Source organism: Hemicordylus capensis, chromosome 1 (assembly GCF_027244095.1).
Source record: "Hemicordylus capensis ecotype Gifberg chromosome 1, rHemCap1.1.pri, whole genome shotgun sequence".
Taxonomy (NCBI): domain Eukaryota; kingdom Metazoa; phylum Chordata; class Lepidosauria; order Squamata; family Cordylidae; genus Hemicordylus; species Hemicordylus capensis.
This window is the reverse complement of record NC_069657.1, coordinates 430,056,984-430,129,072: the sequence shown is the minus strand read 5'-3', so window position 1 is coordinate 430,129,072 and position 72,089 is coordinate 430,056,984. Positions and strand designations below refer to the sequence as shown.

The following is a 72,089-nucleotide window of genomic DNA, read 5'->3' as shown; positions in this document are numbered from 1 at the left end:
TATGGAGGGATTGGATGGCTTTAAAAGGGGCTTAGACAGATTCATGGTGGACAAGTCTATCAATGGCAGCTAGTCTGGTGGCTGTGGGCCATCTCCAGCCTCAGAGGCACGATGCCTCTCAATACCAGTTGCAGGGGAGCAACAGCAGGAGAGAGGGCATGCACATACCTCTTGCCTGTCCGCTCCCCAGGGGCATCTGGTGGGCCACTGTGTGAAACAGGATGCTGGACTAGATGTGCCTGATCCAGCAGGGCTGTTCTTATGTTCTTATGCCTCACTCTACTATCTCACTACTGCAGCTGCTCAGGCAGAAACCTCCATCCTGGTTTCTCAGGTGCCTAGATCTCAAACAGGAAGCAAGCAGTGCACACAATGGTTGGCTTGAGTGGTTGTGGAGGGAAGATCCTTGCAGCTCTGTTAAAACTTGCCTCTCCGGGAAACAGAGAGTTTTGTTGGCTCTGAGAATCACAGGGCTTCACTCAAGGGCGTAGCAAGGTTGGAGTGGGCCCAGTGACAAGATTTTAAAATGCCCCCCCTCACTGAAGCTCAGCTCATGAAGTAAAGAAATCTTAAATGAGGCTGAAGAGTGGTAACAAAAAGCATAGTAAAATCTCTCTCTCTCCCCACCTCCCCCTCCCCTATGTGCCACAATAGAACATAATCCTAAATTATTTGTTTAAAGGTTTTGTAAACTGGACGATGCAAGTCATTTAATGGTACTAGAGAAAGGCATGCTGTTCTGGTAGCTCCCGGTCTTAACACTCACATCAATTTCGGAGGATGAATACAACTGAAGGAAGCCTGGGAGGTTGTGCGGCTGGAGGAGTCAGTCATGTGACTTGCCTCTGCCCCCACCCCCAGTCAGTGGGGCCCCAGACAACTGCCTCCCCTTGCCCTATTATAGTTATGCCCCCGGCTTCACTGCTGAGGGGAGGGAGGCGGTGGCCATAGAGGAAAGGAGGGTATTGAGCAGACCCTCAGTTCCTCAGCTCTTTTCCTTCTCCCACTGTATCCCCAAACCTGTGCAGGCTAGTCATTGACTGGTGATCTGCACAGGCTGGTCATTCGACTGGTGAATAAGCAGCCCTCATGGCTCAAATTAAAGCTGGGACTTCTTGATCCTCGGCTACAGAGGAGGCGGCCCCACATCAAAGTTTGCCTAGGGCAAAACAAAAAACAAAAACCCTCAAGGGTCAGCCCTGGCTCCACACACACAGCGCAGATAGGCTCTTGGCTGGTGCTCATTAATGTAAGCCAATGTAAGTTGTAATGCGCTAGCATACAGCCTTAAGTATCTGTGCACTTGCACTCATGGAAACACCTGCCTAAGATTGTGCAATATGTGAGTCAACAAGGAGAGGGATACGTTAGAGGAAGATGTTTTTACTTTCTTTAAAAAGAAAGTAGGCAGGCTCAATATTTTTATTGTATTGATGCTGGCAATTATTTACGTACAACCTAATGAGTGAGTTATCACAAAAGGAAGTTTTAGGAATTATTAGAATTAGGAAAAATGGCTGTCTTCTAATATATGTTTTGCAGAATTATGGCATACAATTTTTCCTAAGCAGATCTTAATTTCTCAAATGGGAGGCAGTCATGGCATCAGGGGAAAAAATATATTGGGGGCACAGAAAGGGCAACTTGCCTTTCAGGGGGTGAGCTTTGATCCAAATCTTTGACTTCTAAAAGCAAAATAATGTATTTACTCAAATCCAATATGAAGGTTTTCTCCAGTTCTTCCCTGTTAAATAGTCGGGGGGTGGGCAGGGGTCAGCTTGGATTCAGAGTCCTCTTTCTTTTGGGAGAATACAGTATTGAACCTCTATCTGTATTTAACCTCTGACTTTTAAGGCATTGTCTCAAAGTTCCCTTCTATTCGGATAGATATGGTAACAGAATGTTTTGCTTTAACACTCACATCCTAAAGTACTTTCTTCTGAGTAAATCCTGTTGATTTTGATGGAGTTTAAACTAGTTCTCTTCTCCACCCTAGCCCATCACCAACAGACAGAAGCAAGCCCACAGACAAATGCTCTTTATATGTACTGATGGATGATAACAGAGAAAACCACAGAGTCCAGACATGATAAGGGCAAGTACTTATTTGGAGGATGTTTGCAGCCATACCCTCTGATCTAGAAGTTCTGCACAGATCTGGCACTCAGTGGTGAGGAAAATGCACTCTTCACATCAGGGGTACCCCAAGGAGTTTTTCTTTCTTTCTTTCTTCCAAATTCAATTTTTATTAATTTTTAACAATAATAACCATTAACAATCATAATAAACACAATTGGACTTCCCACGCATCTCCCTTCGTGAAATAACAACTATAAAGTTTAACCTTATTATAATATTAATAAAAAACACAAATTTAAACCTTTAAAATTTTAAAAAAAGAACCATTAATCTACCCAACCTGCATTTCAAATTTCAAATCCTGCTGTAAGATCAATAGTAGGAAAATAATTCTTTAAATACAACAAAAAAGGTCTCCAATCTTCCTTGAAACGTTCTAAGCTTTGATCTCTTATCAATGTTGTAAGTTTTGCCATCTCTGCATATTCCAAAGTTTTTATCAGCCAATCTGGGGTACCCCAAGGAGTTGTGGCTCCTGAGGCAAGGCATAAAATCTCACCTTGCCCCATGCCCCTGGTGGGGACTAGCCCCCTTTCAAAACTAGCTTTGAAAGTGCATGGGCGACGGAGGGGAGGGGAAGTTGCTAGCAGCCTCTATTCCTTTCCTCATGCTTCTTGCAAGCTTTGCAAGGAACGAGAGGGGAGGTGCTCCTTGCAAAGTTGCAAGCATCAGCTCTGCCCCAAAGAGCTGCTCTGCTGGTGATGGCAGGGTGCATCATGCCACCCTGCTGGCACCCCAACAATCTGCCCCCTGAGGCAACTGCCTCACTTTGCCTCATGGAAGGGCCGCCCTTGCTTCATGTGCTCTTATTTTTTTAAAGCAGAATGTGTTTCCAGAGTTCGAATTCATCTGTAACTTCAAAATTTAAGAAGAAGGATTCCAAAATGAAATTTAATCATTTTATCCTGTATGATATTTGTGACATTTTAAATCATGTACACCGCCTAGGGTAGTATATAAATATGATGGTTAAATAAATAAATAAAATGGCTGGATATGATCAGGGCCAGTCTAAGGGGTCCTGATGCCCAAGGCAAAACCTGGCTTTGGCATCTCCACCCCCTTTACCTGCATGGGAACCCACATGCTGCTCCCTTCACCAGCACAGGCACTCGCTGACTTGGACAATGGGGCCGGGCGTGCTCCCACCTGCCCGTGCGGCAGGTGCCTCCCGTTGTCTGAGTAGGAAGGCAAGTGAGCAGTCCCTGTTGCCTGCCTGGCCACCCACTCACTCTCCTTGACCACTCTGGCAGCAGCGCCTTCAGAGCTAACCGCTTTCTCCCACTGCTCCTTCCATGGTGCATTATAATGACATTGCTGCGTGATACATCAACGTGATTATAATGTGCCGCAGCCACAGCAGGAGTGGTGGGAGAAAGTGGTGCAAGTGGAGTGGGCAGGGCCATCCCTGGGGGGGTGGGCTGGGGGCGAATCAGCATCTGTGAGTGGGCAAGGAATACGAATATGGATACGACAAATATTTATATACCGCTTCTCAGCAAAAGTTCCCAAAGCAGTTTACATAGATACAAATAATTAAATAAAATTAAATGGCTCCCTGTCCCCGAAGGGCTCACAATCTAAAAAAAAGAAAGAGACATAAGATAGACACCAGCAACAGCCACAGGAGGGATGCTGTGCTGGGGATGGATAGAGCCAGTTGCTCTCCCCCTGCTAAATAAAACTATTCTCCACTTTTAAAAGGCGCCTCTTCACTCAGTTAGCTGGGGTCAAGGAGAGCAAGTGGGTGGCCAGGCAGGCGACGGGAACTGCCCTCCTGCTAGACCGCCCACTCAGATGACTGAAAGTGTCCACCTGAGTGAGTGAAGGGGCCGGGGGGGGGGGAATGTTGGGTTCAACAGCACCCCCCACAGGCTGGTGTCCTAGGCAGCTGCCTTGTTTGCCTAGCAGGCAAGTCAGGACTGGATATGATGCACCCAAAGTTAAACATTTCCAAGCCTGACTAATTTCAGTTGAAAGGATTTAAGCACATGCTTTGCTCTGCTCCTGCTGCTGGAATCCATGAGATGTAAATCTGCAGGTGGAACCAGATGACAAGGATGCTGGGTGTCTAGTGCAATGGCTGGCTCAAGTCCCAGGGACTGGGTGTCCGTCTGTCACATGGAAAAGGAGGACTTCTTAGGGAAAGAGCTGTTGCTCAGTGGGATTTCCTGGGATTTCCAAGTAGGATGGGAAAACCCTGGAGACATGCTGCCTGTCAGCATAAACCAGGGGTTCTCAAAGACATGGCTGGACTACACCTCCCACCATGCTCTGCCACAAGGGCAGAAGCCCTTGTGGAAGAGGATTGTGGGAGCCGCAGTTTGTAGTCAACCACACTGTGGACCCAAGTCTGGGGACCTCGGCTCCTGTAGACCATGCTCACCTTGCTGCACCAGTGATGACTAGATTCAAGATGAGACACCTTCATATGGAGGTAAGCATTTTTCAGATTGGGTTAGGAACATAGGAAGTTGCCATATACTTACTCAGATCATTGGTCCATCTAGCTCCGTATTGCCTACACAGACTAGCAGTGGCTTCTCCAAGGTTGCAGGCAGGACTCTCTCTCAGCCATATCTTAGAGAAACCAGGGTGGGAACTTGGAACCTAAATGCTCTTCCCAGAGCAGCTCCATCCCCTGAGGGGAATATCTCACAGTGCTCACACATGTAGTCTCCCATTCATATGCAACCAGGGTGGACCCTGCTTAGCTAAGGAGACAAGTCATGTTTGCTAACACAAGACCAGGTTGCTAGCGATTTTATGACACCTTAAGGGCCCCTTTCACAGACCATTTTGTCATGTGAATATTGAATGGGAAAGTCACCTTGGGCTGACTCTTCCAGCTCAAAAATGGCTATGTAAATTGTTCCACTGTCAGTGGAACAGCTCATAGGACTGGGCTGTTAATCTTCAGATCCCCTCCGATGACTCCCATTAAGATGGGAAGCACATTGTAGGTTTAGCCATAACTTTATATGAATTATGAACTCTGGAAGACAGTTCCTTGACATGAAAAAGAGATAAAATGCTAGAACCTAACACTGCAATCCACCTTTTGCTCTTGCCTGGAAAACATGAATATCAATGATGCATCAGTGGTGAATGTGCTGCCACACAGGGCTGTTCAGAAAAGACAAATAGTGTTTTACACACACACACACACACACACACACACACACACACACACACACCAATATTCATTTTTTTAAAAAAATCCTTTTTAATCAATAGTTTTCTTGAAGTGTTTTACAAAGCATTTTTTTAAATGGACACAAAATAAAGTCAAAGTAGTATGGCTACTGACACAGTAACATCTTCATTCTGTATTTCCCCTTTTAGGCAGTGCATGCCCGCAGTGTAGCCATCGTGGAGATGGGACGGCAAATGTTCGGGAGCCACCATGCCCAGGGGCCTCCGCCATCCTTCCTCCACTGGGCGCTTGGCCTCAGCTCGCACTGACTGTTCTCTGATTGTGCTCTCTGGCAGCCAGGTAGGCTGGGTGGGGAAAAGCTACCCTAACACCAGTGGAAACTGACCTGCCTTAAAGGGGGCACCAGTTTTCGCTGGGATTGGGGCAGCCTTGCCTCACCAAACTGGTGCGGTGACATGAGCTTCACTGGAGAGTGGAGCAGAATTGGGGTCAAACATGGCCATCAAGGTGGCCAGAAGCATTCACATGACTCTATACACTGCTGCTGCCCAGCAAAGGCAGCGGGGGACATCTCAAATCTTGTCCCAGGGCCCCCTCCGGCCTTGCTATACCACCGGTCTACACTACTTGCTGGGTGCCTAAGACAGCATATCTTATGGATGCAGCTCTTTGAATGTCTTTGTGGAAAGGTAAGCATCTCGGAGTGGGAAGGTAAATATCTAGCTTCTATTACTTTTTATTTTAAAAATTTATTACCCACTTTTCTGATCAAATTCAAAGAAGCTTACAATTAATAATGAAAAGCACAATTAAAACACACCATAATACAAAAACATCAGCCAGATCAAAACTAGGAAGAGAAGACAGTTGACAAAACCTCCACATACAGGAGAGGAGGAAATATCGGCCAAAACAAAACAGTTTTGATAAGACAAATCATAATTCTGTTTTTGATTGTGTCTCTTTCTCCACCTCTCAGAGTCAACATGACTTCAACACGTTCAAATGTGCTGGGGGCACATTTAGCTTTCTCCCCCAGTGTAGGACAATATCCTTGAATATGGGTTGTACTGTCCTCTTGCTCCCATTGGACAGGACCGATGCAAATCAGACTATGTCCCATTCTTCCATGCCTCTGGAAGAGCTCCCATTGTTTTCTGCTTAAATCTATTATTTCTTCTTTAACTGACTTCATTGTCTGAAAGCCTGTCTCCCCCTTTTCCTGTTTCTGCATTCCGTTTGCTTCTGTCTCCTTTAAAAAAGCAAGTTTGTTCTCTAGGTAATTAGGAAGTGTGTGTGTAATAAGAAAGCATGGCCAGGTATTTCAAAGATCTAGGGGATCTTTTGATAATTTTTATAATTTTTTGACACCCCTTTTGACAATTAAACTCAATCATATACCCCCACTAATTATGTATATTTTAAAAGGTCTCGAATATAATACAGTGAAATCCTGTACATGCCTGCTTGGAAGTGAGCCCTACTGTAGTCAGTGGGACTTACTCTAAGGTAACAAAAATGAAGTTCAACAGAGATAAATGTTAAGCCCTGCATTTGGGTAAGAAAAATCAAAGGCACAAGGGCAGGATGGGGAAGACCTGGCTTGGCAGCAGTATATGGGATGTGGATCCAGGTGTCTTCGTGGACCACAAGATGGACAAGATCCAGCAGTGTGATGTGGCTGTTAAAAAAGGAGAAGCGGGTGGCTGATGAGATTTGGGGCTCTGAGCCATTCACTGGAGGCCCGAGTCCCATGGGCTACTCCCTAATGATGCCCCTGGTAACAAGAAATGCTCATCTTAACCATGCCATATCAACCGCGTTTAAGCCCATGTTTAAGTTTTATCAATCACACTCTTGTTTATGGTGCTGCCCATAGCACTGATGCAGTGAGCCATCCATTAAAACATCCCCATGTAATATTTCTGAAGGCAAAGCTTGTTTTCTGTATTTCACATCTGGGAAATGTATTCATGAAGGCACATTTGAAAAGGGACACTTTTCTTGTAGTGTCGTGGAAATTTTACCACAATGAATATTTATATACTACTTTTCAAGAAAATGTCTCAATGCAGATTAGATAGAAACATTACTAATAAATAAGATGGTTTTCTGTTCTAAAAGGGCTCACGATCTTTAATATAACAACAACAACAAGGTAGATCCCATCAACAACCATTGGAGGGAAGCTGTGCTGGGGATGGATAGGGCCAGTTGCTCTCCCACTGCTACACAAAGGAGAATCACCACTTTGAAAGGTGCCTCTTTGCTCAGTTAGCAGGGGATGGTGCCTATAACTTTAGACCATGTTGTAAGCTGATCTAGGTGCTATTCATACGATGGAGGAAAACCGGGCTAAGGGAGTCCAGCCTAGTTTTCCTCCATCATGAGAACCATCGGGCTTGAGGGCGAGCCCAGTGGTACAATGGCGGCTAGCTCACCAAAGTAGCCCTCCTCTTAAATGAAGTTAGCGGAGCAAGCGCCCCGCTAACCCCGTTTCTTTGATTGTGAGTCGCTGTGGTGCGGCTGCATGGTGCAGCGACTCACGAGGAGACCCCTGACCAGGAGGCTAAAACAAGCACACTTGGGAGTCTCCCCAGAATGCCCCGCACACTCACGCAGAGCATCCTGGGACTTCTGGGGGCCGGGAGGCCCCCGATCCCTGACGCCCCTACCGGCTCCATGACGGAGCCGGTAGTCATGTGGGCAGCTGATCTGGCCACCCCGGACTTGCCGACAGATCATCTGGGGAGAGAGAGCACCCTGCCAAACCCCTCCTGGCTCTACACACTGATCGTGTGTCGAGCCTCCTAGAGTTTTTGCTGTTGATGAGTATTTGTTGTTGAGTATTGCTTGTAGGCATTCACAGAACCATGCTTTCCAGAGATATTGGCAACAAATATGCTTCCTCCCTTTTCTAGGAAGGCTGAAGCAGTTCATTCCACCCTGTTAATATCCTATTTTTCCTCCAAGGAGCTTAGAGTGGTATAGCCCCCATTTTATCCTCAGCCCCCCTGTGTGGTAGGTGAGGCTGAGAGAAAGTAGAGCTGTCCACACAACCCTAAAAAGGGGAGGAGGAGTGCTCAGCCAGAGTAGAAAAGATGTGCATGCTCCCAATCAGCAGTTGTGTGATGCAAAGTTCAAAACAGGAGGAGGGGAGAGTGGTCATGTGGGAGCTGGGCTTTTTGTCCACCCTCGATAAAATGCTGGGGACAGAATGTGGGCTGGCCATGCCTGTCCTACCCAGTTCACACCTCCCACATGAGCTCTCTTCCTTCCCTCTACCTTGATCTTTGCAAACACATGAGTGCCGATCAGGAGCCTACATGGCTCTTGCATCCTGGCTGAGCGTTCCTCTGACCCTGCTTAGGTTTGTGTGAACAGCCCCAGTGGCTGACCCAAGGACGTGCAGTGAGTTTCATGGCCCCAATGAGGATTTGAACCCAGGACTCTGGTCCAGATCCAATAACGCAGGGGATCCCAACTTTGGGTCCCCAGATGTTGTTGGATCACAACAATCCATCGCCCTCCACCACAATAGCCAAAGGCCATTGAGGTGGGAAATTGAGGGGCTCTCTAACCACTATGTCATACTGATGGCCGTGCAGGAAAATTGGTCCCAGCTGTGCCTTATTCAAGGTCCACAGGGCAGTGCAGAGGAAAGATTCATGAAAAGAATGGAAGCTGTTGTAAAAGGCATCATTTCCTCCACCCTTGGGTCATCTCTGTGGTCAGTAAGCTGCAGGGATTTCCAGAAGTATAACAATTGACTCATCGCATATAATGCACAACAGCTTCATACATGGTAATTTTGGTGTTCTTTAGAACTCAGCTACAGGAAACTGGCAAAAAGGGGCACGCATCATCACTGCTGCCTCCCTCATGTTCTAGAAGCAGGCCAGAGAGTTTGAACTGTCAACTCAGCCTCATCCAGCCGCTTTCTGAATGTACAGGATATTCTTATTAGTGTGGGATGAGATCACATAAGTGTACTTTTCAGAACTCATGACATTGGGGTTTAAGCCATCAAGTGAACCATTGTTTCCTGTTCCCTTTCTCTGCCCTCACCAAAGAGCAAGTTGTGTAACTTTCTTCCCAGCTGCCTTACACAAGAGATTTTCCTGTTTGAATCCCTGGGCATTTAAAAACAAGGGATATCCTTTCCTCCTCTCACAGCTCCAGGAAAATCCTAGGAAGATGTCACCCTTGACCCCCCAAATAACTCCAGATTCCCTAAAAATCACATCTGACCAGCAAAAATAACCCCTGAGCCCTGAAAACCATCCCTGAGCCCCAAAATCACCCCCTGAGCCCCCCAAAATTGTGAAGGGTCAAAATTACCTCACTCATGTTGCTTTCCCGCCCATGGAAAAAGATCTAGATCCCTGTTCCTTTTCACTCCTGGCTTACGTGGAGCTGATGGAGTCAAGGCTGAGAAAGCAGAATGTTGTTAGAGAGGAAGGGTATTACCATAAAGAATGCTCAAAAGCATCTTTGTGCCTCTCTTTAGTTTGGGGGCATTTTAAAAAGAACATGTGAATGTAGCTAATGGAGACCAAAATAGCATAAGAACAGTCCTGCTGGCTCAGGCCTAAGGCCCTTCCAGTCCAGCATCCTGTTTCACTTAATGGCCCACCAGATGCCTCTGAGAAGCCTACAGGCAGGAGGTGAGGGCATGCCCTCTCTCCTGCTGTTGCTCCCCTGCAACTGGTATCTAGAGGCATCTTGCCTCTGAGGCTGGAGCTGACCCACAGCCACCAGACTAGTAGCCATTAATAGACTGGTCCTCTGTGAGCTTGTCTAAGCCCCTTTTAAGACATCCAAGCTTTCCACATCCCATAGAAAGAGAATCACTCGTGGCAGAGAATACCATAGATTAATTATGCGCTGTGTGAAAAAGTACTTCCTTTTGTCAGTCCTAAATTTCATGGCCTTCAGTTTCATGGGATGACCCTTGGTTCTAGTGTTGTGTGAGAGGGAGAAAAATTTCTGTGCTCTCTCTTGACTCCATGCATGATTTTATACACCTCTATCATGTCTCCCCACAGTTGCCTCTTTTCCAAACTAAAAAGCCCCAGATGCTGTAGCCTTGCCTCGCAAGGAAGGTGTTCCAGGGCCCCTGATCATCTTGGTTGCCCAATAGAAAATTGCAAGACAAAGCAAGCAAGTTTTGCTGCCAGCATAAGGTTTCCATTTGCAATCAAAACTGACTTTAAACAATTTAAGCACACACACATGTGATGACACCTAGCAAGTATGTACATTCCTGCATGTGTAGGAAGGAAGACATTCCTTTGCAAGTGTGTGAGAGCTAGACAGAGAGAACATCTATGATACTTGCTTCAGGACACTAGCTAATTTAATGTTGGCAATACAGACCTCCAACATCAACAACAGCAACAAATTCTCCACTGCCAGATTTTTAAAGAATGGGAAACATTGCAGAATACTATTTAAGAAATGCAAACAAGAAAGTGAAGGAGAGAATGCACATGACAGACCTGGTCAATGATATTCCCAGCATTTCTGGAGATATGAGATATTCTAGGCCTTTACAGTAATCCACAAGATTGTGGGATAGAAATCTGTGCTTTGGGTCACAGGAAGTGGTGACACAGCATGGTGGGTTTTTTTTTTAAAGCTTTCTTTTCACTTAGCCTCTGTGTGGTTCCCACTGTAGTAGCCAAGATTTTTGAAAAAAGAAGTCCATCAGACAGAAAGCAAATGAGAAGTATGTAACATGCTGTCTCGGAGAGAAAAGCAAAGCAGTCCCTCCCCATCAATCAATCTCTGGTTGCCTTTTTTTTTTTTTTTTTGCTGGCCCTTGAACAGCAGCCAGTCTCTCAAAAATTAAAAGGTTAAAGCCTTGCTTGACACTTTATCTTCATGCCTGAAAAAGCCTCTCCTGATGCATTTTGGTGAGCCAGGCACCTGTTTTGTTAAAGGCATTGGAGCAAGTAAACTGTCAGATACTGTTAGATACTGTCAACTGTTAGAGGAGAGCTGGTCTTGTGGTAGCAAGCATGAATTGTCCCCTTTGCTAAACAGGGTCTGCCCTGATTGAATTTGAATGGGAGACTGCATGCGAGCACTGTAAGATAGATGGGGCCGCTCTGGTAAAAGCACCCGCATGCTTGCATGCAGAAGGTTCCAAGTTCCCTCCCTGGCATCTCCAGATAGGGCTGAGACGAGAGACTCTTGCCTGCAACCTTGGAGAAGCCGCTGCCAGTCTATGTAGACTAGATGGGCCAATGGTCTGACTCGGCATATGGCAGCTGCCTATGTTCCTATGTACTTTAAGGAACTTACACACACATTCAATGGGCACCAACTGTCCCTGTTTACCAGGGACAGTCCTTATTGTCTACAGTCATTCCTGGTAAATCAAAGTCCCTGTTTTGTCCCTATATTTTGCATCTTGGGCATGCCTTGCTTCATTATTTCCACATGAGTCCAGGAGCAACTCTACAACAACTAGTCTGTGGGAGTAAAGGGGTGGCAAACAACATTAGTAGGGAAGCAAGGATTTGCTATGTATTAGACACTTACAGAGGTAAGGTAATTAATGTTGTTAGTTTATTTACCTTATTAATGAAGCTTACTATTTTCAAACTTATTCAGAAAATGGGCCAGATTCCTCTTCAAAATACTGGGGAAATTCTCATGACCGGGCAGGGCGGCAGGCGGGCAGAAGGCTGGTTTAACTCACCTTCCCCCCACCCCAGATGAGCACCTATCTGTGGCTGGGAGCATGGACTGCACTCCTAGATGATCTGGGCTGCGTGGTGCAGCGTGGATCTCCAGAGGCTGGGAAAATGAGTCCCGGCCTCCGAATATCCCTCAATACACTGTGCGACATGTTCAGTGCATTGGGAGGTTCCCCCAGGAGACTAGGCACCTGTCTCTGTGTCCACTGGGTCCCAGCAAACAAACAATCCCAGAGCCTAGGTTAAGGGCTCACTTGAGACTTTAATCCCAGCTAAGATCCAGGTTTCAAAGCTGAGCTAGACGGCGCTGTCCCACTGGGATCGGGCCCAGCAGTTCTAGCAAACAGCATCCTTTTGCCAGTCTTAAATGTCCTGGCAATCCGTTTCATGATATGACCCCTGGTTCAAGTGCAGAGAGGGAGAAAAACCTCTCTCTCTCTCTCTCCACACCATGCATAATCAGGCTGTTAACTGGAACTAACCACATGGAGCATATAATTCCAATTTTAAAAGAACATCATAGGCCCTCAGTACCTCTCCAGCCCCAATTCAAGAGAGTAATTTTGGCTTTTAAAATGCTAAACAGTTTGGAATCTTACTATCTCATGGACTACTTCCTCCAGGATGAAGGCACTCTTGCCAGGGCTATCTCTAGCTTTTACGTGGCCCAAGATGAGAAGAGTTTGTTGGGGGCAGTGATCATTGACTATTGTTCTGTTTGGGTTTTTTGTTTGTTTCTTTTAAGCTTATGCCGGTGAATCTTGACTATGTTTAGCCATCCCTCTAGGGCTCTGTCTAACTTACACACACACACACACACACACACACACACACACACACACACACACATCAATGTGGTAAGAATCTCTGTTGCTGTGTTGCAGGGCGAGACCCCTGTTAGCGCAGAGGCTTGAAATGTTGTAAGGGTACAACATTTGGGGCTTTTTAATTTAGAAAAAAAGGTGACCAAGTGGAGACTTGATAGAGGTCCATAAAATTATGCATGGTTTCGAGAATGTGGATAGGGAGTAGGTCTTCTTCCTTTCTCACAACCAGGGATGCCATGAAACTGACTGCCTGGAAATTTAGGACCAACAAAAGGAAGCACTTTTTTCACACCATTCATAATTAATCTATGCCACGGGATGTGGTGATGGCCACCAGCTTGGATGGCTTTAAGCGCAGCGTAGGCAAAATTCATAGAGGCCCGGTCTATCAGTGGCTACTAATCCTGATGGCTACAGGCCACTTCCATGTCCTGAGGCAGGGTGCCTCCAAATACCAGTTGCAAGGGAGCAATGGCAGAAGAGGGGCATGTCGCCTTCCTCTCTTGTCTGTGGGCTTCTCAGAGGCTCCTGGTGAGTCACTGTGTCAAAGAGCTGGGCTAGATGGGTGATCCAGCAAGGCTGTTCTTACAATGACTGCCCTTCTAGAGCTCCTCTGCCCTCCAGACAGCCCTAACAGATGCACTCAGCTAATCTACAGAGGCCTTGTTCCACATCCCTCATCAGCAGAGGTGCAAAGCCAGCATGCAAGGTGAGGACATCACCACCTAGTGCATGTCACCAGGTGGTGATGTCATTAGCCTGTGTGCCAGCTCTTTGATGCCAGTGTGATAGGGGCAGAGGGAGATGAGCAGACAGCTCCAAAGGCAGGTGGCACACAGCTCCCCCAGCCCTGGCCCCATTGCATGGCCCATGTTCATTGTACATGATCACCCCATGGTAGATCCGCCCCTGCTGGGCTTATGTATGTTGCCTATAATATTATCCTCATTTTAGCTTTTGAAAGCTGCTTTGTGGGATGAAAAGTGGGATAAAAATATTTTAAACTAGCTTTCAGTACCCGGCGTTGCTCGGGTTTATAGTGCATGTTTCTCTTTGTTATTGCATCCATCTCCATTTTGTGGCTATACCAGTTGTATATCTGTCTGTGTGAGGTGGTTGCTGGATACCCTGTGTTACTCATAGGGTCCTGGGCAGTCACTATGCAAAGTTTGGCCCCAATAGCTCAAAGGGTGTGGGGATGATTAGGGAACAGACAGACATTCAATTGTGTGTGTGTGTGTATTTATATTTATATTTATATTTAAGTCACAAATAAATGCATAAGCCTTCACTGTACAAGACTATATGAGTGAGGGTAATTTCATGGGTGCCACTGCCACAGCGTTGAGGTCTTATTTCTGATCCTGTCCACTCCACAGCAGCACCTCAGCAAACAGTTTTGCACTTTTCTCTGGTAGTTGCATATTACTAATGGACATAATGAGGCAATAAGCAAAGAGAGAGAGAGAGAGAGAGAGAGAGAGAGAGAAGACATTTCATTGTTTTTTGCCATAACACAAACCACATTTGCAGTCCTGATGAAGATTTTGCCTGTCTGTCTCCATCTTCTGAATAATAGGACATTGGAAATTGACGATGGTGACTAATAGTTTTTATGTCCCATCCACGCACGTTTCAATTACTTATGTAAGCCTGAGTCATTCCAAAGCTAAGCCTTTGGAGAGAAGAGAAGGGAAGAAAGTGGAAGGTGGTCAGGAATCTCTCCACACAATTGCTTAGTGCCTGGTTGGTTTGCTTGGCTGGATCACATGGTCTGCCCTTCTGCAAAAAAAATAAAAAATAAAAAAAGTTGGCTTACTCTGTTGTGGGAAGTGCAGAAACATTCCAGGTCTTAACTAAGGACTATGTGTTTGCTACAAAAACTATCTGGAAAACCTAGGGCAAAAACTTATAGTGGTCCCATGATCAGCTTGTTTTTACACAAGTATATAAGAAGATACCCACAATGGCCCACCAGATGCCTCTGGGAAGCCCACAAGCTGGAAATGAAGGTGTGCTGCCTCTTCTGCTGTTGCTCCCCTGTAAATGGTATTCAGAGGCATCCTACTACTGAACCTGGAGGTAGCATGTAGTCATCATGACTAGTAATAATTGATAGACCTATCCTCCATGAATTTGTCTAATCCCCTTTCCAAAGCCATCCAAGCTGGTGACCATCACCACATCCCTTGGCAACACATTCCATAGACGAATTATGTACTGTGTAAAGAAGTGCTTCCTTTTGTCAGTCCTAAATATCCTGTCAGTCAGTCTTATTGGATGGCCCTTGATTCTAGTGTTGTGCAAGAGGGAGAAAAACAACTCTCTGTCCACTTTCTCTGCATCATTTGCACTTTCACAAACTTCTGCCATGTCTCTCCTAAGCAACCTTGCTTCTAAATTTAAAAAAAAACACCCAGGCACAATGCTGTAGCCTTTCCTCATAAGGATGTTGTTCCAGCCCACTGATAATTTTGCTTGCCCTCTTCCACCCCTTTTCAAGTGCTATAATCAGGGGCACATCAAGGTAATTTGGGTGCCTGGACTGCCCAGCCACAAGGTCCCCCCCCCGCATGAAGCCCTACGGAACCTCCTTTGAGGGGCCCGTCCCACCAAAGCTCCACTTTTTTAAAAACCCTCTTACCACGTCCTTCTCCCCCCACTTAACAGCGTTGGGTCTGCGTTCTGGGTCAGTTTGGACCAGGACTGTGGCAGGAGCAAGGTGTTAAAGGGTCACCCCATGCAGAGCTGTCACCAGCTTACATACTGCGCAAAGTTCCATGCATGTTATATTGGAATGTACACGCAGCGGCACAATAGTGCTCTTTGCACAAATGCAAAAACTGCATAGAGTTACACAAAGAGCGGCCATTGGAAATGATGGCCATTCACTGTGCAACTCTGTGTAATTTTTGTGTTTGAGCAAAGAGTGCTACAATGCAACCAGGTGCACGTTCTGTTACAACAGAGCTGCACAACTTCGGCTCTTCAGCTACTTTTATACAACAACTCTCAAAATCCCCCTCCACAGTGGCCAATAGTCAGGGAATATGGGAGTTGTAGGCCAACAGCTCCAGGAGCTCTGAAGTTGTGTAGCCCTGCGTTACAACATGCACGGAACTTTGCACAGTATGTTGACCATTAACATTTGTGGGCCCCAAGGGGAAATAGTGTATGGGGCCCTGCATGACAAATCAATGTTGTTCTAGCCCTGTTGGAACCAGAAGAATCCCTGTTGCTGTGCTATAGGGTGGAGGAGGCATGGGGCCCTGAGAGACTGCACTGCTGCTCCCCACATCATAAAGCCCTGCCCCCATGCTAAAGCCCTGATCTAGATCAGGCTCTCCATGCCTGTTGTTGGGCATTAAAAAAAATGCACTCAAGCACTAATTCTGCATGTCTGGTAATAAGTGTGTTTGACTTGACTCATAACTCCTGGCTCCTACTTCCAGATTCTTGGCTCTTGCTTTGTATGGCTCATCTGTGACACAACCATGATCAAAGAGCAGGCTTTATTCCTCCCAAATGAATGAATGTAATCTAGAGGTTATTCTCATGATAGGGGAAAACCAGGCTAAGGGAGTCCAGCCCGATTTTCCCCCATCGTGGGAACCACCGGGCTCATGGGCATGCCCGGTGGTTCAATGGCGGCTAACCTGCCAAAGTAGCCCTCCCCTAAAATTAGGTTAGCGGAGCAAGTACTCTGCTAAAACCATTTTCTTGATCATGAGACGCTGTGGTGTGGCTCCATGCTGTGGCAACTCATGAGTAGACCCCCAACCAGGAGGCTACAATAAGCCTCCTGGCCTCGGGGGTCTCCCAAGTATGCCCCGTGCACTCCCGTGGGGAATCCTGAGAATTCCAGGGGCCAGATGGCCCCTGATCCCCGCTGCCCCTACCGGCTCCATGACAGAGCTAATAATTGGGTGGGCAGCCAACCTGCTCAGCTTGCTTGTGTGCGCGGATAGCAGGTTAAGCCCGCTCTCCCCAGGGCTGTACACATGGATCGTGTGTAGAGCCTCCTAGTCTCTTATATGGGAGAAAGTAATGCACTGTGTGAGAGGGGAAACTGCCTTAATTTCACTGTTTCTGGTGACCCAAACTATTAAGAAGCCTGGACCTATTTGCATAGCCCCACTTCTTCATCTGCATAGCTCCAATTCTGGGTTCTGTCGCTTGGTCGCAGGCTAGAATGTGATTGAATGCTGGGAATTGGTGTTTAACTACATATAGTAGAGCTGCACAACTTTGGCCTTTCTGCAGATGTTGGACTGCAATTCCCACCCATCCACCCCAACTATTGGCCATTTTGGCCAAGGATGATGGGAGTTATTTCATTCATTCATTCATTCATTCGATTTTTATACTGCCCTTCCGAAATGGCTCAGGGAGGTTTACAATTAAAAACAGAAAACATTTAAACCAATAACAATTAAAACAAAAATATAAATATGAACACCAATTAAAAACATCTTTAAAAACAATTAAACTATCAGAACAATTAAAACCCTGAAAACCAGGTTAACATTAAAAATAATTAAAAATAATTAAAAACCCTGAAAAGCCAGGCCAAACAGATGGGTTTTAAGGGCTCTCTTGAAGGACAGTAAGGAATTACGATCGCAAATTTCTGCTGGGAGTGCATTCCACAGCCCGGGAGCAGCTACAGAGAAGGCCCGCCTCTGAGTCGCCACCAAACGAACCGGTGGTAACTGGAGACCGACCTCCTCAGATGACCTTAATGTGCGGTGGGGATCATGTAAAAGAAGGTGCTCTCTAAGATATCTCGGACCCAAGCCATTCAGTTGTATTCCAACAACTGCTGGGGAGCTGACATTGTGCAGCTTTGACATAGATACAGAACTTCCCACCTCCCCCACACACTTCTCCTTCTGTCCCATGTCTCAGATGGACATCCAATGGTACTGCAGCCATTTGAGAGAGGCATGAATTCCACCCCCCTCCCCCAATTCTTAATTATGTCCTGTCTTTTACTGCCAAAGTCAAAGGGCGTATTTAGCTATAAGGATCAGAAGAAAACACACATATTTCTCCCCAGACAAAACTAATCCTTTTGTTTGTAATTGTGACACTGCATGAAACTTCTCAGCATTCGATGGAGTTACAGCGATTGCCGAACGGAAAGGCCAGCATGTCACTCTGACAAATGAAGATAAGCGCCAGGTTTGTTAATGCAGATGGAAAATTACCAAGAGCTCAGCAAATGCTAGAGTTTGGAGAATGTTCAGGGGGCTGGGGGAAGGGAGGGAGGAGGGAAAAAAGTGAAGCTGCAAAATAATAAGGATTCGGCTGTGAATAGCTGCTGGCAGATGGAATCCACATTTTGAAATGGCCCCTGGCTTTGGCTTTTCTCAACAGCCTGTCATTTGTACTGATTTTCCTCTGACATCCTGAAGAGCTCATTTTGACATTGAACTGGGAACGACTCAGTGACTCAGCCATGTCTCCACACACGCATAGCATTTTGTTTGCTAAGGGGGAAACATCAAAACTGGGACTCTGAAAGTATTGCCTCATTAATATTCTTCTGGGTTAAGTTTTGGAGTAGATTATGTTTCCCCTAAATCCCCTCTTTAGCCCTACTAATGGTGCAGCGGGGAAATGACTTGAATAGCAAGCCAGAGGTTACCGGTTCAAATCCCCGCTGGTATGTGGTGTAGTGGCTAGAGTGCTGGACTAGGACCGGGGAGACCCGAGTTCAAATCCCCATTCAGCCATAAAACTAGCTGGGTGACTCTGGGCCAGTCACTTCTCTCTCAGCCTAACCTACTTCACAGGGTTGTTGTGAAAGAGAAACTCAAGTATGTAGTACACCGCTCTGGGCTCCTTGGAGGAAGTGCGGGATATAAATGTAAAAAATAATCCTATATAATAAAATGGTTGGGTACCTGCGTCCGTGTCTTTTTCGGGTGTTCTGCGCATGCGTGGTGTGCGCGGGGAAGCCGGGCGAGGCGGCAGAGGCCCCAGGTGGTGCCGGCCCCGGCCGGAGGAGGTGGTGGGCCCGGGCGGGAGGAGGCGGCGGGGGAGGGCGGAGAAGGCGGCGGGCCCAGGGGAAGCTGGAGCCCGGGGGAAGCCGGAGGAGGTGACGGGCTGGCAGCCAACATTGGGCTCCGCAGCGGCGGCAAGACCGGGCTCGATGGCGGCGGCGGGCGCACTCAGCCCCGCCGGAGACGGGGGTGGGGGAAGAGAGAAAGTTAGCTGGCCCCAAAGGTCTACTAGCGCCCGTTAATTTAACGGGCTGAAAGTTACTAGTAAATAATAATAATAATAGTTACTGAGGTTCAAAATATTCCTTCCCAGCTCCCATAGTAAAACCAGAAGAGCCCAACATATCCCCTTGTTCGGAGACCTTGGCGCTTTCAGTAAGACCATTTCCATCATCAGAAGCGTTGTGCCTTGGACAAGTCTAAGAATCCATGAGGAGCAGACACAGCCAGATTATGACATGCTAAGGCCCTAAGCTATGTCAAGCTTAAAAGGCCCCATAGCGTTACAAAAAAAATATTGTTCTAACAAAATGGGCAATTAAAATAGAAATAATAATGCTTTGTTTTTAATGGGCAAAGTTGCAACAAAATCTTTGTTAGAATGCTAACAAAAATAGTTGTCTTGCAACAGCCTATTTGCTCTAGAAATACCTTTAAATGAAAACATGTTAAGTAAAAGCTGAAATTTAATCTTTTAAAATGATCTTTCAGAGCCTCTCATAATGTGAGGCCCTAAGATGTAGCTGAGTGGGCTTGTTTCTAAATCTGGCACTGGGTCTGAGGACTAGGTCCTAATCAATGCACAGTCTGACCCTAAATACATACAGGTAGCCCAATATGTTTAGCAATGCTTGATGATGTTAAATTAGTAGTCTGTTTCCAACACAATTCAAAGTGCTGGTTCTAACTTTGAATGCCTAAACAATTTAGGACTATGATACCTATAGATCACATCCTTCTTGTCTGTCTACTAATTTTTTTTTACTTCTATGCTATTTTGCACTACCACTTTGGAAACCTATCTCTTTAACCAGGCTTTTGGTTAGGTTTAAAGGTAAACTGTGCCATCAAGCCGATTTCGACTCCTCGTTTTAAATTGCCTTGAATTGGTTTTTGTTGTTATTTTTTATTTTTGTTGTAAACTACCTTGAGACTTCGTGATTTGGCAGTATAAAAATATGATGAATCAATGAGTGAGTGAGTGAGTGAGTGAATAAATGAATACATACATACATACATACATATATAATGTAGCCTCAAGGAGGATTACAGCACATTTAAAACAATGTAAAACAAAAACAATATAAAATTTATATTAAAACACAGAGACAGAATTTAAAATACCATTTAAAATCCATAAACAAGCACAGACAGCCATAAAAAGTCATGCAACAGATTTTCCTCTCATTCCACAAAGGCACACCTGAATGAAACCATCTTCAGCAGCAAAAGGTCAGGAGGGACCTGAGGGAATGGGTCTTCCCGGAATGAGCACTCCATAGCCTGGGGCAACCTTTGCACTCATCCACTAGAATGCTGGAAGGCAGGAGCAGGTATTGTTTTTGGCCACCAATTGGACAGATATATTGGGCAGAGTCAGGCAATCCTCTAAAACAGGATCACCCTGTGGATGTAGAGCAGGGGTGGCCAACCTGAAGCTTCGGCTGTTGTTGAACTATCATTCCATTCCTCCCCATCCACAATATGGCAGAGGATAATAGGAGTTGTAATCCAGCAACAGCTGGAGAGCCTCTGGTTCACACTACCCCGGTGTAGAAGTTGCAGGTTGGTTTAGAAAGGAGGACTCGGGCAGCTGGGAGGGTGGGCGGTTGGCGGCGGCGGCGGCGGGAGCAATTTGTTGCTACGATGATGGGGACATCAACCGTCGTTTGGGGCACTTCAGCTACTTTGGCCAACATGGCTGCCCGTGTCTGGGCAGCCGTATCTTTTTCGGCGGTTCTGAGCATGCGCTCTGCGCATGCCCAGAACTGCCGAAAAAGACACGGGCGGCACGGGATCACACACAGGGCTTTTATTATAGAGGATTGAAAACAGCTACTTATGATTGTGTATAATTGTGCTTCTAATTGTGTTCTAAGCACAATCCTTTATAAGTAATTGAGCAGGAAGCCAACTTTAATTGAGAAACAAGAGTTTGAAATGTATGACTTACTAAACATAGGCTAAGAAAACAATAAACAGGCTAACAGTCTCTTATACAGAGAGAGGTAGAACTAGGGATGTGCATGGAACTCGTTCCATACACTCCCAGGAGAGCGGAGTGGTGGTGTTTCTGCATGTGTGCCGTGTGCATGTGCGTCGGCCAATTCCGTGCCGACACTGACTGGAGCTGCAGGGAGGCACCCTGCAGCCCTGCACGGCCACTTTTTGTGCCAGTGCCAGCAGGGGCGGGGAGTAGCAGGGCGGGGGCTGGCAAGTAGTAAGAAAACCTCCGAACAGGCTCAGTTGACAGAGCCAGTTTGGCGCTCCTAGAATGGAGTGCTGAACGATTCCATGCACATCCCTAGGGAGAACCTCTCAGTTTGAATTTTTAAGTCAGCAACTGAGAAGGTGATAAACAAACACAGTGACACACACACACACCAAGCCAGTACACAGAAACATTCAAAAATATACAAGCATGACTTAGATCAAGAACAGAAACAGAGAGGCTGTTCTTATGCACAGCAAGACTGGGCTATGGTGCATGTGAGACCCACCGGCAGCTGCACTTTGGCAGCAAACCCACCCAACAGGCCTGCCTGTTAGCCGAAGTTAAGGGCACAAGCATGCCCTTAACCCAGGCTAAATGCTTGTGTGTAGGAGGAGCAGCCTCCTAGCCAGTACTGGGGGGGTCCCCAAAATGCACTGTGCACTTGGGGTTTCCTGGGGGCTGGGATGATGTATCCTGGCCCCTGGGATATGTCATTCTGGGGGCCAGCCGGTGTCTATCTGGGCAGCCAGTATCCATCTGGGCGCACAATATGCACAACACACACACCCAGCACAGACCTGCACAGTCTGCAGGGGAGGTACGTTTCAGCAACCTTCCTCCCTGCATGCCCAGAGGCGTATCTAGGGAAAATAGCACCTAGGGCAAACACTGAAATTGCGCCCCCTGTCCAAATATCTGACACCCATCTTTAAGATAACTTTACCATAATATCAGCTGAAAAATACAAATCAAGCTCATTAATCTTTTAATATTTAAAAAACTAACTATTTAGCTGGAAAATGACAAATTTCAGTATGCTGGGGCTCATGAAATACCCAAATACTATGTGGAGGTGTACTTGGAAAACTAAACAGAAGTGCCTGTCTAATTCTTTACTATGCATTGTAGCATCACTATTACATAAGTTTTAAAAATAAATGGAGAATTTGACTTTTCCCAGATACTCTGAAAATAATTAAAGGATATGCAGAGTAAACTGTGTCACTGCTTGGAATATATTCTAGTCTTTCAGAAAGACAGTTAAAATGAGAGAAAGAGAGCAAGAAACTCCCAGTGGGCCTTAATACTAAGGATTTCACACTGATTCAAACACAAAGTCACCATTAATAGCCATATTATTAAGACATCACATTTAACTCACTTATCACAAGAAGCAAAGTAAGAGCAAGTGAATACAATCCTAGCTCATAAGCTTCAGCTCGGTATTCACAAGCCCTGATTCTCTGTACATAGTGCCAAACTAAATATGTGTACAGTGATTTATATTATATTAAATTTTTAAAAAACACATTTTTACCTGTAACCCCTTTGGGGCGCTTCCTAAAGGCTGTAGGGGGTCTGCAAAGATTCCCCCTCCCCCTGCTGGCCTCTAGGGCCTCACAGGGACCATTTGAGCATGTGCGGTAACCATTTTTAAAAATAAATTTTGTTTTTAAAAAATGGCCACTGAAAACAAAATGGCTGCTGCACATGCTCAAATGGCCTCTGTTAGGCCTGGCATGGCCTAGGCCTGGCATGGCCTCACAGAAGCCATTTGAGCATGCACGGTGGCCATTTTGTTTTCAGTGGCCATTTAAAAAAATTTTAATTTAAAAAAATGGCGCCTCTCCTTCAAGTGGCACCCGGGGCACATGCCTTGCCTTCCCTATCCTAGATACACCCCTGTGCATGCCTGGTCACCCTTCTCACTGATAGTGAGAAAGGGCCCAATGTCTATAGCAAATCCCAACAGTAGAAGACAGTTAACTTAATTTCCAAAGCTCTTTCAAATTCCACAATCTAATGCTGTGCTTCACAGAATAACTGAAATATGACCGAAAACAAAATATTTCACTAGAAAGGTGAAGTATAAATTTGGGGCTTGAGTCCATTGGCCAGTCTTCAATTTAAAAAACATTGCCAAGCTCTTACCGGATTATGTTGCACTTCTGCTCTAAAAAAAGCAGGCCTTCCAAAACTTTTTCTAGAACTCTTGCATGATTTACTTAGAAATATTAAGAACAATTTTCTGGGCAGATATGTAGATAGTTCTACAACATGTTAATTTAACTTGCATTTAGAAATGGCAACAGCCCCACTTATGGGATGGGCTTTTTTTTTTTTTTTTTTAACTGAAAGCAGCTTTAACATCCATAGGCTACATTATGCTGGAAATGGGAACCAAGATTACAAGCACTAGTTGACCTCTTTCCAGATATTATGTTGCATGAGCGTACAGATGTCTGTACATTCGTACATGTTTTTGTGTGAATGGCTGTACGTGTGTTCATTTTAAAAGTGAATCTGAGTACAGGCCCCTCAAATGCATGGTACAGATCGGAAGTATACTGCTCTATCTGTGTTCAGCATAATATGTGAATAACGGTACCTGTGTACAGATCTGTACCTGTGTACTCTGCACACCCATATGAGTGCTGAACATAATGTGTGAATAGGGCTTTGGGAGACAAATAATAAGAAGTTTGGCCAGCCTCCAGTTCCATATGCACAAGCCTCTGAGGACGATTTTGAAAACTATGCATATAGCTTATATTTATTTTCACTATCTAACAGACTGCAAGGTTATGGGTTGAGTGTATTTTGAAGGGGAAGAGCTTCAGCCATACCACACAGCCTTTCCCCACCCCCATTCCCCCAATCTGTCTCCGGTCCCTTTCTGAGCAGTTAAAACGAGACTGCAGTAGCAAATATACAGATAGCTCTTGCTCCCAAATGGCATAATTTGAGGTCAAAGAACCAGGGTCAAATTAGATGTGATGTTCAACATGTCATCATCTTTCTGTATTTTGCTGTTGCTTTTGCTGTAAGATAAGAACTGGTAACTGCAGGAGATGTTCATCCTGATGGGGATGTGGCTGTAGCTCAGTGGTCGACCACCTGCTTTGCATGCAGAAGGTCCCAGATTCAATCCCTGGCATCTCCAGGTAGGGCTGGGAAAGACACCTGCCCAAAACCTTGGAGAGCCACTGCCAGTCAGCCAAGACAATCCTGAGCTAGATGGACCAATGGTCTGACTCAGTAAAAGGCAGCTTCCTATGTAACTCATTCAGTCCAGAAGCTCATCTTTGGCTGCAAAGAACCTCATTTTTAAGTGAATAGATCAGGCATCAAGAAATGGGGTCTTCTGCTGACCCACTTCCAGCTCCCTAAGCAGTACTGCTGGCTTTCCAGCTGCCAATCCAGAGGCAGGAGAGATGTGAGAATGTGAGTTGCCATCTGTGAAAACAGGACTCATCAGCAGCCTTTTCCCAGGAACTGGGTGTCAAGGCCTTGAACCTCCACCCAGATTTCATTTACAAAATGGCCCTTCAAAAAAATCTAATTTCTGGCCAGGCAGGTCTATAGACATTCATGTGGTCCTTAAAGTTTAATGGAATTCTATTTCAGTTGCGGTTTACTCTTGGGCACAGCACAAATTCAGCTTTGTATAGATCTAGTTTCAAGAGCCATAACGAAGGAGTGTGCTCTTTCCATGGTCCAAAATATTGCCATATCGTCCTCGTTGAACTTGGAGAGGCGCCACAGAGCGAGCAAACTTTTCCAGCAAGGAACTGACTTCACGAGAACGCCTGGAATAACACAAGCTGGCTGCGGTGCCTAGAGTGACTTTACATTCACTAATTAATTACTTGGGTAGCATGTTTCTCATGAATCAAGACATTAAAAAAAAGACAGCTAACTAAATGAGCTGCAGATTTGAGTCAGACAAGACATGCCATGGAATTAATGTATCTCTCTGTGACTTTGATCATTTGATTCCAAAGAAATAGTGATAAGAAGAGAAAAATAGGTTTAATGCTGATGTTATGGTTCTAACCTTTGGTTCTTTTTTCTTGTGTTGCCTGTTTCTAATAATTCTTGACTATGTTCCATCCAGTTCAAGTTAAGCATATTGATGCTGCATTGATTGTAGCCTGTGCTTTAAACTTGTTGAGACTCCTTAAATGTGTGTGGCTTTGACTAAAAAGCCAATTGAACAAAGTTGTATGGCAGGGGTTCCCAACTTAGGTCTTCAGATGTTGTTGGACTACATATGACGGTATATAAATATGATTGATGAATGAATGAATGAATGAATGATACTCTGCCCTGGGACTGTTGCAGACTTGTAAGTGGCCCTGACACTCTTCAGAACTGGCAGTTGTACAAACAGTGCTGCCACAGTTTTCCCTATTGTAATGAATGAGAAAACCTGTGGCAACCACTGAATTGTTAGAAGTGAGAATTCTAAAGCATTGTTCTTAGCACTACAGAAACCACTTTTGGCCACTAGAGGCATGAGGAATTATGTTAATAGGTCTCTCTTGGTCAGTTAAGAGTCAGAACTGTTCAGGTATTGTTGAAGGCTCGTGCCTGTTTGTGTGTGTTGTTCTATGTCTATCTCAGTATGTGATGTATAGTCTCTTAAGAAATCTTTGTTTTTTGAACTCAACCTATTGTCTCCAGAAAATCTCTTGAGCTAAGCCTCTTTACCACCAGAGCATGCGCTGCTGTATGAGGATTTTAATGTTTCTCCTCACACCTTGCAACATGAATAGCATCAGGGCTGCTTATTAGTCTGTAGTAGCTCTGTGGAGCCTTATGGTGATGTAATCCTGAGTATCGTGTCAGCAGTATTGTTAACACTTATATACACTATTCAACAACAACAACAACAACAAGTTCTCAAAGTGGTTTACACAGCCAGAGAAACAAAGGAATGTCTTCTGTCCCCAAAGAGCTGACAGTCTAAAACCAGGAAGACACAAGGAGGACACCAGCAAACAGCCACTGGAAAACACACCTCTGGAATAAAAATAAGGACAGCTAATCTCACCTTGAAAAGGTGCTTCTTTGCCCAATATACAGGAACATAACTTTCAGCACAGAGTAGAAACGCTGAGGAGTGTTGCAGGAGCTCATAACAAAAAAATGATCCTTGTTATGAACATAGGAGTGTTACAAGAGTGCCTCCAGTTTCATTCATAAAGAGTGGGTAAGTATGCAGATAATCCTAATAAAGAAATTGAGCAAAGAGGCACCTTTAAAAAGTGGCAATTCTCTTTACTGAGCAGGGGGAGAGGAACTGGCCCTATCCATCCCCAGCACAACATCCCTTCAGCGGCTGTTGCTGGTGTCTATCTTATGTTTCCTTTTTAGATTGAGTCCTTTGGAGACAGGGAGCCTTTTTATTTATTTATGTATATCTATGTACACCACTTTGGAAACTTTTGTTGAAAAGTGGTATATAAATATTCATCATATTCGTATTCAAAGGTTTGTTGCGAACCTCCTTGAGACATTGATTGGAGGCACTTTATAAATATGCTAAATAAATAAATACAATTCACTATTCTTGCTTTGTGCCTGCCCGCCCCCCTGCCAAGTGAACTAACGTGGCAACCTATAATTATTCATCTTCTTTTTCATTTTGTCCAGTTGGATTGTGGCCTGCTTCTTTCCTTTGATGATGCCACTGGGAATGCGGAGTGAGAAAAGTTGAGGGTTTTACTGTCGCCGTTTCCCAAAAAGCAGATTTGGGTTGCTAGATCTCTCAAGGCTTAGAACTCAGTTTCAGGCAGGGGAGTTTGAGAGCTCAGGGGTGGCAACTGGCAGAGAAGGAAGCAGAATCTGTCATCACTTGATGATTACAAAAAGAGAGAGATCAAGCCACTCCTAGCTTATATTCATGCAGGATTATCACCCCTTTCCCCTATGTATTTTCACAATATATTTATTAGGCCTCATTGGTGCCTGCCTTGAAATCATTCTCTTCCACAGAAAGAGAGAGATGCTGAGGCAGAAAGGACATGCTGGAACAAGGGTAGGGGTGTAGCTATAACTGGGTGAAGTGTGTGTCGGGGAATATCCCTGGGCCTGTGAGGCAGGGGACCCGACTGGCTGAGTGCCAGCTTACTCTTTGCTCTTCACTGTTAAGTTTGTATTAATATATGAGGTGAACGTAGTAAATATATATGTTTAAAATGTTTCAGAGCCAGGGCAATGCATGCACGCACACAAGTGCGTGTGAAAGTGTCTGTATGTGTGGGGAGTATATGTGATACTATTTGCATAGGAGTGAGAGAAAGGCCATGCCAAGGATGTTTTGTTTTTCACCATCTCTTTACAGTTCTTCTGCTGTAAAGACACAGGGAGGAGGAGGAGGTGGAGGAGGAGGCAGGGGCCCAAGGGCCCATCTTGGCTTCATGTCCCACAGTCCACTCCAACGTTGCTACACCCTTGAACAAGGGAGCGAGTTCAACTTTAGGAGAGGGATGGAGTTGGGCTTTGTGAAAACAGCCTGTCCATTTCCTGGAGTTGTGTTATTTCCTTGTCCTGGTCTGGAGACCCCAAGAAGGAGAATAAAGCCCTGAAATGTTCTGTCAAATGCTGGCAAGCCTTGAAAAGGTGGCAGGGCAAAGAGAAGGGAAGAGGAGATTTAATACCTTCTAAAGTTAGTTTAGGTGCGAATGACAAGGCATGCCTATGTTTACTGCTGCCTGCCTGTCTGGTTACTGTTGCCTGAGGGGGGCCAAAGGAGATGTTACTTGGGATCCCATGACTGGGATTCCCAATGCTTTTTCTGTTACAGAAAGCAGCCACGGGGGTCCCAATCCAGAGTGGGGCTGGAGCACAACAGGCACGGGCCTTCTCCATTGCTGCCCCGAGGCTTTGGAACACGCTCCCTGATGAAATAAGAGCCTCCCCATCTCTTACAAGTTTTTAAAAGGCAGTCGAGACACATTTGTACACCCAGGCTTTTAATTAGATACTGTTTTAATAGTTTTATTTATTTTATTTATTGTTACATTTATATACCGCCTTTCATTAAAACAATCCCAAGGCGGTTCACACAAAAATTAAAACAAGACTATTAAAAATACACAATAAAAATATAAGCTAAAATACAAAAACACAGATCTGACTAAAAAGTTTTAAAATACAAGTATAAAATAACCAATTAAAATAAAAGGAAGCAGCAGTAGAGACAATTATATAAAAGCCTGGGTAAAAAGCCAAGATTTCACACGCTTTCTAAAAACTGTGATGGAGACCGAGGAGCGAATAGAGCATTCCAGAGTCTGGGGGCAGCAACAGAGAAGACCCTGTCCCGCGTACACGACAACCGAGCCTCCCTCATTGTCGGCACCTGGAGCAGAGACCCCTCAGATCAGTTTGATGGTTTTTAATATTTGTTTGTTTTAATATCATTGTTTATCATTGTTTTAAATTTTAAATTGTTAAACCTAATGGCGCAGTGGGGAAATGACTTGACTAGCAAGCCAGAGCTTGCCGGTTCGAATCCCCGCTGGTATGTTTCCCAGACTATGGGAAACACCTATATCGGGCAGCAGCAATATAGGAAGATGCTGAAAGGCATCATCTCATACTGTGCAGGAGGAGGCAATGGTAAACCCCTCCTGTATTCTACCAAAGACAACCGCATGGCTCTGTGGTCTCCAGGAGTCGACACCGACTTGACAGCACACTTTAATGTTTCAACCTTTTTACTTCTTGTTTTTATTGGTGTTTTTTTTTTGTTAACTGCCCAGAGACTTGCATTTTGGGCAATATACGAATATGTTTAATTAATTAATTAATTAACCTTTCGCCTCGTGCTATTTCGCACTGAAAAATTTACTCCCTCCCCTGAACCTGCTATTTGTCCCAACTGACAAATTTTACATACATTTTGTCAAGTTTGGCCTTGAGGTGAGAAGGGAAATTTGTGGAGTAGCATGGTGGCTGTGCACCTCAGGCGCTTTCCTGAGGTGATGTAGCTTAAGTGGGCAGTGAAAAATCGTACCCACCTCCCCAAACCTGCTATTAGTCTCAGTGGACAAAATTTACGTAAATTCCATCTAGTTTGGCCCTGAAATGAGAAGAGAAATTCACTGATTACCATAGTGGCTGTGCAGTTCCCAGGCATTTTCCTGAGGTGAAGTAGTTTAAGCAGTTTAAGCAGCAGGGCCAATCGGGGTGGGTGGGCCTGGAGGGCTATTTGGCCTGGGCCTCAAGACCAACCAGGGCCTCAAATTTGGACAAATATTCAAACTATGTCTTGCTCTTCTTGTGGTGCCTTGTTTTGTTTTCATTTTGTTTTCATTTGTCGTCATTTTTTATTTTTATTATGGCTAGGGACCTCAACAGTTGGAAGTGGCCCAGGCCTCTCTGGACCTCTGAGGGACTGCTCAGCAACTACTGTCAGAAAGTGTGTAAGAATAGGCTATGCCTCATATAAGCGTGGAGTAAAAATTGAGGGCTTTGAGGCACTGGGAGGGACAGGGTTTCCAAACTGGTAATCTGGAATATCTAACTCTTCAAGTAATCTGGAATATCTAACTCTTCAAGTAATCTGGAATATCTAACTCTCCAAGACCCTATTCAGGGTCTCCAAAGCTTTGAATGCAGAAGAACTATATGAGGCAAATATGCCAAGCAGTACAGTAGTTGGAATAGTGAGGAGAGGGAAGGAGTGACCTTTCCTGAGTTGAAATCCTTTTGACGAAAATCCCTCAGCAACCACAAGGAAAAGACAACAAGGTGACAGACATTACAACACTGATTTGTGTCTTACAGGAAATAAGCAGGAGCCCTTGTCCCATGATCTCATGGGGGATTTTTCACACACACTGCTTGTCAATTGCTTTCAGTCACTCAGCATCTTCTTACATGAAAGAGCATCTGAGTGAAGCCTAGAAAACAGAGCGATGTTTAAAAATCATCAAGAAGCTACTGTGTTTAATGACTTACTGAGATGTAATGCAGGAAATAGGTGAAGTGTCTGTCTCCTGACCTCCTTTTAAAAACACACACACTTCACTGCAGTCGTGGAGCATTCCAGATTTGTTCAGAGCAAGGGGGTGGGGTGCTTGACTTTCCATGGGGTGCTTCCTTCACACCCTCTCTGAGCTGTTTTTGGCTGACATGTTGAGCAAGGGGACACAGATGGCTTGAGCACTTCCCACACCTCTGCATGCGCATAAATACCTGTGATGGGACTGTACCACAAGGCTGCCGCACTCGCGGTAAGGACTTCAAGCACACAGCAGCATGGCATAATGCCCATTGGAAAGAATGGGCATCATGTTGGCATCATCATCATCATCAAGGTATGTCAGCTCAGCAGAAGTGTAGCGATAATTGAGCGAATGGGTTCAAATAACGGGAGAGAAAAGCTGGTCTTGTAGTAGCAAGCATGACTTGTCCCTTTAGCTAAGCAAGGTCCGCCTGGTTACATATGAATGGGAGACTAGAAGTGTGAACACTGGAAGATCTTCCCCTCAGGGGATGGAGCCACTCTGGGAAGAGCAGAAGGTTCCAAGTTCCCTCCCTGGCTTCTCCAAGATAGGGCTGAGAGAGATTCCTGCCTGCAACCTTGGAGAAGCCGCCGCCAGTCTGTGAAGACAATACTGAGCTAGATGGACTTATGGTCAGACTAATTCTCTGGCAGCCTCCTATGTTCCTAACCCGGGCCCCCAGCTCCTGAGGGCCCCCCAGCTCCAGCCCTCCCTATTTTCTTCATTCTCTCCCTCACTCAGTGAGGCCATTGGGGAGAGGGGTGAACACAGGCCCCCTTTCCCCTAGCTACACCCCTGCAGCTCAGTAAAGTTGCGTGCACACAAGTTGCATTGTGCATATAATGTTCTAAAAGAGTTAACCTGTTATTTTCAATGGGCTTACCCTTGCATGACACAATTTGTGCAATTTTAACATTAGAAGAATTTGCACAACTTGCATGCATGCAATGTACCCTTGCACGGTATGTCAGCCAGTATTTGGTTCTTCCACTGGTAGGAAAGCAGGTGGGGAAAGCAGACTCTGGATCATAAAGAGGCCTATGGGGAAAGGGTTTATCATTCATTCATTCATTCATTCATTCATTTGATTTATACACCGCCCCTCCAAAAATGGTTCAAGGTGGTTTACAACAAATAAAAACAACTAAAATCAATTAAAATCAAAACTAAATCAATTAAACCATTAAAATCATTTAAAACCAGCATTAAAAATCTAAACCATAAATCTAATTAAAAGCCTGGGTGAATAAATGTGTCTTCAGCACCTTTTTAAAAGTTGCCAGAGATGGGGAGGCCCTTATTTCATCAGGGAGCACATTCCAAAGTCCAGGATATTTAACATATTTGTATACCACTCAAAATGCAAGTCTCTGGGCAGTTTACAACAAATAACTAGTTAAGAACAATCATCTCCTGACTCACACTGTTTTCATCAAATCTGCAAGCCTCTAGTGTTGCACCTGATTTAAATTGGTTGCTTCTAACATGGAACTGGACCGGTCTTCCCACAGGCTTCTTACTAACTCAGAATGTACCTAGGGCAACTTATTTAGTCATTACATTTTAATTTCACTTTTTAGCCACCCATGGGCCCTCAGAGTACCACAAGTAAGAACCATAATGGGGCTATTCCAGAGGCGTAACGATAGGGGGGCAGGGGGGCATGTGCCCTGGGCACCATCTTTTTGGGTCACGTGGGGGGCGCCGCCATGACCCCCGCCGATCCAATTTTTTTAAAAAAACATTTTTTTGAAAAAAAAAATTTCAATACAAAGTTCTCCGGCTCAGCAGCGTCGGCGCCCCCTCCCCCACGAGCGCCAGCGGTCCCTTCTGCACACGCGCTCCCCCCATTGCTTTGCTGGGCTGGCCTGGCTGCTGGCTGGCTTGGTGGGTGGCGGGCACCGCGGCGGGCACCTTTCATGCATTGTTGCTCACTAGTGCTGCTGCACACACGTGGTGGCTGCTTGCTTCTCAGGCATCCCACAATTCACCGCTATGGAGCTCGGCTAATGGCTAACCGCCCTCCACCAAAGGCACATTCACCGCAGCTGCAGCGCGCCGCCAAAGCCCCAGCTCCGCAGCCCTGTGGCGCCTCCCTACCCCAAATAAAGGGCCATGCATTTTCCCGAGCCGGTGGGCGCTCCAGAGGGGTTTCTCTGCCGCTGGCATGGCACGGCCCAATTCCCTTGGAATCTGCCGGCTACGGCTACATTTACCTAGGCGCCCAACTGTTCCCAAACAAGATGGACCTTAGGCGCAACTTCGCCGGCGTTAGCAGGAGGACCAGAATCCTCCGCCTCTCTGCGCCATTTGTGTCTTGTGGGCACAATCAGGGAGGTCGGAGGTGGAAGAGGAAGGGAGAGGAGTTCAGTTGGCAGTGGTCTCCCCAAGAATCGGCATCAACCTCAGAGGTGACTATTGAAAGGAATCCTGGCGATTTTAGTGGCTTAATATTGTGGTAAATAATGTTGGGGTGGGGGATAGTGTGAGTGAAAAAATCGGATCCCCAAGAATCCCTTCGGTCAGTGCTGGCAACTCTAACCTGGACACTGGCTTTTCATTACAGAACAACATTTTGCTAAGTGGGCAGAGGTGAGCAGATCAGTATATGTTTATGGGGATTTTTTTTTTAAAGGTCCTAAGGAATATATGGTTCTCTGAGTTAGAAATATTTTATTTCCTCTGTGAATGCTTGAATTTGTTTTTGGTGAATTCTAAATAGCCTCTATATTTAACCCCAAAATGGATATATGTATTTCTGTCTTCAAGGATTATGTTATATGGTTGGTTTTTAAATCCTGTGGTAGTCTCTGAATGTGTGGTGTGCACCTTCATGTTGTGTATGGTGTGTATACATATTGATGGAAGCATGTATTTAATCTTAGATTTACAAACCCACATTTAGCCATGGAAGTTTTATTTACAAGTTGTGTTAAACATTGGAGTAAACAAATTGTTTTGCAGTTTTTATTTTTCTCTAAACTCAACAATAACAGCTATTATTGCTAGCTTGATGAACTGTGAATACTAATAAAATTATATCTGTTTTAATGGAATTACAATTAGTACATGGATTAAAAAGAATGGCATGAGGTGGACCAGAATGGGTAAAAAATTGTCAATTTGGAGTTCAATTAGACATTTCTTTTTAAAAAAGAGATACGCAAATGCAGAATTACTAATGGGCTTTACTAATGGGAATTACTAATGGTGAGGAAAAACCTAAGTATAATGTAGTGTGTATCATCATTGCATCATAATTCTGTTGTTTGAGATACAGGCCAACTCCACAGGGTTGTTGCTTGTGAGGAAAAACCTAAGTATAATGTAGTATGTTGGGGGGGCGGGGGGGCGGTGCCATTTCAGTGCTTGCCCCGGGCGCCGTTTTCCCTAGTTACGCCTCTGGGCTATTCTCATGATTAACAAAAATCGGGCTAGGAGAGCATAGCCCAATTTTTGTTAATCGTAAGAACCACCGGGCTCACAAGCGAGCCCTGTGGTTCTTGAGTGGCTAACCCGCTCAAGTAGCCTGCCCCTTAGCCCGGGCTATCTGCTTGTGAGTAGCTGTGGCATGCCACAGCGCCGTGGCTACATATGAGTAGACTCCCGACCGAGAGGTGAAAAGCCACCTCCCAGTTCGGGGGTCTCCCCAGTATGCCCTGCACGCTCGTGCAAGGCATACTGGGGCTTCCGGGGGCCGCGCAGCCCCTGCTCCCCCCAGCCCCCGCTGGCTCCATCACAGAGCCGGCAATTGTGTGGGTGGCCGATCCCGCCGCCCAGGGCTCCCTGCCTGGTCATCTGCGGGGAGAGCAGACTTAGCCCGCCCTCCCCGCAGTTTCAGCGAAAGCGGGTCTCACGGATCGTGAGATTGGCCTCAATATGGAACTGGAAAAGTTTGCTTAAAATCATCCCTGCATCAAAAATCATGTTCTACATGTAAAGCTTGGGACCAGGCTATTTAAGAGAGCACCTCCTTTGTCACGAACCCTCCCACCTTTTATGATCTTCTGGAGAGGTCCAGTTATGGTTGCCACCAGCTCGTCTGGTGGTGACTCAGGACCAGGCTTTCTCTGTGGCTGCCACAGGGCTTTGGAATATGCTCCTTGACGAAATAAGAGCATCTTCTTCTCTGTCTGTTTTCAGGAAGCCCCTCAAGACTTTCCTGTTCTCGCAAGCTTTTAATTAGAATTTTAATAATTTTAATAATTTGTTTTATATTTTTTAAATCGTGTTTTATGTATGTTTAACCTGTGATTTTTAAGGTTGGGATTTGTACACCACCTAGAGATTTACATATCAGGCAGTATAAAAATATGATAGATTGAGCATCATAACAATAATTTGAAGGGTTTTTTTATTTTAAAGAAGGAAATGAGGTTATTCATTCATTTTAATTATTTATTTAGGAAATTTCTAACCTGCCCTTTAGAAAATTATCTCAGCAACAATAAAAATTACAACATAAAACAGCAATCTAATTGTTTGTATTTACAATAATAAAAATTCAATATAAGATATTTTATACAATAAAAATACAATATAAACAATACAACAATAAATATGCAATATTAAAATATACAGCAAAACAAATAAAATACAGCACCACCTAGGAACATAAGAAATAAAATACAGCACCACCTAAGAACATATTAAACAGGTTAAAAGCCCATAGCAGCTAATAAAAGCCTGGGCAAATGATGTTTGAAAAACATTATGGCTGGCACCAGGTGAAACCTTAGAGAAGCCACTGCCAGTCAGTCTAGTCAATGAGCCAAATAGACCAATGGTTTCTAACTCCATATAAGGCAGCTTCCTAAGTTATGTCTGAGCTGCCCTCCCCGTCCCCCTGAGTAGGCCAATCAGGAGGAAGCCATGATCAACCAGGTGCAAGCTCCACCTTCAGAGCTGGAGTTAAACTCTGGTATGGTGTTGCTGCTGGACTTGGGGGAAATGGAGGGGGTCCTAAGGATGGGACAAAAGTCTTACTGGGGGCACTGGGTTCCGAATACTTCAAGGCTCTTCCAAGGGGCAATTGGCTGTGGTTGCTCTGGGTCTGAGGGACTTGGAGGAATGTTGGGATCAGGGATGTCTCCTGCTGTTCCCCCAACAGAGCCTCCTCCAGGTCAGAGTCTGGGTGAAACCCAACAAAAATCCTCCAGGAAGCTTGACCGACCGTGGGCTTAACTTCACTTGGCAAGTGTGTGTGTCTGTTATCAGCCATCAGATGTTTCATTCATCTTCTTAAAGCAGAAGCTTGGGGACAGAACCATAGCTCAGTGGGTGGCAGAGCATTTGCGTATTGTCAGTGTAGAGACCATACTGAGCGAGCTGGACCAGTGGTCTGACTTGGTATGTGGCAGCTTCCTATGTTCCTGCACTCCTGTTCAGGTCTCTTTTTATTTAGCTTTCTTCCATCTCTCAAATAGTTGTGGCTGACAGAGTGAGAGAAGGATAGAAATGAAGTAGCGGAATGACTTTAAATATATTAGTCCTAGTTAACAGACTTCCACTGTGAGTTAATCAATCACATCAAAATGAAATTTGTACAGAAAAGCCAAATTGCTTTTTAAAAAAGAAAAGAAAGAAAGCCAGCAAAGATGGCATCACAGACTACTTTCGCTTAGAGAGGGGAAAAGTCAAATAAGAAAGGAAGGAAAAAATTAAGGCTTGTTTGTTAGTTTGGCTGAGGCATTTGAAGTTATAGCTGACTTTGGAAGCATTTCTATATAGTGCTTGTGTTCGTTTTAATAGCATCCAAAAGCAGTCTGTCAGCTGGGAAAGTGTAATTAAAGCCAGAGAGCACTCACTGATTAACTGTGAGCGTCTACCCCACCTCCTGATATAAAAAAATGATTTCCAAGGAAACTGGCACAACTCACTGGACTTAATAATTCAGAAGTGCAATCTTCTCATGCATAGGATCGGATTGGCATGTTGGCCTGGAGTCTCCAGAAATCTGCAGCACTCTTCAAGTGACGATTGAAATCAATCCTGGAGATTTGAACAGCTTGTTATTGTGAAAAACAGTGGAAAAGATCCTGGGGGCAGGGGGAATCTCCAGGAAGCTTTAATCAGTTGGCAGGCATATAACAGGCATTTCAAGTATTAGTGACTGACATGATGTGCAGAGTTATGAAGCTGTAATGCTGTGTCCTGGGGCTGCTGTAAAATCAGAAGGCAGCCCCAGTGCTATTAGGAATGGGCAGTTGTGCAAGCAGGGCTACATCGTTTCCCCCTTTGTCACCAATGGGGGAAATGGCAGTAGCCATCAACATTACATTACAGCTCTGTAATGCTGCACTTAATGTTAGTAGCCACTGACAATAGTGTTAACTGCCTTGTAAGATTTTTAATAGGGATGTGCACAAATTGATTTTTTTCAATTTGATTTGTACCTGAATCGAATCACCTCCGATTTGTTTGGGGTCTGAATCTGGCCAGCTAGCACAGGGGCGATTTGTTTTCTTCACAACTCCTGAAAAAGGTAGATTTGGGTACAAATCATTTTGTACCCACATTGATTTGCACAGACAGCAGGCACAGGCAGTGATTCTCTCAGCAGCAGGAAGGGGGTGGGAAAAAAATTCTCTTCTCTTTTCCTCAATCAGGAAATCAGGAACAAAAAGCAGAGAATCCCCTCTAGGCAGCAGGCAGGCGAGGCAAAGCAAAGCTCCTCTGGCTCTCTCTCTCTCTCTTCCTACAAGGCAGGAAGGCAGAATGGTGGCTGCCTCCCTCCTTAAGTACATTTGAAAATCCCTCCTTCAATCACCCCCACCCTTGTCCCTTCTTTGACCCTTCCCCTAGCCAATGTGGGGTCAGTCACCCCTGGCAACACAAGATTTGAATGGAAATGAGCTGATCTGGAAACGGCGGGGGCGGGGGGGTCGCCAGCCAATCATGTACACTGTAAGTCACCAATCTAAAGCTTGGGAGCAGGGGATTTTCAGAATAATTTCCTGACACAAAATGGAGACAGCAAAAGAGATCACTACAAATAGGGGTCTGAATCTACGAATTTTTCAGGTCCAAAAACTAGGCGATTTGTTTTGTACCCGAATCTAGCCAGCTAGAAAGGGGCAATTTGTTTTGTCCACAAATCACCCAGAACAGGTAGATTTGGGTATAAGTAGTTTTTGTACCCAAATCGATTCACACATCCCTTATTTTCAACCTGAAAAAACCTTTTTGAAAATGTCACTGGATACAGCCATGCTTTTAGGCAAACCTAAAATTGCCCTCTCAATCCTGACCTAATTCAGTTGTTTAGACAAACATTTTACACAGCTGTAATCACCTGAAGACCCTGCTTGGTGTCTATTCAGACTCCAAGACTCAGAGTTCACACTCGGTTCAGTCACGCATAATCTAGCCCTAATTATGCTTTCCAGGAAATTACTTGAAACAGACATTAAAGTAACTGGCTTGTAATTTCCTTGATCCCTTCCCCACCCCGTACACTTTTTAAAAAATGCATTGTCTACCTTCCAGTTCTCTGGAACAGGGCCCAATTTTAGAGTCAACTTACATATATTTGTTACAAGGTGAACAATTCCCCATTTGAGTTCTTTAGGAATTTCTATGTGGATGCCTTCCAGATCGTGTGATTTATTCACTTATAATTTTTATTAGACCCCCTAGAACATAATGAGGCTGTGCTCATAGGCAGGCAAAACCAGGCTAGGGAAGCCCAGCCTGGGTTTTTTTGCCTGCTTGTGAGAACCGCCAGGAGCTGCAAGGGAGCCCCAGATGTTAGCCAGGGTTAAGGGTGCAAATGCGCCATTAACCCAGACTAACTTATTGTGTATCAGTGCTGCGTGGCTCTGCACAGCACCCACACACCAGCAGCCTCCCGGCCGGCATCAGAAACCTCCCCATAATGCAGTGTGCACTCGCATGGTGCGTTATGGGAGTTCCGGGGAATAATTTGTTATGGGGTGCCAGGGGCAGAGCTACCATTGGGCAAACGGGTTCAAAGAACCTGGGCTGGGCCCAATCAGGGGCCGCGCTTCACAGCTCCGACACATCCACTGTGTCTGACGTCAGACGGGGGAGTGCTGGTTTCGCTCCGGAGCAGGGGCCACGTGGCCCCCGTTCTGGAGTTAAATTGCTGTTACATTCACGGCGCGGCCAGGAGCGGCTCTTCCCTGTCTTTTAGGCAGGGAAGAGCCGCTCCTGGCTGCGCTACAAATGCAGTGCTAGCCTAAGTAGCTCCTGAAGGGGCTGCACTTTTAGGCAGGGAAGAGCTGCTCCTGGCTGTACTGCAAATGCAGCGCTAGCCTAAGTAGCTCCTGAGGGAACTGCCCCTTCAGGAGTTAAATGGCCGGTGCTGCATTTGTGGCATGGCCAGGAGCGGCTCTTCCCTGCCTAAAAAGGAGTGCGGCCAGGAGCAGTGTGGCCAGGAGCAGTTCTGCAGTGCGGCCAGGAGCGGTTCTTCCCAGGGAAGAGGTGCTCCTGGCTGCTTCATTTAGCACCCGAAGGGGCCACGCGGTCCCTTCGGGAGTTGGACTCCATCTCCCAAATGGAGACTTGTGGCTCCATTCGGGAGCCAGACCATGCCTTCCGCATCTCACAACAGATGCCGGGGTGGGGTGAGGGGCTGCTGCACACAGGCCGCTGGTGGTCAGGCTCCGTGCCTGGGGGTGGCTAACAAATAAAGTTTATTACTATTTTTTATTAATATTTCTGGGGGCCTCCCAGCCCCCAAACATCCCTGCTGCCGGCAGACCCGAGCAATTGTCTGGGCAGGTGATCCGCCTGCTCAGCAATGAGGAGAGGAACGTCTGCTGTGGAGGTAAGCTTTTCAAGGCTTCCTCCCCTTGCTCCTTCAAGCCCTTCTCATGGATCATAAGAAAGGGCTCAATCTCTTGTCACCTCTATTTACCTTAGTTCTTCAGATGTTCTATCTCTCTCCTTCCCCCAAGAAGATCAGTTCAGGCATGGGTGTCTGATGTATATATTCTGTAGTGAAGGCAGATGCAAATAATTCATTCAGCTTCTTTGTAATCTCATATGCTCCTTAAGCATCTCTATCACTCCCTTGTCATCTAGTTTAGAGGGTGGTGGCCTCCCAGCTCCAGACAGTCTTGGAGGAAACAGATTATCTAGACCCATTTCAAACTGGCTTCCAGGCTGGCTGTGGGGTGGAGACTGCCTTGGTCGGCCTGATGGATGATCTCCAACTGGGAATTGACAGAGGAAGTGTGACTCTGTTGGTTCTTTTGGATCTCTTAGTAGCTTTCGATACTATCGACCATAGTATCCTTCTGGAGGGGGTTGGGAATGAGAGGCACTGCTCTGCAGTGGTTACACTCCTACCTCTCAGGCAGGTTCCAAATGGTGTCCCTTGGAGACTGTTGATCTTCAAAATCTGAACTTTTGTATGGTGTCCCTCAGGGCTCCGTATTGTCTCCGATGTTGTTTAACATCTACATGAAACCGCTGGGAGAGATCATCAGGAGATTTGGTGCAGGGTGTTATCAGTATGCTGATGACACCCAAATCGATTTCTCCATGTCAGCATCATCGGGAGAGGGCATAACCTCCCTAAATGCCTGTCTGGAGTTGGTAATGGGCTGGATGAGGGATAACAAACTGAGGCTGAATCCAGATAAGACAGAGGTACTCATTGTGCGGGGTTGAAACTCGAGAGACAATTTTGATCTACCTGTTCTGGATGGGGTCACACTTCCCCAGAAGGAACAGGTACGCAGTGTGGGGGTGCTTCTGAATCCAAGTCTCTCCCTGGTGTCCCAGGTTGAGGCAATAGCCAGAGGTGCCTTCTATCAGCTTCAGCTGATACGCCAGCTGTGTGCATTTCTTGAGTTAGATGACCTCAAACCAGAGGTACATCTGCTGGTAACCTCCAGACTGGATTACTGCAATGCGCTCTATGTGGGGCTGCCCTTGTATGTAGTCTGGAAACTACAGTTGTTCCAGAATGCAGCAGCCAGGCTGGTCTCTGGGTCATCTAGGAGAGACCATATTACTTCTGTATTGAAGGAGTTACAGTGGCTGCCGATATGTTTCCGGGCAAAATACAAGGTGTGGGTCATAACCTATAAACCCCTAAACAGCTTGGGCCCTGGGTATTTAAGAGAATGTATTCTTCATCATGAACCCCACTGCCCATTGAGATAATCAGGAGAAGTCTGTCTCCATTTGCCACCTGCTCGTCTGGTGGCTACTCAGGGACGGGCCTTCTCCGTGGCTGCCCTGAGGCTTTGGAATGCATTCCTTAGTGAAATAAGAGCCTCCCCATGTCTGTCAATTTTTAAAAAGTCTTTAAAGACGCATCTGTTCACCCAGGCTTTTAACTGATACTGTTTTGATTGTTTTTAATATTGTTTTAGAATATTGCTTAACCATTGTTTAAATCGTTGTGTTTTAAATTTCTTGTTTTTGTTTTTAACTAATGTTTTAATGTTTTATCTTGTTGTAAACCGCCCAGAGACGTAAGTTTTGGGTGATATAAAAATATGTAAAATAAAGAAAATAAAGAAATAAATCTAACAATCCAACCACCTCCCTGATGGGTTTCCTGCTTCTGATGTATTTAAAAGAAGGTTTTATTGTTCATCTTCACATGTTTAGCCATACACGCCTCACATTCCTTTTTCATATCCCTTATTGTTGCCTTACATTTCTTTTGGCAGAATTTGTGTTCCTTTTTGTGATCCTAATTTTGGCAGAAATTCCATTTTCTAAAGGAAGTCTTCTTGCCTTTTACAGCTTCCTAGATTCTACTTGTTTGTCATGCTGCCTTCCCCTTGGACTTTGTGCTAGTCCTTCCCTTTTTTGTGGTATACATTCTAGCTGGTCTTGTATAATTGAGATTTTAAATAAACTCTGTGTTCTCAAGAGGTTTGACCTTCTTGACTTCCCCTTTCAGTTTCTCTTTCACCAGTCCCCATAGTTTTGAGAAGTTTCCTCTTCTGAAGCCAGATGTGTTTATGACTGACTTCCTTGGCAACTTGCATATTTGTTGAATTTGATAGCACTATGGTCACTGTTCCCTATCAGTTCTAACAACACACATATCTCACACCTTAAAAGGTGTAGCACAAAGGAATCATAGGAAGGGAGGAGGGATTCAGCCTGACTTTTATTTACGATCTCAGCAAACATTCTTAAATGCAGTGGCTTACGCTGTACCCCAATGATCCAAGAGTGGGGTGTGCACACACTTATTCTGTGCCTTTCCAAACTGCATCCACTCTACTGATGAGCTCGTATAGGTTCTGCCACTACTAAATATAGCATCATTGCTGTAGTGATGAGCCTCCCATTGGGAATAATGGATTGGCTCTTGAATTGGTGGGGTGCTGTGCTGTATGTAAGCCTGTGAGTATACAAAATGACATCAGCTGAAGAGGAAAATTACTCCTCATCATAAAATAAAGTTGTGCCGTCAAATCGGTGTGGACTCCTGGCGACCACAGAGCCTTGTGGTTGTTTTGGTAGAATACAGGAGGGGTTTACCATTGCCATCTCCCGCGCAGTATGAGATGATGCCTTTCAGCACCTTCCTATATCACTGCTGCGCAATATAGGTGTTTCCAGCAGGGATTCAAACTGGCAATCTCTTGCTCCCTAGGCAAGTTATTTCCCTGCTGTAGCCATTAGGTGGCTACTCCCATTTAAATTAAAGTTCAAGAGGACTCCTTTTAAGTTCAAGAGGATTGCTTTGAGTAATTTTCTTCATCATGTCAGCCAATGTCTCACTCCTCACAAAAACAAGATGGCGGGGGGAAACATGCAACTTGCCAGCAATGGTTATTATTGTCCTCACAGCAGGTTTTTCACCTTTGGTGTAATTCTGGCTTTGCAGTTTGCCTCATAAATGTATATTTCCATCAAATGCCAATCCAACCATCAGTTGGCTCCTCCTCATGCATTAAAAGAAATCCACATACATTTTTTAAAAAATTAGCAAACTGTTGCAGGAATTGGGTATGGTGGAGTGGCATGGGTGTTTACCAATTGGCAGCTTTTTCTCGATTCAAACTGAACCATGCTGAAAATGTGCAGATCTAGAAATTTGCTAGCTTGCTTCAGGGGTGGAGCCACCATTGGGCGAACGGGTTCAAAGAACCCCTTCCGCCACCAATCAGGGGCCATGAGTGTGGCCCCGGCCATGCCCCCCACATCTGACATCAGATGTAAGGGAGTTATTTTGGTCCCAAATGGGGCAGCATGGGCCATGCTGCACTGGCAGCACGGCCAAAGTGACTCTCCCTGCTTCAAAGGCAGGGAGAGCCGCTCCGGGTCTCGCTGCCAATGCAGCGGGGCCGAACACTCTCCCTCCCAAACGGGGCAGTGCGGCCCCATTTAGGAGAGAGAGATTGGCCTGCACTACATTGGCAGTGCAGCCGGAAATGGCTCTTCTTGCCTTTAAGGCTCTCCATCCCTTTAAGGCAGGGAGAGTCACTCACGGCCCTGTTTGGGAGGGAGACCACGTCCCCCCACATCTGAATTCAGATGCAGGGGCGTGGCTAGCCGAGCCTATGCATCTGATGTCAGATGCAGGGGGCGGGGCCACGGGGCCACGGTGGCGGCTGCACACAGGGCCGCCACCCACCTACGCTCTTGGCTGGCTTGCTTGTTTTACAAATTTGTATATCATTCATTGTTTCTGGGACGATGTACAAAACAAAGAGTATGTTTTCAAATGGTACTTAAAATATTATGTCTCTCTACACCTGAATTTCATTAAGACAGAACCCTAGAGTGTATTTCCCAAAGATTCACAGGCAAGCATACCAAGAAACATGGTCACTGTTACCAGAGCCAGGAAACAAATCCAGAATTCATGCCCCTCAAAGTCTTTCCAGGCAATATTTCCTTTAAGCAAGAAATGCACAGTCATTACTTATTTGTTGTGGGGAGAAGGCAGATATTTTCCTTTCACATTATGCTCCTTAGTGAGGATATCACACTCAAACTACAATGTAGCATTGGAAGAAAATGGTTATTCAACTCTGCCTTCCCACCAGCCGGTGCTGTTTTTGCAGATGTGATTGTCATACTCCTTTGCTCCATGGAGCTTATGCTATGGTGTTGTGTAGGGCTACATCTTGTCCCCTATACTTTTCGACATCTGCTTAAAGCTGCTGAGTGAGATCCTCCAAATATTTGGAGTCCTTCCAGAGGGCAATAAGCCACATGGTATGAGAGGTTTTGTACAAGTTCCAAGCACAGGTTTACTCACCCTCTGCATGCTTCTGTAGGCTTCCATCTTCCTTCCCAGCACAAATACACACTCTGTTCAGACCAAGCAGGGACTTTGCATGATTCATTTGCATATGAATCACTGTACCTGTGTACAGATCTGTACCTGTATACACTGTACACTCAAACAAGTCTTGAATGTAACCTCTGATCAGGGCTAGATTGTATAGATGTTGAGCAAAATGTATGAATTGGGCTACTATCCTCCTGGAATGCATTCACACCTTCCAGGTTGAACCCAGGCACAAATATTGGAGCTGATGGCCCCTGACGCAAATGAAGCTCCAGATTTTAGGAATGCTCATGCGCATGAAAATTATCATGAGACAAAGCTTTGTGCCTGAGCATGTCAATTCAACCATTATGCATGTTGCCTTTACTACATAAGTAAATTTTGACTGGGAGTAAATACATTCTGTTTTATCCATAATTCAGGTAAATCACATAGGGCTTGTAGGATACCAAGATATCCAGTTAAAAATAGGCTACATGAATTATTTCCCCTTTTATCTGCAATTCCAAAGATATATTCATGTTCCGTGTCTAAGAGTCACCTCCCCTTGGAAGCGATGTGTTCCCAAAACAGACGTGGAGCAAAGTTTTGCCATTTGGGATTTTTGCAAGGATAATGTGCATTCTGGAACATCTTCTGGCAAAAGGCCTCTCACAGCAAGAGCTTCACTAGCAGGGGAAAAGTGTGTGCGTGTTTCCTGAGGAGAAAATGTCATCTTTTCCCCTGAGGAGCTAGTGCCATTTTTCATAGCGAAAACAACTCTCCCTTTTCCATTGAGTAAAAAAGAACTTGCAGGTGTCTGTAGAAACTGAATGTGTGAGTTTGGGAGTGGGAAATCTCAATCAGAGGTCTGTGTAAGTGGAGATTTCTTAAGATACAGATGTGATCACAATCAGATTTTTAAAATATAATAAAAAGTGTTGTTGTTTTTAAACCTGTTAAAGGTAGAAAATTCAGGGGAAGGACAAAGACCAGGATGACAGGAACTGTCTGCCTGAATGATCTTTGGTATTGCAAAAGGTGAATCCAGATGTACATAATTTTAATGGTGAGGCCTCTGTGAAAGTGAAGTCACTGGCTGGCATACCAACTAACAAACTGCTTGCAGTAGCAAGCATTATGGAAATGCAGTGGGCACACACATACCATTCCAAGTGCCAGATGTGAGGATCTCCCTAGTCCAGGGTATCTTTGCTGCCACCCTTCAGATCTCTTTTGGCAGGAACTAAGAACAAAAATCACCTTCTCTCCACTCTGGTTTGTGTAATGGCATGGGTATTTCTTCTGGTGACATAGATGAGGAAATAAAATGTTCTTGTTCCTTGATCATTGTAACATAACAAGTGTTATTGTTTTAGCACAAGTTCTTAAAAGTGTGATAGTTACAAGGTGTAGTGGATTATAGACTTTGTCTGAGAGCAAGCTCACGTGAGGGAAAGAAATGCTGAATCATCTCTGCTGAGCTTTCTTGCAAAGGCTCCTCCTAAAACTCTTCTGTATTTCTAGTAGGTTCAAAAATGGCTGCCACCGCTGCCGCCGCCACCGCCCCCCCCCCACCCCAATTACAGAGCTGGAACTTCCCTGGGCTTGGGGTGGAATTCCCAGGGAAAATTCTCTTTATTTTGCTATTAGAAAAGTAAAAAAATCGTCCACGTGCAAGCCTACATGTGGTGAGAAAACTGGTAGTTGTTGAACGTCTGAGGATGTAATTGTACCAGAGTAAGTCCCCCATCCAGCCCCTCTTTCTCCTGAGTTAAAAACCCCACTCGGCAAGGCGTGTAAAAGAAAAGAACAAAAAAAGAGCACAGTTTTATTCAAATGCTACAGACTGCTGCTGTCTGAGGCTCTCTCAGCTTTTAGTTACAGGTAGAAATACACAGTCGGTTACAAGAATATTTATTTATTTATATTTATTGTTAAATTTATATACCGCCTTTCATTAAAATAATCATTTCATTAGAATACTTCAAAAAGTACCCCGGATGAAGTTGGGGTGGCACACTTTAATAATTGTGGTTGCCCATTTGCAAGGAATAGGTATGTAGGAAAATACAAAAGCACCGCAAAAGCTTACAGAGTCTTTTACAATGCCCTGGCAGGGCAGGCGAAGTGTTTCTTAGTTTAGTTACATTACAGGTAAACAATAATAAACCAGTATCAGGGATATACAAAGCACACACAAAAGAAACTGAAAGTCTAACGCAAAATCTGACTAAACAAACTTTCCCTAGACAAAACTTCCTGAAGCCAAAGCCCCGGCTTCCTTTGCCTTGAGCTCACCAAAACCCTGGTTGAGAATACAGACTTCCTGTCCTCCTGGTTTCCCAGGACCTGCAGAGACCTTTTTCTGCAGCCAGTTCTCATGGCCACATGTTCTCTCACCCCCAGCTTGCTTCTTCTAACAAAGAACCTCTCCTTCCTCCCAAAGGCTCTCTAGGTCCCACCCATCTGGTGTGCTCATTGGCTGATCACTGGAGTTCACCAGTCTGTCAGTCAGGACAGGATTCACTTCTGGCTAACTCTTTAAGGGAGGGGTGGCTGATCACTACACAAGGTTTCAATGTAAAAAAGCTTATTCGTTTCAGGATGTTGTCAAAAATCTTAATTTGCAACTTATAATAGTGTTCGTGTTTTTCATATAATGAACAATTGTGGTTCTTTCCTTATTTTCTTTCTTTACCTTGGAGTTGGAGAGCCTTGCTTGCTTATTATGTTTCTGACCTGCCACCTTTCTACAGACTATTAGTCTTTACACAGGTATTGGCTTTCTGAATCAGAGCAGATTTAACCCTTCCCTCTAATTAAGCCCTGCTTCTCTCTTCCTAGGAGAAGTCAACCCTGAACAGTATGCCTTTTTTCCTCCAAGTCTCCAGCTCACCTTCTCTTAGCTGTCTAACCAACTGTCCTCTAACTGATTTCTAACTTTTTCCTCTCTCACTAACTGTCTTCTCTCCTGCATCCCAATCAGGCTTTCTCTGACCTTCCTGCAGGGGTCTCACTACCACTGCTGCTACCAATCAACCTCATACACATACATACAACCAGAAGCGCCCCTAGGTAATTTTGGAGCCTGGACCTAAAGGCCTTTGGAGGCCCTGCTCCCCTGCAAATTCAGCATCATCATGCTCTGCCAGGCGACACCATCACCCAGAACCGACTACAGAGGATTGGGGGGGGCAGGGGCTGTGGAGGCCCTGGACTTTGGCCCCAAAGTCCCGGGGTAAGAGCACCTATGCATACAACTATAAACACACATAAATAACACCTTTCGAAATACAAAATGATACCCCGGCATTCTGCACATGTGGGGACTGCACATGTGGGAATGAGTGGGGACTTCTTGAGGAGCACTGCCTCTTCTACCAAAGGCCTCTGTCACCACAGAAACATGTCACAGCCCTCTATGACACGTTTGCGTGATGACAGAGGGCTGCAGGGGGAAGGGGGGGTGCTCTGCAAGAAGCCCCACTTGTTCCATGGTGCAACATGCGCGGAACACGGGCACCCAGAGTAGCACATGCATTTCTATTGCATCACCAAATGCCTGCTACTGCTTCATTCATTTGTCTGTCAGCAAATGCCTTCACTTTCAGTGAGATGACTCACTGTTAAAAGGATGTACAATCTGGATGCACCCTTTGCAATAGCTAGCATGTTCGATGGCTATTTCTAATGTTAGTCAGGATGTCAGCCAGCAGGCCACATTCTATGCAATGCAACAAGGTTGCGAGCACAATTGCACAACTACAAAATCGTGCAAAATGCATTTACACAAGAGTACTCCCATTGTAAATAATGCAATAGGCTTGTGCCCAAAACGTTTCGGAGGCCATTATGAGGGCCTCCGAAACATTTCGGCTCTAGGGGCCGTTTCGGTGCTTCGGCACCAGCGGGGTAGTCCTTTAAGGGCGGGGGAGGGTGCACTCAGCCCTCCCGGCGCATATCCCCCGCCGGTGCTCTGTTAATTTTAAGCCCTTCGGGGCGGCAGCATTCCTCCCTTCCGCCCCATTTTTGTCATTGGCCGGAAGTGGCCGGAAGAAGCAAGCGCGTGTGCGCCCGTTGCGGGGGTGCATGCGCCCGTCTGCCATGTGGGTGCACGCGCACCACGGGCGAACACGCGGTTACTTCTTCTGGCCACTTCCAGCCGACGACAAAAACAGGGCAGCAGGGAGGAATGCTGCCGCCCCGATTGGCTTAAAAGTAATGGAGCACCGGTGGGGGATATGCGGCGGGAGGGGTGAGTGCACCCTCCCCCGCCCTTAAAGGACTACCCCCACCGGTGCCAAAGAAACTTCGTGCACATCCCTATAATGCAATCATTATTGTGTAAATGTGCTTTGCACAATTTGTGTAGTTACGCAACTTTGCGCTTGCAAGCTCACAACAGAAATGTTGTGTTGCATCCTATGTGGACCACTGTGTTTTGCGGGGTCATGCAGTCTCCCACCACCACCCCCACTACACTGAATTCCAGGAACATGTTCTTCTGGTTTCATATAACATCTCAACTTTGTTTATGTAGCTTTATTTATATAGCTGTAACAATTGCTGCTGAAAATCCAGCCTGAGGTTTGGAGAACTAAAAAGCTTACTCACAACTTTGTCGTGTTCTAGTTGATCATGATCAAGTTGTTCATATCTTGTGGATTTTCCATGTTTGCTAATGGACCACCATGGCTGTGTGTGTGTTTGGCACAGGGGCAGCCCTTTCAAGAGGCAATGTGAGACAACTCCAGGTAGCAAATTACTGAGGTACCAGCAGGGCAGCAACATGCCCCATGCCCCGCTGCTGCCATCAGAGCAGCTCTTCAGAAGTGATCTGTTCAGTGCCCATTACAAGCATTGCAAGGAATGCCTCCTTTCACACCCCTTGCAGAGGTTGCAAGAAGCACAAGGAGAGAAGAGAAGGCTGCTGGCAACCTTCCCACCTCCATCCATGCCACTTTCAAAGCTTGCAGAGGTCAACTCTGAAAGGGAGCCGACCACCACGAGGGTCATGGGACAACACAGCATTTGGCACTTCACCTCAGGCATTGCCATATCTCGGGCGGGCCTCCCCATTGTGGTGTGTGTGTGTGTGTGTGTGTATAGGGCTCTACGGGCAAGTGATGGCGGCAATTTTGGAGGCAGCCACGCATGCCCACTGGCCATCTGCATGGCCCGGCCAGTGGGCATGTACAGCAGCCTCCAAAATGACCACTGCCACTGCAAAGAATGGCCAAAACCGACCCAATAGGGTCCAAAAATGACTGGGGGAAGGCTGACAGGGGGACATAAGGAGACCCCTTCTGCAGTTCGGTTTGTCTGGTTCTACTCAAACCGAACCGGGTTTTCCAGTTTTGTGCACACCCCTTGCAAAGACCACTGCAACCAGAGATGTGTGTGTGTGTGTGTGTGTGTGTGTGTGCGCGCGCTGGTCTTCAGAATGATGGCCTCCCATTGGGGGTGTAGAGTATGCTTTGCATGCAGAAGTTTCCAGAAAGAATCCTGACAGTGGTGGCTTTGGAATCCCAGAGGGTTGCTGCCAGTCAGTGTTGACACTACTAAGACAGATGGACCAACAGATTCAACAGAATGGCACTCTGGCAGCTTTCTATGTTAGGCAGCTTTCTATGTTAATTGCTTCTGCATTCATTCATTCATCCATCATATTTTTATACCACCTGATATGTGTATCTCTAGGCAGTGTACAAAATGTAAAATAATATTTAAAAATCAACACAGATTAAAATACATGAAACAATTAAAACAGTAGCATAAAACAGAAATAAAAGCAGCAGCACAAAACAAAACCATTTTTAAAAAAATAATTCTAATTAAAAGCCTGTGAGAATAGGTGAGTCCTGAGGGTCTTCCTGAAAACAAACAGAAGGAGATGCTCTTATTTCAGCAGGGAGCATATTCCAAAGCCCTGGGGCAGCCACCGAGAAAGCCTGGTCCTAGGTTGCCACCCAAAAAGCTGGTGGTAACCATAACCGGACCTCTCCAGAAGATCGTAACAGGTGGCAGGGTTCTTGACAAAGGATGCACTCTCTTAAATACCCTGAACCCAAGCCGTTGAGGGCTTTATAGGTAATAACCAGCACTTTGTATTTCACCCAGGAATATATTGGCAGCCAGTGTAGTTCCCTTAAAACTGGTGTTATGTGGTCCCTTCGAGTTGTCCCAGAGACCAATCTGGCTGCCACATTCTTTACCAATTGTAGTTTCCAGATTATGTACAAAGGCAGCCCCATGTAGAGCACATTACAGTAATCAAGCCTGAAGCCTACCAACAAATGTACCACTGTTTTAACGTCATTTACCTCCAGAAATGGACGTGGCTGAAGCCGAAGCCGAAGCCGATAAAAAGCGCTCCTGGCCACTGCCTCAACCTGGGAAACCAGGGAGAGCTTTGGGTCGAGGAGCATTCCCGAGCTATGTGCCTGATCTTTCAGGGGGAGTGTAACCCTGTCCAAAACAGGCAGATCTAAACCATCTCTCTAAACCATCTTCATTCCATTCTGCATAGATGTTATTACAGGTTCATTCAGTGTATGCAAGAGTCGTACACCACAGATCCACCCACCTATCTGTACAGCAGATGTGGAAAATTCTCAGCTACGCATAGCCCCAAGATGAAACATGGGAGATGGAGTACAGGGATGAGTGTCCCCATGGCTCATCATGCTTACGTGCTCATGACGCTGTCTCCTCCCCTTCCATCAGAGTTCTAATGTATGAATGAGACCACAGGAATCTTCTGGATATGCACCGTTAGGGCTTGTTCTGCTGCTATTCACAGGAATTTGCCTGGAAAACCTTAATTAAGATGAAAGCACCCACACACATATGTACACGTACACACACACACACACACAGTAAGCATTCATTAAACAGCTATATCATTTGATTCCACCAGGCATCAACAGCCAATTCAAACCTTTGTCAAGAGTTATTTAAAACTCTTCAGGCTGGCAGTTTTCACAACCTTCTCATAAGGACGGGTTGTCCTGCCAAGAGTAAGGTTAAAATGAAACTCATGCATGTTTGGGAACATCAACACATGTAGATGATTTAGAAACATGAAGTGCAACTATTTCTGCAATGTCTTTAATCAGGGATCTGTGAGATACCTGCCCAGACGTCACTTGGAGAAGAATGAAACTCTTAACCCCCTGGCAATGAACGTAGTTAAGAGGACAGAGGTGAGTCACTGTCTAGGGGCGTAACTATAATAGGGCAAGGGGAGACAGTTGTCTGGGGGCCCACTGCCTTGGGGGGCCCTCCAGAGGCAAGTCACATGACTGACTCCCCCAGCCACGCACCCGCCCGTGCTTCCTTCCGTTGTATTCATCCTCCGAAACTGATGTGAGTGTTAAGACCTGGAGCTACCAGAACAGCATGTCTTTCTCTAGTACCATTAAATGACTTGCATCGTCCACATTTATAAAACCTTTAAAAATATAATTTAGGATGATGTTCTATTGTGACACATAGGAGATATATAGGTGTGTGTGTGTGTGTGTGTGTGTGTGCGTGTGTGTGCACGCGCGCTTTTTGTTACCACTATTCAGCCTCTAAGATTTCTTTACTTCATGAGCTGAGCTTCGGTGGTGGGGGGGGAGGCATTTTAAAAATCTTCTCTCTGGGCCCACTCCAACCTTGCTACGCCCCTGTCACAGTCACATTTGACTCACAAATGAGACCACAATCATTGCATTGTTCACTAGCATGAGACTCAGTATTGCTACAAGAAAGGAGCCTGTTTCCAGGCAGTAACTTTTGAAAGCGTGATTTCACTCTCTTTCCACACACTTCTGCAGATATCCGTAGTCTTAGGCAGTGAGTGCTGGACCTGTGGCAGCCACCACGCGGGATGCCGGGCAGGCTGCCGCCGCCGCTGCTCACATCGACTTGCAGGTGCTGGTGGGATCTCCAGGAATAACTTCTAAAAGGTAGCTCTTGCCCATCCCCCACTTGCCAGCGCCACCCTCATCAGCCGCCACTGTGCACAGTGCAACGGAAATGCCTGTGTCTGCCCTTCCAATGTGATATTTCTTTCTTTTAAAAACACAAACATAACAACATTCAGTGGAATACAGGAAATTCTTTGGACTCCAAAACGATGACCTTAGGCTCCCCCAAATGTCCCACAACTTGATATCTCCATTCTCCTCAGGGAAACTACCCCTGGACAACCCATGTTCCGTGAACACGGTCACCCAATGGAGCTGGAGCTGAAGGGGCCGCCGTCTGGGGCCAGAGATTACTTTTTGGCTGTACTTGATTTACTTTTCTGGCTGTACACTCTGTGTACACTGTACATGAGTTGTACCAGTGTTGAACATAATATGTGAATAGGGTTTGTACCACAGATTTGAGGCTCTATAGCTAGGTTAACTTTCCTTCTTAGTTTCTTAGTCTTTAGCCTTTCATTTATAACTTTCAATTTGAAACCTTTAAAATGTGTGACTTTTAAATGTGGTTTTAGTCTGGTCTTTTAATTTTGTTTTATTTTTTATTGTTCTATATTTTATTAATGTTGTAAGCTGCCCTGAGTAGTAGCGTACTGGTGGGGCAGGGTAGAGACATTTTAAATAAATAAATAAATGCAGGTATAATCATTCATGAAGGATCGGAGAGACCACATCACCCCTTTGTTGAAAGAACTACACTGGCTGCCGATACGTTTCCGGGCAAAATACAAAGTGCTGGTTATAACCTATGGCTTAGGCCCTGGGTATTTAAGAGAATGTCTTCTTCATTATGAGCCCCACCGCCCACTGAGGTTATCTGGAGAGGTCCATCTCCAGTAACCGCCAGCTCGGTTGGTAGCCACACAGGGACAGGCCTTCTCGGTTGCTGCCCCAAAACTGTGGAATGCGCTTCCTTCTGAAATATGATCCTCCCCATCTCTGACCATTTTTTTTTAAAGCCCTTGAAAACCCACCTCTTCGCCCCAAGCTTTTTCAGCTTTTAAAATTTTAAGTTTTAAACTGTTTTTAATTTTTAGATTGCCTAAATTGTTTTGAGATTTTTGTGTATGTTTTAACTTGCTTTATGTTGTTGTTAACCACCCAGAGATGAAAGTTTGGGGCGGTGTACAAATTTGACAAAACCAACCAACCAACCAACCAAATAAAAATGTACGTGTGCACAGAGATGTAAGAAGGTGTGGTGGCCCTAGGACAGGATGGGGGCGGGGGCACACATATCCCTGCCACCACAGGGCATACTACCTTGCACCAGCCATGCCCCTTCTGCCAGCTTCAGCATGCTGACACAGGGGGTGTTGCCAGCACCAGGCATAGACATGTGGCCCATCCAGCTGGTGAACACTTTCTTCACCAGACCAGCTGGGTGCTTCTTTCCTCTCCCTCGCTGGCTGGATGAGCCAAACATCTGTTCATGTCACCAGCAATGCCCCCTGCATTGGTGTGCTGATGGAGACAGAAGTGCCAGCCCCCGGCAGAAGTGGGGGCACGTTGTGGGGGAGGTGTCCCCTGGTGCCCCTCCACATATACATACCCATGTGGCCCGGAGACATTTGTCCCCCCCTCCCCCTGTCCCAAAGTGACTGCAGTTGTACAGACACAATAGCACGCACACTTCTGTAAAATAGTCTCATTACCTCACATAATACCCCCAGAGAGAGAGAGACTATCCTCAAGGTGCTACAACACTACAACATTATGTCTTAATTGGACTAGAGAGACAGAAGCAGAGAGAGAAAGCAGAAGCACCTTGATGATAGTCTTTCTCTCTGGGGGTATTATGTGAAGTAATGAGACTATTTTACAGAAGTGTGCGTGCTGTTGTTTCACTTGTGTATTTGAAAATAAAGCATAAGGTGTTTGTTTGTTTTTAAACCCATAATTCTCCAACAGTCTCTTCTCCATAAGAAGTTAAGACACCAAGTCCCAAGTAGTGCTGGGCTCCTGGAACTTAATCACCACTTCAGGATTTGGGGAGTGTGCAACACAGCTAAGACCGTGACCCAGCACCTGCCTTGGCATAAGCTCAGAAGGCATTAGAATTGGTGGTGGAAAATTCCAAGGGCAGAATCATCCAGCTTTTTCCATCACAAGACCACTTTCGGTGATGAAGCGAAATGAAGCCATAAATGACTGGAAAGGAAATTACTCTTCCTCTTTGTTGAGTCTGCCAGTCAAGTGGAGAGGAAATTAGGTCAGCTGGAGAAGGAAAAGAGGCAAGGATCTGAAAATCTCAAAGATCTCTTGACCTTTAAAAACACCAGCGGCATGAAGAGCTCACTGTTGGAGGCATTAGAGTTGGTTCAATTTCCAGCACAGAAGGAGAATTCAAAATTGTAGGTTGGATTAAAGCATTCCTTCTTTAGGAGATGGTGATACTTTGACCACATAGTCCTACTCAACACAACACACTTCACTCTCTCTCTCTCTCTCTCTCTCTCTCTCTCTCTCTCTTAAGTTTATTTCCATGCCTTTTACTGAATAAGGCTGAATAATAGTTCATTTATGAAGACACCATTTCTCCAATTGCCTCCACTTCATGTGGGAGGAGAAGGATGTGGAAACCATTTTGACGATGAAGTCAAACAACCATCAGCAGCTTTGGGAAACTTTAGTTTGCAAGTGGTCAATTTGTGGCAAGTGCATTTAGGATGGACAACAAACCACAAAGACGGGGTGGGGGGAATAGCCTAGCCTGTTTTTGTTATTAACAATATTTACATAGCACTTTTTAATAACAGAGAAGTTTACAAAGCAGCTGACAAAGCAAACAGAAGTTGGCTCGCTGTCCCACAGAGCCTCACAATCCAAAGAGCATCACAAGGAAGACACCAGCAACAGCAAGGATACTGTGCTGCGATAAACAGGGACCATTGTTCTCCTCCTGCTACGTAAAAGAGAGCCACCACTTTAAAAAGGTGCCTCTTTGCTCAATTATCAGGGCTCAATTACCACTTTTAAAAGGTGCCTCTTTGCTCAATTATCAGGGGCTAAATGAGCAAGGATGACAACAAGGATGACCTTTGCCTGAGGGGCAACTCATTTATTCATTATTTATTTATTTAGAATTATTCACTTCCCGCTTTTCAGCAGCAATAGAATAGTGTCTTCTCAACACAGCTTTTATAACACAAAAGAGAAGAGAAGGGACTCACAAGCACAAAGGGACTCACAAGCACAAAAGAGACACCAGCAATAGCTACTAGGAGGGACTCCATGCTGGCTACAATAGAGACCGTTGCTCTCCCCCTGATCAATACAAGAGAGCTGCCACTTTAAAAGGTGCCACTTTATCTAGTTAGCAAGGGCTACACAAACACATTTCATCCTTCATCTTTAAAAACAACAACAACAAAGGAAACCTCAAAGGGCTAGACTAAATGTGACATTAAATATGGTACCATATTTCTTATCTTTTTGGGTTTTTTTAAGACTGAGACCACAAAGCAGGAGAATAGTATAGGGGATATTGGAGTCACCGCTCCAGTTGCATCCTCTGCTTGCTCCTTCTATCCTAGTGACAACTAGGGGCATTCAGAGTAGAGAGAATGAGGAAGGGTCTTCCTCTGTATCTCCCCTCATCTCTCCCTCTGCTTTGGCTTTCTCTAAATGGTAGACTGATATTCTCAGGGGTCCCTCTCTTTCTCCTTCTTGCCCCTTGCAGCAGAGGGCAAGCAAGATGATCAGGGGCCTGGAGCACCTTCCTTACGAAGCTAAGCGACAACATCTGGGGCTCTTTTCCTTAGAAAATAGGTGACTAAGGGGAGACATGATTGAGGTGTATAAAATTATGCATGGAGTGGAGAGAATGGACAGAGATAAAGTTTTCTCCTTTGTTCACAACACTAGAACCAGGGGTCATCCCATGAAACTGAAGGTTGGGAAATTTAGGAACGGCAATCAGGGGCGGAGCCACCATTGGGCGAAAGGGTTCAAAGAACCCAGGCTGCCAATGGGGAAAGGCCACCGAGAGAGCCCCGCCCCGTGGCTCGGGCTCCATAGGAGCCCAGAGCAAACTCCCCCCTCCCATGCCAGGACTGCTGAGAGCCCTGGCGAACACTTCGCCAATTATTTCAGGCAGCTCCGACTGCCCCATAGAACGTTTTTCCCTTCCTCTCCATCTCTGGAGGAAGAGAAAGGGGGAAATGTCCTATTAGGCAGCCGACCCTGCCTCAAATGACGAGCTGAGAGCTCGTTTGGGCTCTCAGCAGCCCAGGCCACGCCCCCTTGCATATAACAAGGCACATGACAAAGGGGCATGGCCTGGACGTCACACGCATGGGCATATTGGAAGGACCTGCCGAGCGGGGCTGGACGTGGGCCACCACTCGGCTGGCTCCGCGCCTGCCGACAAGGGCAAGTACTTTTTCACACAGCGCATAATTAATCTATGAAATTCCTTGCCACAGGATGTGGTGATTGCCACCAGCTGGGATGGCTTCAAAAAGGGCTTGGACAAATTCATGGAAGACAGTCTATCAATGGCTGGTCTGGTGGCTGTGGGCCACCTCTAGCCTCAGAGACACTATGCCTCTCGGTACCAGTTGTAGGGGAGCAACAGCAAGAGAGGGGTTATGCCCTCACTTCTTGCCTGAGGGCTCCCCAGAGGCATCTGGTGGGCCACTGTGTGAAACAGGATGTTGGACTATATATGCTTGGGCCTGATCCAGCAGGGCTGTTCTTATGTCAGGTATTTTCAGGGGTCCCTCTCTGCACTATGAATACAGAAAGCTCAGGTACACAGGTTTTTCTATCCAAGGATGTAACTTCCCCCCAAAACCATACTTGCCTTTGAACCTTAAACATCCATCTCAAGATACTCTTTAAAGGGCTTGCTCTTCCCACACACGCTTGCTCTGCCACAGCTGGAGTGGACTAAACTTCTCCCCTCCAACAGAGGAAAGGGTTGAACTTCCCTGCCTGCACCGCAGTCCCAAGGCAGATGGACTAATTTTTAAAAGATCATAAAGATGGAAATGGGACTAATAGAGCACTTAACATCTCACCTACTTTTTACAAACATTTGTAAAATTGCTCCAGGGACTGCTCCAGGGTTTCAGACAGGTATTATAGAGTCCAAGGGAAAGAGCTGTGGTATGCAAGGACAAGGCAGTGGAGTGGAGTCAGGAATGTTCATAGTTTAATGAAACAGATATTATGTATAGAGAGGCAAGTGCAGAGGGCTTTTACATGCTCTTGCTGCTGGCTGTTTGTGAGCCCCCCCGCCTCTACTCCAGGACTGGAATACAAGTAACTAAAGGCCCATTCAAAAGCTGGCCTGGATCAAGGAATGGATTCACCAAAAACACCACCAGGCTCTTTCCCTGCCCTGCTTGGAGCTGCCAGGGACGGAAGCTGCGACTTTCTGCAGGCAAAGTGCAAAGAGCCCCTGGTGGCACAGTGGTAAAACTGCCGCCCTGTAACCAGAAGGTTACAAGTTCGATCCTGACCAGGGGCTCAAGGTTGACTCAGCCTTCCATCCTTCCGAGGTCGGTAAAATGAGTACCCAGAATGTTGGGGGCAATATGCTAAAATCATTGTAAACCGCTTAGAGAGCTCCGGCTATAAAGCGGTATATAAATGTAAGTGCTATTGCTATTGCTAAGTGTCCTAAGTGTAAGTGTACGTCCCAAGGGTCTTGGTGGCATCACTAGCGCTACGAATAAGGATATTTATGTACTGCCTTTCAACAACAACAAAAAGCGTATCAAATCAGTTTACATAGGAAAAGAATAAGATGATTCCCTATCCCAAGAAGGCCCCAATCTAAAGAGAAGACACCAGCAAGTGGCACTGGAGAGACGCTCTGCTGGGGTTAGTCCAGGTTAGCTGTTCTCCCTGCTGCTGAAAATAAGAAAGCCATCACTTTTTAAAAAGTGCCTCTTTGCCTTATGAGTCAACCTTTTCCACCGATTTTTGCTAGGAGGTTGTAAAAACAATTTCTTTGACCCCTAATGAACAGCAACACAGCCAGAGGCGAATCTAGGGAAAATAGCGCCTAGGGCAAGCACTGAAATTGTGCCCCCTGTCCAAATATCTGACACCCATCTTTAAGATAACTTTACCATAATATCAGCTGAAAAATACAAATCAAGCTCGTTAATCTTTTAATATTTCAAAAACTATTTAGCAGTGGACATAGCCAGACCAAAAAATGCTGGAAAATTACAAATTTCAGTATGCTGGGGCTCATGAAATACCCAAATACTATGTGGAGGTGTACTTGGAAAACTAATGTCTAATTCTCTACTATGCATTGTAGCATCACTATTACATACATTTTAAAAATAAATGGAGAATTTGCCTTTTCCCAGATACTCTGAAAATAATTAAAGGATATGCAGAGTAAACTGTGTCGCTGCTTGGAATATATTCTAGTATTTCAGAAAGACACATTTAACTCACTTATCACAAGAAGCAAAGTAAGAGCAAATGAATACAATCCTAGCTCATAAACTTCAGCTCAGTATTCACAAGACCTGATTTTCTGTACATAGTGCCAAACTGAATATGTGTACAGTGACTTATATTATATTAATTTTAAAAAAAAAACTGTAGCCCCTCCGGGGGCTTCCTTAAGGCTGTGGGGTGGGTCTTCAAAGGTTCCCCCTCCCCTCAATGGCCTCTAGGGCTTTGCAGGGATCATTTGAGCATGTGCGGTGGCCTTTTTTTTAAAAAAAATATTTTTTCCAAAATGGCAGCTGAAAACAAAATGGCTGCCGTGCATGCTCAAATGGCCTCTGCGAGGCCTGGCATGGCCTAGGGCATCACAGAGGCCATTTGAGCATGCGCAGTGGCCATTTTGTTTTTAGTGGCCCTTTTTTTAAAAAAAAAATTAATTTTTAAAAATGGCACCCCCCTTCAAGTGGCACCCGGGGCACGTGCCCTGCCTGCCCAACCCTAGATACGCCCCTGAACACAGCTTTATACATGCCAAGTCAGGCCATTAGTCCTTCGCAGGGCTGCACAACATTGGCCTTCCTGCAACTGTTGGGCTACAAATCCCATCATCCCTTACTTTTGGCCACTGTGGCTGGGGATTATGGGAGCTGTAGTCCAAAAACAGCTGGAGGGCCGAAGCTGAGCAGCCCTGGTCTACAGTGAGTAACAGCAGCTCCCCAAGGTTTCAGGAAGGAGTCTTTCCCAGCCCTACCTGGAGATGCCAGGGATTGAATGTGAGACCTTCTGCATGCAAAGCAGGTGAACTCTACCACTGAACTATGACTCCATCCCCAAAAGTTCATTGGTACTGAACGCTGCAAGGGTGCTTCAAACACCACCCATCTCCTCTCCCAATCTTACACCTGTCATTTTCACCCTAACAGTTACCAGAGTGGTATGAGAAAATGCCAAAGCAGAAGCTGCTCTTAGATTACTGCAGTAATATCTGAAAGTGCCCACAGGATGGATTCAGAGGGCCCATGGACCCAAATGGCAACACAATTATTTATCATCTTGAGTTTTTTAATAGGTGCAGAAATAATTGTAGATGATATCAAAATTTCATTACATCAGGGCCCAGGTTTTTTTTAAGGGATCTAATGATCCTCTATTAGTTTTTTTTAAATTAGATCCCAGGGTTGTTGTTTTTTGGGGTTTTTTTGGTTTTTTGTTGTTTTTAAAAGGGCTCTAATGATCCTCTGTTAGAAGTTTGATCCAGGATCAGTTTGATTCTGGGATCCTGAGATTAATTTTGACTTTTGCCATTAGAGACGTAAAAATAAAGCTTTATTATTTCTCTTTCCATTGTCCTTTTTGTTAAAAAGTAGCCTTTTCTTCTTCTTTTTTTGGCAATGCTATGAGGCCTTTTAAGCTTGACATAGCTTAGGGCCTCAGCATGTCATATTCTGGCCCTGCTGACCTCCCACTGAACTCTCAGCAGTCGCCGCAGCAAATAAAATGGCTCTTCATGGGAACGGCCATTGTGGTTTCAGTGGCTCTTGGGAAGCCATTTTGATTTAACGAGGTCAGTGCTTTACTACTCCAGAGAGTCCCCTATTGCAAATGAAAGTGAGAGAACAACAGTCTGTTTGTCCAGGTCACGAGGAGCAGCCATTCCACTTTATTCTACATTAGTCAGACCCAATTTGCAGTGCTGTGTTCAGTTCCGGGTGCCGCAGTTTTAAAGAAAGATGTCAACCAGTTGAAACAGGTGCAGAGGAGGGCAGTGAAAATGCCGAGGGGTCTGGAAAACAAGCCCAGCTATGAGGCCAAGTGGATTCTAAGCTTTGTTTCCTACGGCACAAGCAGCAGGTGCTGCCCGACCCATTCCAGGTCCATCCCTTGACTTCAGAAATTTCTAACAATAACAAAGGAAGAAAGATGGAAGGGGAGATGAGAAGGAACTCTGGTAAAGAGGGAGGGAGGCAGGGAGGAAGGAAGGAAGGAAGTCATGCCTAGTGGGGTGTGGGACTTAGAGTAAATCAGAGGCCGCATTCACACACACACACTATAACCGCAGTTAACCCTGACCAGAGTTAAAATCCCTCACTTCAATTCGCACCGCAGTCATACAGTAAACCATCGTTAGCCTAACTGGAGTTGAAGGAGAGGGGAGCCCTTTCCTGCCGCTCGGCCTCCCAGCCAGCTCCGCGGCCAGACTGTGGGTAAAGTGTCACTGTGTCAACTCCTCAGCTGCGATTGGCTACGATCTCCAGTGGGGCATACCGAGTGCAATCGTGCATTTTCCGAGTGCTCCACCTGCCCTCGGCAGGGGAAGCACGTTGAAAGCCCTTTAAATGTTATGCAATGCCGGTGCTGCTTCTGCCAGTATGCCACCGCCACCCGCCAAGTGACCCCGAATCTCAAAAGCACCACACAAATTCCAATTCCCGGGGGTTGGGGAGCCCGGGGGGGGGGATCCTGCTCTTACTGCCGAGAGGAGGGGAAACCCCAAATTTGCTAGACTGGGAAATGCAGATGAGAGAGAGCGAAGGATGCTGGGGGTCTGTCTCATCATGACCAGGGAAGATGTCACGAGGGGAGAGCCTGGCACAGCAGTTCAGCCAGATCCATCACAAAGCGGCTACAAGCAGCTTGCTGTGCAGTGTACTCACACTCTCACAAGAGGGCTAATCTACTGGGGATATGCCTGCTCTGTGCAGGCATTATCCTCACCCACAGACTGCTGCAAGCTGACTTAACCACCAGAGAATCCAAAAGGCCCCTGATCTAGTGGGCCCCCCAACTCTAGTTCTGCTAGTTCCCTCTCCCCAAATCCCTCTGCAGACTTGCATGTACCCCAGAGGACATCCCCACACTCCATGTACCATAGCCTGGCCACACGCATGGCCGTGGGGTGGGCCAACGGAACAGTATGTTCACTCATGTTCTTAAAATCCCAGGTCTGCTCCATCTGTGTGCCGTATGCAGATAAGCAGGTGCGATGAATCATGAGAGGGCACTTTCCTCTACTCCCCCAACCCGGGGCAGCTGGGTCGACTGCAGGGGCTGTTGGCGACAGCGCACCTGTGCATAGCTGCAAACCTTTCTGTGAAAATAATAGAACTTGTCTGCTTGGGAATGCCTTCTGGGGGGGCGGCCTTTCAAACCCTGCCCCCACACAAACCATTTGCATGGATGGTGAGGACAACAGGCTGCGGAGCGGACCCTTACAGCCATTCGAAATTCCCAGGCCAGGACTGGCACTGCAGTGTATATAGATCTCCAGGTGCAGTGATTACCAGGAGTAGAGAGCCCCAGTTTCCAGCTTCCATGAGATGGCTGAATCGCCCATGGGAGAGACGGGTTGGGGTGCATATCTCTTCATTGGCAGGTGGGTTGGCAAGGCTCAGGGTTTGACAGTGGCAGTCACCGAGGCCAGGACAGCACTTGCCCAAGTGCCTGTCCCCACAGATTTCCTGCATAGAGCATCCTCTCTCACGCCCCTTAGCCAGCCACTCCCGTGGGAGAGCGGTCCATGGGGATAATGGGCTAGTGTTGCTACATGCAACAAGAGCACCCGCTTGTACAACATGAGTACCATCTCGTTCATTTTGCATTTGTGGCCCACAGACGGTTCTTCTCAGGAGGCAGACTTTGGGAGCAGATATCCCCTGGGCTCCCCTTCCCCACCCTTTCGGTGTGAAAAATAGAACTTGTCCACTCCAGCTTGGGTCTGCCTTTTGGCTTCCCCTCCCAGCGCCATGATGGGGTGTCCTGCCTGTGCTGCCACTTGGAGTGTTTGTGCTTGTGGACATCCATGATTGTTGCCCCCGAGAGACTGGACGGCTTGACAGGCTGGCCAGTCCAGGATGGGGGGTGTTGGCATCCCTGTTGTCTGGCTACTCCATAGCAGCACGGCTGACAGGGGCGTGGCTGATTCTCCGAGCAGCTGCCAGCTAAAAGTGCCGAAAGCATGGAGCAGCCACGTCTTCGGGCGGGTCTGCACCATCACCTCTATGATTGGGATTTGGAAATGGCCGCTTAACCACGGTTATGGCCGGGTCTGCATGCGGGCGTACCTCTTTGGTGGCAAAACCGCAGTTGTCAGCAGCAAAGCTTAGAGAAAACCTCAGGTTCCAATTGGAGTTTAGCAGGGCAAACTGGAGTTAACTCCAGACCCTTAACCACGGTTTTGCAGGAGTACTATAGTTACAACCTCTGGCAGCTTTAACTGTGGTTGAAGTGTACGTGTGGGCTGGCCCAATGTGTGTGGGGCTTCCTCAAGGAAGGGAAATGGAGATGCCAGGTTAGAGTGTTGGACTAGGACCGGGTAGGCCTGAGTTCAAATCCCCGTTCAGCCATGAAAGTCACTGGTGACTCTAGGCTAGTCACTTATCTCGCTAGTAAACTAAACTTACTTCACAGGGTTGTTGTGGGGATAAACATAACCATGTAGCCCACGCTGGGCTCTTTGAAGGAAAAGTTGGATATAAAATGTAAAAATAAATAAATAAATAGGAGCAAAAGTAAGGGAAAGCTCTAATTTGTTTTGTGGAGGGGGGGTTCCCCTCTCTTTTCTTTTTCTCCATTGTTTCTTTTTTAAGGAATAACCTACTTCCTTATTAAATTATATAATAAGGAAACAAAAGCTTAGTTTCCATTGCTTATATTATATTATATTATATTATATTATATTATATTATATTAAGTAATTTTCACGGCACAAAATGTGTCCAGTTGCACATTAGAATAAACCTTGTTATGAGGAGCTGGGTTTATTTAGCCTGGAGAAGAGAAGTCAGAGTGGGGACAGGATAGCATTCTTCAAAATACCTGAAGGACTGTCTCATAGAAGAGGGGAGGGGCTTTTGCTGATGCAGAGGGCAAGGGTAGAGCGGGGGGGAGATTATGGCTAAATGTTAGAAGAACCTTCTTAACAGTAAGGCCCAGTGGTTGGTCAGTGGCACTAGTTTGCAGTCCATTTCCAGGCCCAATTGAAGGGATGTTTTTTAACCTTTTAACCTTTAACTCTAAACAACTTGAGAACAGGTCCCCTTCCATTCTTAGATTTTAGCATCACACTGTAAACCAACAACAAAAGCTGCTGTATGGATGCCCTTATCAGGTCAGCACCCGTATTCTGCACAGTAACAAGGATCTAGCCATCAATCCTGAACGAAAAAAACCAAGCAAGCCATGTGTGTATTCCATTAAATCTGCCCCCTCCAGAGTTTGTGGGTTTAATTCCGAGAAAAATCGGCCTTCAGGAAGATAACTCACTGTTTCTCATAAATAAGCAACGTTGTCTTTGTGCCAAGGCCTTCAGCAGGCCCACCCCCTCCCCTTGGTCCATTTTTATTCTTCCAGGATACATTTAACAAACCCCCACCCCCACCCCACAGGAAAAAAGTCTCTGCATAGATACAGGCTTCTGCTGTCAATCACTGCAAAGCACGCCATGTTTAGAGGCCGTTTGAGTTATATGCATTCTTATTAGATGACAATCCTCTAATGCCCTTCATTTCGGAAAATGGAAAACAGTTCTTTTCCAAGTTTATCAGAAGGGCAGCCAAATGCTGAGGTTATACAGTGAGATCTTGCACTAGGATGCTATTTTAATCAATGGGTCTTCTAGGGAGGTAAATTTAGAAGTTGAGGAGCGCCTCTCTCTCCCTCTCCCTCTCTCTCTCACACACAGTGCAGAAACAGGCATTTAAAATTATTAGGGGGTTGGAGCACATTCCCTCAAGACAGGGGTTCTCAGACTTGGGTCCAGGGTTCCCTCTAACAGGGATTCCTAGATGTTGTTGACTACAACTCCCAGAATCCCCAGCTCCAGTGGCTTTTGCTTGGGGATATGGGAGTTGTAGTCAACAACATCTGGGAATCCCTATTAGAGGGAACACTGCTTGGGTCCCCAGATGTTGTTGGACTACAACTCACATCATCCCCCTCCAGGCATTGTGGAGGCACGTGATTGGAGCTGTAGTCCAACAACACCTGGAGCTTTCCCAGACAGCAGGCTTTATCGTGGGTTTACTGTGAGGCTTTAATGTGAGTTCGAAGCTGCCCCCCCAAAAAAACCAAAGCAAAAAGTGGTGGTTTTTTTTAACCCCAATATAAATTGGGCTACATTCTAAGGCGCAGTGAAAATCCTGAATTGTGTGTGAAGTGCTCCTTGATAGCTCTCAGGGACTTAGAGGTAAATCTAGCAAAAATGTGACTGTACCCCCTCCATTTGGGAGGAGATACGGGCTAAAAGCTAGGTTTGGAAAACTTCCTGGGGACCCAAGATTGAAAACCCCTGTCTGAAGGAAAAGATTAAACACTTGGGGCTCTTTGGTTTTGAAAGAAATTAAGGGGAGACATAAATTTATAAAATTGTGGAAGGAGTAGCTAGAGAAGTTTTTCTCCCTCTCCTATAATCCTTGAACTCAGAATCATCCAAAGAAATGGATCGGCAATAGATTCAAGGCAATTAATGTTGCATTGTATGAAGGAGTACTTTCTTCTCTTCATACAATGCAACATTAATTTATAAGACCCGCTGATGGTCATGAGCATTAAAAGCTTAGTTTGCATGAAAAAGGGAGATTCAACACATTCATGGAGTAGAAGTCTACCAGTGGCTGCTAGTCATGCTGGCTATATGGATCCTCCAGGTTCAGGAGCAGTGTGCCTTTGACTACCAGTTGCTGGGGAGCTTTTATCTTTCTGCCCTGCTTGTATCTTTCTGCCCCGCTTGTGCACTTCCAAGAAGTATCTGGTTGATCACTGAGGGAAGCAGCATGCTGTACTAAATGAAGCTTTGGCCAGATCCACCAGGGCTCTTTTAATGTAGCATGGTTTAGATCAGGGGTTCTCAGCCTTGGGTTTCCAGATGTTGTTGGGCTACAACTTCCACAGCCATCAGTAAAATTGTAGTCCAATATCTGGGGATCCAAGACTAAGGACTTCTATTTTAGATGGATTTGGGTTTGCAGTTTAATGGGGTATGAACAGTGAATTCATACCTCAGACAGAAGCAGTCTGTAGTAATTGAATAAAACTGTTTTTTATTCTTTTCTTTTTACAAGCCTCTCAGAGTTGGTTTTTAACTCAGGAAAAAGGGAGGCAGAAAAGGTGATTTCTCTGGTGCAAAAGAGTCCTCAAGCAATCAACAGCTATCAGTTTCCTCACCACACGTAGGCATATATGTGGAAGGTTTTTGGTACTTATCCAAAAACAAAATTAGGAGACTTTGCCCTATGATAGTCCACCCCAAATCTCAGGGGAGTTCAGGCTCTGTCAATAAGGGGGTGGTGGCAGCAGCATTTTGAATCTACTGGAAATACAGAATAGTCTTATGAGAAGCCCACCAAGGCAGCTCAGCAGGGATAACTCGGCATTTTCTTTCCCTCATGTGAGCTAGCTCTGGGACAAAGGCTTTAATCCTCTACAGAAGACAAGACATTATTTAAAATCTTTACATACTGCTTTTCAACCAAAAAAGCTCTCAACACAGTTTACATAGCAAAAGGTATGAGAAATGATTCCCTGTCTCCAAAGGGCTTCCAGTCTTAAAACCGGAAACCCACAAAAGGAGTCACCAGCCACAACCATGGCAGGGAGACACTGTACTAGGCTGAATAGGCACTGCTGTTCTCCCCCTGCTATGTATAAGTGACCCACCGCTTTAAAAAGTGCCTCTTTGCCCAATTAGCAGGGGACATAAGCTTTTCTCCTGCCAAGGAAAACATGTGGGGAACTGAGCATATTATTCTTATACTCTATACACAGCTTCCTCCAATTTGCCCTTTTTATTTTCTTACATTTATATTCCATCCTATCCCCTAGGCTGAAGGCAACTGTTATTTTAAAGTTGATGTTTTAGGAGATGGAGGGCAAAACCAGTGTCATCATGGCCATGTAGATTAGTCAGTTTCCTTTCTACAGAAAACCTTTCCTCCAGGCAACTTACGATATATACAATGGACAATATTTTAAAAAGCATGCCAACAAAAACATCACACACTAAACTAAGCAGTATGGGGCTATAGTGCAGTGGTAGAACATCTGCTTGCATGCAGAAGCCCAATTGGATCCTTGGCATCTCTAGGTAAGAAAGACCCTTGGGAAAATGACCCTGAGCCATTTTGGAAGGGCGGTATAAGAACTGAATAAATAAATAAATAATAATAAATAAAGACCCCTGCCTGAAACCTTGGAGAGCTGCTGCCAGTCAGTCACTAGCAGAGGGAGGCCAGCAATGACCCCACTCTCCCCGTCCCCTACTTCTGACATCAGATACGGGTGGTCAGCCACGCCCCCCCACTCTTGACATCTGATTTCACAGCGTGGGCCATCTAACTCCTGAATGGGGCTACGTGTCCCCATTCAGCAGCTAGAGCGGGGCCAGTGCTGCATTCACAGCGTGGCCAGAAGCGGTGCTCCCTGCCTTTAAGGCAGGGAAAGCTGCTCCTGGCTACGCTGCAAATGCAGCACCGGCCATTTAACTCCCAAACGGGGCCGCATCCCCCCCCCCACATCTGACATCAGATGGAGGGGGCGTGTCGAGGCTGCAGCCTGGGTTCTTTGAACCCAGTCGCCCAATGGTGGCTACACCCTGCAGTCAGTGTAGACCAGGTCTGTTCAGCTTAGGCCCTCCAGCTGCTTTTGGACTACAACTCCCATAATCCCCAGCCACAAAGGTCCAAAGACAGGGATTATGGGAGTTGTAGGCCAACATCTGCAGGGGGGCCGAAGTTGAGCAGCCCTGGTGTAGACAATACTGAGCTAGATGGGCCAATGGTATAAAGCAGCTTCCTACATTTTTATTTTATTTATTGTTAAATTTATTTATATAAATTTATTTCATTAAAATAATCCCAAGGTGGTTTACACAAAATTTGAAAACAAGATTATAAAAATGACAATTAAAATATTAAGATAAAAATCTAAAACAAATCTGATTAAAAAATTTAAAACACAAGCATAAAAAACAGTACAAAATACAAAGAAGCAGCAGCAGATATAATCATATAAAAGCCTGCGTAAAAAGCCAAGATTTAACACACTTTCTAAAAACTGTGATGGAGACCGAGGAGCAAATAGCCACCAGGAGAGCATTCCAGAGTCTGGGGGCAGCAACAGAGAAAGCCCTGTCCTGCGTGCATGACAACCAAGCCTCCCTCATTGTCGGCACCTGGAGCAGAGCACCCTCAGATGACCCTGTCAAGTGGGCAGCAACCCTTGGGAGCAGGCAGTCGCTCAAGTATCCTGGGCCCAAACCGTTAAGGGCTTTAAAGGTCAAAACCAGCACCTTGAATTGGAACCGGGGGGAAACTAGTAGCTTGTGCAGCTCTTTCAAAAGGGGAGTGATATGCTCCCACCGGGCAGCTCCAGACAAAACCCTAGCTACCGCATTTTGCACTAGCTGCAGTTTTCGGATAGTCTTCAAGGGCAGCCTCACGTAGAGCGTGTTACAGTAATCCAGCTGTGACGTGACTAAGGCGTGGGTAACTGTGGTCAGATCTGCCTTCTTGAGAAAGGGACACAGCTGGCGCACTAGCCAAAGCCGTGCAAAGGCACTCCTGGCCACTGCCTCCACCTGAGCTTCCAAAAGCAGAGCCGGGTCCAGTAATACCCCCAAGCTGCGTACTTGCTCCTTCAAGGGGAGTGCAACCCCACCCAGAACCGGTAGTCTCCTCATCCCAATTGGCTCTCCTACTGACCAACATTACCTCCTTCTTGTCCAGATTCAATCTCAGTTTATTAGCCCACATCCAACCCATCACAGCCTCCAGCCCCTGATTCAGGACATCCACCAGTTCCCTAGGATCAGGTGACAAGGAGAGATAGAGCTGAGGGTCATCCGCATATTACTGACAGCTCAGTCCAAATCCCCGGATGACCTCTCCCAGCGGTTTCATGTAGATGTTAAACAGCATGGGGGACAAAACCAAACCCTGCGGGACCCCACAGGCCAATGGCCACAGGGCTGAGCAATATTCCCCCAGCACCACATTCTGGACCCTCCCCCCAAGAAAGGACCGGAGCCACTCCAATGCAGTACCTCCAATTCCCATACTCGAGAGGTGGTCCAGAAGGATACCATGGTCGATGGCATCGAATGCCGCCGAGAGGTCCAGCAGAACCAACAGGGACACACTCCCCCTGTCTAGTTCCTGGGGTACATCATCCACTAGAGTGACCTAGGCCGTTTCAGTCCCATAACCGGGGCAAAAGCCAGATTGAAAAGGGTCCAGATAATCTGTACCATCCAAGACCCTCTGCAGTTGGGACACCACCACACGCTCTATCACCTTGCCCCAAAAGGGCAGGTTGGAGACAGGTCTACTGTATAGTTGTCTGGGTTGGAGGGATCAAAGGAGGACTTTTTAAACAATGGTCTTACCATCGCCTCCTTGAGGCACGATGGCAACCTGCCCTCTCTTAATGTTTCTATATGTTAAAATACTCAACACTAGAAACAAGTAAATCCAACTAAAACAGCAACAACAAATTAACTAGCAATTGAGAACACTTGCAAAAGGTAGATCTTTGCCAGCAGAAGGCAAAGATCTCTGGGCTAGATGTTCCATCACAGAGGAAGCATTTTTAAAAGTCCTACTTTCATTTAGGAAGGAACATTGAGCATGAGAGTCTCACCAGATCTTAAGGTTGAGAAGGAACATAGGGAAGGAGGTGTCCCCAAGGCTGCACAGAGTCCTTCCCTGACTTTTAAAACCTAAACATCGGCACCCAAAAGACAGTCTGGGAGCAACTAGGAATCACAGAATGTTAGAGTTGGAAGGGACCTTGGAGGTCTCCTCAGTGCCTTCCAGATCACTGCTGCCATGGTAACCCTGGAAGGCTCCGAGATGCTCCCCAAAGGCCCCGCCCCCTGGAAGACTGGGACCAAAATGAAGGAAGCAGCCCAACAGGAAGCTTGTATGTCCAACTCAGCGGTGGATTTACAACTCTGAAAAACCCAGCTGAAAAATCCAGTGCTGAACATCTCCCCTCAGGCCTGACCCAATCCCCTGTTCAGTGCAGGAAACTGCTATCACATTCCTGACACATGGCTATCCAATCTCTGTTTGAAAACATCCAACAAAAGAGAGCCCACTACCACAGCACGAGGCAGACCGACCCACTGTCAAATAGCAATTCCTCTTGACTTCTAGCCCAAATCTGCTCCTGTATAATTTCAACCCATTGGTTCTAGTCCGGCCCTCCAGAGCAAGAGAACAAGCCCAACTCTTCTCACACAAGAGCACAAATACGTAGCACACCTGCACTTCCAGAGTATTACTGACGTTGAAAATAATGTAAGTAGTGCCCCTGAAGTGTGGGTATACTACTCTAAGTATTTGCACTCTTAACCACTGACATTTCCTTAGGTACCCACAGTAGTGTGGACAGTTCAGCACTGCCCACATGATGCTGAGGAACATGTGGACCAGTATTCCATGTGAGGTCTGACCAGCCAGTACTGATGAGCAAGGACTAGTGAGAGTTGCCTTATGGCACAGTAAGTGGCAACCAGACTGTGAGGTCATTCATACAATCAAAAACTGTGTTCTACCCGGATTTGGAAGCTGTGTGTGCTCCCAGATTTTGTGTGGAGGCAAAGTAAGAGGAAAACCTGGATAGAAGTGATATAGTGTGGAAGCAAGGTAGGAGGAAAAGCTACCCAGGTTTTCCTCCTACCTTGCTTCCACACAATCAATCACTTCTACCCAGGTTTTCCTCCTACCTTGCTTCCACACAATCAATCACTTCTACCCAGGTTTTCCTCCTACCTTGCTTCCACACAATCAATCACTTCTACCCAGGTTTTCCTCCTACCTTGCTTCCACACAATCACTTCTACCCAGGTTTTCCTCCTACCTTGCTTCCACACAGTCAATCACTTCTACCCAGGTTTTCCTCCTACCTTGCTTCCACACAATCACTTCTACCCAGGTTTTCCTCCTACCTTGCTTCCACACAACCGAAACCTGGGAGCACACACAGCTCCCAAACCCAGGTAGAACACAGATTCTGATAGTGTGAATGACCTTAGTGTATGATACAGTATGTATGTAAGTGGCAATTGTTTGTATGCAAGAGAAAAATGGGCCTCACCCCCCGCCCCCTGCAATTAACCATGCCTCTTGCCCTGAGACGACGTCATACAACATGCAGTATAACTTGCCTAACCACAGTGCTACCCCCAGAGGTGTAGGAAGCACCACCTGGGGCAGAGGGTGTAGCAGCACGGGGGATGATGACGCCCACCCTCCAACTCTGTCCTGGTGGGCGGCACCAGGACAGGGTTGGAGGGTGGGCATCATCATCCCCCATGCTCCTACACCCTCTGCCGCTGCCCCAGGTGCACTACTCCACACTGGCCACACCGCTTCTGCCTGCATGAGCATGCCAGTGCAAGGCATGTGGTCCAGCCAGCCAGCCAACTAGCCCTTCCTTCTTGGAGAGAAAAAAGAGGCACCCAGCTAGACCAATGAAGAAAGCCCTTGCAGGTTAATTGGGCCATGTATCCATGCCCAGTGCCAGTAATACCCTACGTCGGCATGATGATGCAGGCAGGAAGATCATGGCCAGTGCAGAGTAGCACACACATGATGGCTTACAGTGGCAGGGAATGCACTGGGGAGGGGGGGAATGGCACTCTGGTGGCCCCCACACCCCTGTGACCCATGGATATATATCTCCTGTTGTCCTATGGTGGCTACGCCACTGGATACCCCACACAATTCACAGGGGCAAAGCCAGCAGCAGCAGCTTGGATCGACCAGACCACAATGAACACAAATTAGGGACTCAGTCAAGGAGTCAAAGAAAAAGGCTGGCCGGTAATAAGCAGCTCTTAAGTCACTTCTGCATGGCAGGTGTTACTATGATCATATTTTAATGGAACCAGAAATAAAGCAAGATGAAGAAAAGGTACAGTTCTGCAAAGAACATGAAACCCCCAAATACTGAACTCCTTGGAATATTTGTATCTTCAAACCAGAGCTGTTGGTTTGGACAGGAAGGCTGAAAACATCCTCTAATTGGGGAGCAATCAGCACAGTTTGAAACTGTACCAAAAGCCCATTCCGAGTCGGCTTTGATTGCTTCGGTTCTGAATGGAAATGTTTCCATACTTATTTGTGAAGCTGGATTATGGTGGGACTTCAACAGCATGCTTGAAACAAAGGAAGGGGTATAGCGAGGGGAGAGGGAGCCCGTGTTCGCCCCTCTCCCCAGCGGCCCCTTGGAGTGAGGGAAATAATGAAGAAAATAGGGAGGGGTGGAGTTGGGGGGGGGCTCAGGAGCTGGGGGTCCCAAGTTCTTTGAACCCATTCACTCTTATTATAGCTACACCCCTGAACAAAGGCTCACCTGAACTGTGGCTGAAAGTGAGCCATTTTAGGCCACCATGAGCACTGGCTGTCGTTTTGTGATGCAGCCTCTGTGGCTGTACACAGCTCAATACCACGGCTGCCAGGTAGACAGAGAAGGCACAGGATCTGAGAGAAAAGGAAATGGCCACTTAACTAGATATGAGATCTGCTCATTTAGTATAAACAAGCTGACTCTCAAAGACCATCTTGTTCAAATATACATGGCCGTAAGAGTGTATTTAGTGATGTGTGTCTGCAAAATATTTATACCAAAATAAAAGCATGTTTGCAAAATGAATAAGAAAAAAGCCAAGTCACCTCACGGGAGAGACAGAGGTGCAGTTTAGCTGAGGCTGCGTCCACACTCTTCCTTCTAACGTGGAGATCTTTTGCAGTGGCTTTGATGGATCTCTGGCACTTGACAGGACTTCCCCATTCATTTCAATGGAGGAGAGTCAGTTCTGTGTTCCTGTGAAAGGTTTGAGGGGGAAAGCTCCCCCCCTCCATTGAAATGAATGAGAAAGGCTTCAATATGCATGTGGGGCTGTGGGCCAAAAAGTGTTATTTTGCTGAATTTTAGAGGTGTAATTAGGTGTGTGCATGAACTGAGGTGCGTGCACTGGTTCAACACCACAGGGGAGGGGAGCGGGGTCTTTCTTTTTTTTTAAGAAAGGAGAGCAGGTCCTTACCTGCTTTCTGCTTCTGCATGCAGCTTCCAGCTGTGGCGCAGCTTGTCCCAAGAACCCATGTGCGGCGCCAGCATGCACATGGAGCCCGTGCATGTACAGACGCCATGTGTGCAGGCACCGTGTGTGGGTTCTTTGGACAAGTGCCACCACAGCTGGAAGCTGGTAAGAACCTGTTCTTCTTTCTTAAAAAACATCCCACTCCCCATGCCCCTCCCCATGGCACCAAACCAGTACACAAACCTCAGTGTAATGACCACCTGAAGTTTCAACCTCTCTATATCACTGCTTATGCCTCTAATCATATTAGTGCAGGGGTTCTCAAACTTGGGTTGCCAAATGTTGTTGGACTACAAC

General features: G+C 46.0%; 2 long non-coding RNA genes across 2 annotated transcripts; one reads left to right on the top strand and one right to left on the bottom strand.

The window, feature by feature from the left end:
- Positions 1–14,062: 14,062 nt before the first annotated feature.
- On the bottom strand, positions 14,063–30,844 carry LOC128352119 (uncharacterized). The gene is made up of 2 exons (XR_008320214.1): positions 30,027–30,844; positions 14,063–14,612 (listed from the first exon to the last, which is right to left on the bottom strand). It is a non-coding gene; the product is annotated as an uncharacterized LOC128352119 (long non-coding RNA).
- A 1,272-nt stretch (positions 30,845–32,116) lies between these two features.
- Positions 32,117–53,654, top strand: LOC128352114 (uncharacterized). The gene is made up of 4 exons (XR_008320212.1): positions 32,117–32,484; positions 50,414–50,500; positions 51,119–51,250; positions 53,183–53,654. It is a non-coding gene; the product is annotated as an uncharacterized LOC128352114 (long non-coding RNA).
- The last annotated feature ends 18,435 nt before the right edge of the window (positions 53,655–72,089 follow it).